General features: G+C 32.2%; 1 protein-coding gene and 2 long non-coding RNA genes across 3 annotated transcripts; 1 reads left to right on the top strand and 2 right to left on the bottom strand.

Annotated features, from left to right (window-relative positions):
• Positions 1 to 4,120: 4,120 nt before the first annotated feature.
• On the bottom strand, positions 4,121 to 8,822 carry LOC127707837 (uncharacterized). Its single transcript, XR_007985039.1, has 2 exons — positions 8,667 to 8,822; positions 4,121 to 4,516 (listed from the first exon to the last, which is right to left on the bottom strand). It is a non-coding gene; the product is annotated as an uncharacterized LOC127707837 (long non-coding RNA).
• Positions 8,823 to 14,999: 6,177 nt separating this feature from the next.
• LOC127707836 (uncharacterized) lies at positions 15,000 to 21,830 on the top strand. Its single transcript, XR_007985038.1, has 3 exons — positions 15,000 to 15,068; positions 19,560 to 19,646; positions 21,104 to 21,830. It is a non-coding gene; the product is annotated as an uncharacterized LOC127707836 (long non-coding RNA).
• An 8,102-nt stretch (positions 21,831 to 29,932) lies between these two features.
• On the bottom strand, positions 29,933 to 56,283 carry LOC127707828 (inactive rhomboid protein 1-like). The gene is made up of 15 exons (XM_052212579.1): positions 56,184 to 56,283; positions 52,713 to 52,832; positions 46,108 to 46,456; positions 45,109 to 45,219; positions 44,291 to 44,394; positions 42,988 to 43,227; positions 40,557 to 40,668; positions 39,743 to 39,817; positions 37,142 to 37,303; positions 36,522 to 36,610; positions 35,922 to 35,988; positions 35,163 to 35,351; positions 33,863 to 33,963; positions 33,252 to 33,405; positions 29,933 to 32,096 (listed from the first exon to the last, which is right to left on the bottom strand). The coding sequence occupies exons 2-15, from the start codon at positions 52,805 to 52,807 to the stop codon at positions 31,653 to 31,655; spliced, it is 2,292 nt and encodes a 763-aa protein (XP_052068539.1). The 5' UTR covers positions 52,808 to 52,832; positions 56,184 to 56,283; the 3' UTR covers positions 29,933 to 31,652.
• Between the last annotated feature and the right edge of the window lie 9,742 nt (positions 56,284 to 66,025).

Raw genomic sequence — 66,025 nt, 5'->3', positions numbered from 1 at the left:
ACGATGATAACAACTGTAATGTTAACTAAAAATGGATTCAAAAGTCCTTGATATGTTATATGTTATATGAATTGGTTATCTCAATATGCCATCAAAACACGCGCAGAAAAATACAATACTTGTCGAAAAGGTCAACAACGGCATAAGGATTTAATAAATTGTGTGTTTATAATAGATTGAAATGTACTTTTGCATTGAAAAAAATTATTTCAATTTCTATAAGAATTATTGTTTCTTAACAAAGTTATGTAGTGGAACATTAATGTTGAAGTTAGTCATTACCCCGATATTGCGACGAAAAATCGTTATATAAATGTGTGCATTTATATATGTTGTAACATGCTTTACGATAAGTGTCATTTTGAAGTGTGTCCGCCATATAGATCTGTGCAAACACAATTGTTATCGAAGTATTATTCTTCTGTGCTTGGTTATCATAATTTTGTGCATTTATTGCAAGTGGTTAGTGAGTCTTCTTATTGTCAAGTTGACGTTGAACAGAAAATCTGATGTCCAGCATATGTCATATTTATGATATACCTTACCGTCATAAAATATTTAAGTGAAAAAATATTAGCGAAAAAAAATTATATAACGTCAAAAATGAATCAACTCATTTATTAAAATTATTCGTTACTATACCTGTACATACTACATAAAAACTCTCAAAGCCTAGCAAGTCAACCTCATTTAAGGATGATAGTGCTCGTAACAACAAACAAATCAATCGTATACACCACAGTCGTGACGAATTTTGTCAAACCTTCACAGAAACCTACTCGTTTAGTGTACTATTGCAGCTCCTCTTTTATTTCTTCATCAGAATGATTATTTGGTGGTTAACTTTCAGATATATCTGCACGCTATTAAACATTTGCTTCGGAAAACCCACCTGAACTCCTTATTACAATTTATTGAAACGTTCTCATAACCTTAATCCTCAAATTCTGAAAGGGTCTTGTTATTAATCCATATAATACAAATAATTAAATAAAAAAGCATATACCACTGATACAAGATGGTAGATTAGTGTAACAGGATAAAATGATCCACTGTAAACCATTTTAATCGAATCCACACTTTCACCGAAATCCAAACATTCCTTTTTTCAAACTGTTTAGTTTTGTTTTACAATGCATTATGAATCACAATTGACACTAATGTTGCGAAACAGTGACGCTTTCATTTACTTAACTTATGTTATTTTCTAAAATTCGATTTGTGGTTTTGATGAATATTCATCGTTTAAAAATGCATAACCTAGAGATGTTTAGTTTGAGTAAACTTGTGTCTGTATTAACTTTTATATCATTAATTATGACAGTGATAATAATTATGCTATGTAATTTATCATTATTGTCTATTGTGCTTTCCAATTATGGTTGATTGTTTTGTAATCATTAAGAGTTGTGTATAATAAATAAAGAATGGAAAATATATTTCATCTCCTTCTAGATGAAAAGAAATTGCCTATTTGATGGAGAATATAAAAAAGAAGATGTGGTATGATTGCCAATGAGACAACTCTCCACAAGAGAATAAATGACACAGAAATTAACAACTATAGGTCACCGTACGGCCTTCAACAATGAGCAAAGCCCATACCGCACAGTCAGCTATAAAAGGCAAAGAAAGGAAATGTTGCAACTAAGGCTGTTTCCTTTCGGTTCAAAGCTATGTCCCTCCCCAATGTCCATTCCATACACCAAAGATGATTATCCTACTGTTTATAGAATATGAGAAACGATCATAATCATGAAGACTTAACATTGATCACTTATTCATTAAATGAGGTCAAGGTCAAGTGAACCCAGCCTGACGGAAAAGTATTCCATGCACTGAGTGTGCATACCAAATATAGTGGTCCTATTACTCATTGTTCAAAGTATCTGAGGTATTGACCTAGCGAGATCTAGTTAACCTACTGCATATAGTATCTGAGAAACCGACCTATTCACGAAAACTAAACCGTTGATCAATGAACAATGAAATGTAGTCTAGGTCAGTTGACCCTTTTGAAGGACATATTTGTCGAAATGATTCTATATACGAAATATTGTTGATGATATAACTTATTACAATTGTAATAAGAGTGCATATGCCGAAATTCTCATTATCTGATTATGCTTCAGTTTTATGTTGAAAGTCTGTAACTTGTACTTCAGGTATCGCATAAACCAAATAAGATAAAGGTCAGTAAAAAGTGTCAGAAATGAACACCTTACAATTATTTTATATACTGAATGCAGGTGACTTATGACTTACTAATTTGAGAAATATATTTCATTTCGTTTGAAATTGGGTTTTTCCTATTTGTTATTTGTAGGAATTATCTATAGATGGGAACTATTATATACTAGTTCTGCAACAGTATTAACTATTTATGATGTTACATGCATAATTTTTGCGATTTCTACGGTTGGGTTTTTATGGTATTACATACAGTTGGCCATTTAGATGTATTGGTATCAAAGCTGCTGGCAGTTACGTCCTATCGAAGTTAGTCACATTAGTATATATACAGTTGCTGCTACCTTTATTACATGTATTTATATGCTTGTTGAATGGTAGAAATCTGTACAATTAAAATAAAAATTGTATCTCAAGAGAAAATAATATGTTAATGCGAGCAACTAATCTTATTTCGGTGTTTGTCTTGTTTATAGCCAATTGAATTTAGATTAGAAATACTTGAAATTTCGACGAGCAGGGCGAGGGAGAATTTAATGGGAACTAATATGATTAAGTGTGAGCTACTGCTCACTAATTTAAACCACCTTTTCAGTGAACAGAAATATATACATATACCAAACAAAGTGGAAACAGACAACAGCAAGAAGGTTAAGCTTACCAATATTCAAGTGGGTATCAAATACACAGGCCAAAAAGCTAGATTTGTATTTGTTTAGAAAAATGTAGCAAACATTATATATATATATGCATAAACTCAAAAAAACGTACCTGTATCTGGAAAGCAGGAAAAAGATATATGACTTATCTGAAAATTTGTCACTGAAATTTTATCAAAATGAGGTTTGATACCAAAAATCAAGAGTTTTGACTTCAGAATTGCTCAGACTTTGAAAATGTGACAGAAACTTAAATATTCTTGAATGTGCTTCAATGTAAAGAATGCATATATGTGGCAAACATGAAAAAGACAAATAAGTGACAGATTGAAAATGTATCACATGGTATAGCTTACCAATGAAAAGTTATTACTAATTGACTGCCCTGTTCGCCATTGGCGTTATTATCAAGCTCTTATTTGTAGTTCCTGGGAGAAAAAGGGAAATATCTTATATGTGCATTAGGTTAAGGCATACATGTTTGATGCAAACAAGATATATTTCAAAATATGGATTATCTACAGACAAATAATTCACATCCAATTGACCGCTTAGGTGCTGTTTTTTCTATAAAAAAATATGTAACATGAGGTTTCTAAGAACCTGAATCGCTCATCTAGAACTTTTTATGTAGATCTTGCATAAATGATCATTTTTTATGTTTACAGTTTACTCTATTTATTATGTTTTGAGTTAATAACACTGGACACTTTTAATTTGCAAAACACTCATTTGCAAATCCGCCGCCGCCTCTCCTTAGACCTACAGTGTCGTGTAAATAACCAAAATGTGCGGAATTACATGGGATTCAATAATTTCATTGCTTTTCTGCTGTTATTATTATATATATTTTGTAATTTGATTTAGAAAAACATGGGATTTTCAATATCCCATGGGATAAGGCAAATCCCATGGGATTGACCATTATCCCATGGGATTTTGGTTAAATCCCATGGGATTTTTTTGGGTCCCATGGGATAATTGTAGTCCCATGGGATATTTGTTGTCCCATGGGACAAAAAAAATCCCATGGGACTATAATTATCCCATGGGATTTTTAATATCCCATGGGACAAAATAAAATCCTATGATTCAAATTATAAATATACAGTAAATAAATGTGTATGTTACAATGAATTCTGTTCGGTAGTAAATTGTTTTAAGATGAATCTTTTTAGTTGAATATTTTTTTTTTCCTTGGAAATGTTAATGCAATTATATTGTTCTATAACTGTTCAAATCTAAACTTTTAAACAACAAAGCAGATAATGTAAGTATCAATATATGTTTATTTATGAATTCTAGAACACTTTTTTGAAACACAATTTTTTCCCATTTGAAATCAATGAAAACTCTATTAATAGGCTTAACATACTAGTAGCTTTTTACATAAATCTAATTTTTTTTTCAGGATATCCCTCCAACCAAAAAATTAATAGTTTCTTATCATCCAGCATTGTGTGATCATAATGTATAGTCCACTTTTTTGCCATTCAGCACAGAGCATTGTCATTATTGTGGTTTTAATATCTTTAGATATTTAATAGAACTGCAATTCATTGGCTGAGTGATGAAAATAATAACTGATCTGACTTTTGTCTTTGAATTTATTTTGGTCATGTTTCTGTGTTTTCTCCTTCTATTCTCAGTGATGAATTCCAATCCTTCTGAAAAAGAACCAATAAAATCCGAAGTTATGGATAATAAAAAATTGTACACATACATGTAGCAAGAACATATGATTTTCAATAAAAATAGCTATGCGGTATGGATTTTACTGATTGTTGAAGGTTGTCCAGTGTCATCAGTTGCTAACCTCCTACATCCTTTGGTCTCTGATGGAGAGTTGTCAAAGTAGCAATATACCACATCTTCCTATTCTAATATTTTATAACAATCAATTTATGTATTCTTCTTTATAACATTTGGGTATTTTCCCCAGTTATATATATATAGATCAATGTTAAAACTTTAGGCAATTACAATAAAATTCCATTTTTCACAAGAATTTGCAATGTATTATACAGAAAGCCAACAATAGAAACAGCACTTCTTTAAGCTTCTGAAGTTCTGAAAGAGTTCCACTTGTGTTTTATTTCAATTAGAAAATACATTGAACTCTTTGGACATGTTGGAAATTATAACATTGATACAAAAAATTATATTGGTTTTTTTTTCTTATTTTTGTGTTGTTCGGTTGCTGTCTCATTTTTATATATGGTTATACATATATCCTAAATCTTCTTTTTTATATACTTAATCATTAATACACAATGTAGTAAAAATGGGATATTTTTTATTTTGATAATCTCAAAACATTATTATTCTATCAAATAACTTATTTCCAAGTTCACAAAACACCAATGTGTCAGATATTAATTTTAAGACATGTATAAACATGATCAACAAGCAGTTGACAGGATGTCATGCAAAAATCTCACTAATATTAAACTTTCACAAAAACTCCATACTCAGCGAGTACTATTAAAGTTCTTAGTACAGGACAAATTCCTAGTACAGGACACAATGCCTGGCAAACACTAGCATGTGTCAATGTCTAGTCAATCATGTAATCAGGCTCAAAATCTTAGTTTGGCACTGAATTTAAAAATTCACCACATAATGAACATGTGTATGAAATTCAACTTCATGGTAAGCTATGTACCTTAACCTAAAACTTTAACCTAAGAATGTACTATAATTTCACATTATGACATTTCTATGTTCAGTGATCCATAAAATCAGGGTGAAAACAGTAAATGTGGTGTTTAATGTATACACAAGAGTGCACCCGCTGAAATGTTGCGCCTTCTTTACTAATCATTGATATCATGTTGATAGTCCTAAATACAAAGCTTTACTACAACTATCACATAAACTCAACATGATCCAAGAAAATGAATTCAAGGTCATATAAACCTGACAAGAAATATATGTACACCTTACAATCATTCAAATTACTAAATACAGTTGACCTACCGGTATTGCTTATAGTTTCTAAGAAGCAGACTTAACCAAGAAAACTAAACATTGACCAATGAACCATGGAAATGAGGTGAAGATCAGATGAACCATGCCAGGCAGACATGTACAGCTTACAATCCTTCCATACAACACATATAGTTGACCTATTGCTTATAGATTAAGAAAAACAGACCAAAACACAAAAACCTAACACTGAGCAATGAACCATGAAAATAAGGTCAAGGTCAAATTAAACCTGCGGGACTGACATGTACATCATAAAATGTTTCCATACACCAAATATAGTTGACCTATTGCATTTAGTGTTAGAAAAAAAGACCAAAACTCGAAAATTTAACTTTGACTACTGAACCATGAAAATGAGGTCATGGTCAGATGACACCTGCCAGCTAGACATGTACACCTTACAATCATTCCATACACCAAATATAGAAGACCTATTGCATACAGTATAAGAAAAACAGACAAAAACACAAAAACTTAACTATAACTACTGAACCATGAAAATGAGGTCAAGGTCAGATGACACCTGCCAGTTGGTCATGTACACCTTACAGTCCTTCCATACACCGAATATACTAGACCTATTGCTTATAGTATCTGAGATATGGACTTGACCACCAAAACTTAACCTTAAAGATAAAAAAGAAGATGTGGTATGATTGCCAATGAGACTACAACTCTACACAAGAGACCAAATGACACAGAAATTAACAACTACAGGTCACCGTACGGCCTTCAACAATGAGCAAAGCCCATACCGCACAGTCAGCTATAAAAGGCCCCGAAATGACAATGTAAAACAATTCAAACGAAAAACTAACGGCCTAATTTATGTACAAAAAATGAACGAAAAACAAATATGTAACACATAAACAAACGACAACCACTGAATTACAGGCTCCTGACTTGGGACAGGCACGTACATACAGAATGTGGCGGGGTTAAACATGTTAGCGGGATCCAAACCCTCCTCCTAACCTGGGACAGTGGTGTAACATTACAACATAAGAATGAACAATAATAAAATGCTCCGCTGGGGCGCAGCTTGATACGACCGCAGAGGTCAAACCCTGAACAGTTGGGGCAAGTATGGACACAACATTCAAGCTTGATACAGCACTGAATTTGGATTGTGATTAAATATTTGACACAGCATAGGTTTCTGACACAGAATGAATGTGGTCTAAGAACTTAAAAAATTTTAATTTACCTATTCAAACCATATCATAATTATTTGCTTTTATATATAAATCAGAAATAACCAATTTAAAATGGAAAATTTTAAAGAAAAAAAAAGGGAAAAAAAATCCCCCCCCCCAAATTTTTTGAACCCCCTTATGATTCATCACCCCAAAACTCAATAACAGCCTTCCCTTTGTGGTATGGTACCTTGCAGTACAATTTCAGAGAGATTCATACACTTGAACACAAGTTATTGTCTGGAAACTAGAAAAATGCTTGTTTTTTGGTCCCTTTTTGGCCCCAAATTCCTAAACGTTTAGGGCAATTACCCCCAAACTCAAACCCAGCTTTCCCTTTGTGATATGGAACCTTGTAGTACAATTCCATAAAGCTCCATACACTTACACACAAGTTATTGTCCTGAAACTAGAAAAATGCTTGTTTTTTGCCCCTTTTTGGCCCCTAATTCCTAAAATTTTGAGGCAATTACCCCCAAAATCAATCCCAGCCTTCCCTTAGTGGTATGGTACCTTGCAGTACAATTTCAGAGAGATTTATACACTTGAACACAAGTTATTGTCTGGAAACTAGAAAAATGCTTATTTTTGGCCCCTTTTTCTAAACGTTTTGGGCAATTACCCCCAAACTCAATTCCAGCTTTCTCTTTGTGATATGGAACCTTGTAGTACAAATTCAGAAAGATCCATACACTTACACACAAGTTATTGTCATGAAACTAGAAAAATGCTTGTTTTTTGGCCCTTTTTGGGCCCCTAATTCCTAATATTTTGAGGCAATTACCCCCCTAAAATCAATCCCAGCATTCCCTTTGTGATATGGAACCTTGTGGTACAATGTCAGAGATCCATACACTAACACACAAGTTATGTCTGGAAGTTACAAAAATGCTTATTTTTGGCCCCTTTTTGGCCCCTAATTCCTTAACTGTTGGTACCATAACCCCCAAAATCAATCCCAACCTTTCTTTTGTGGTATTGAACCTTATGGTAAAATTTCATAGAGATCCATTCACTTAAACTAAAGTTTAACGACGACGCCAACATCATACCAATATACGACCGCAAAAAAAATCAGTTGAAAGAGGCTTAACTCATCAGATGGATAAAAATACAAATACTACAAATACAAGTGGACGTGGCCGGGTACTTGTACATCCAAACAACAAAAAGACACTAAGTACAGATCTGAGAGTACTCGCAGTTACTGACAGCTAGTACAAAGCCACTAACAACTAATAAAAAAAATCATGCATCTAAGACTAAGTTCTTGTTCACTGATCCATGAAATGAGGTCTAGGTCAAGTGAAAACTCTCTGACGAGCATGAGGACCTTGCAAGGTAAGCACATACCAAATATAGTTATCCTATTACTCATAATATTAGAGAAATTAACATTACAAAAAATCTGAACTCTTTTTTCAAGTAGTCAAGTGTCTGCGACAAAAGTTGCAGGCTCGACAAATATACATGAACATTTTAAAGTACTAAATTTTGAGTGTATACATGTAAAACCACAAGTTACTAACTGAAGTTCATGGTGAACTGTAACCAAAAACTTAAAGTGAATACAATTTAGAGAAAGACAGATGGATGCACAAACACTATCATAACAGAGCATAAAACTTACCAAACAAGATGTTTTACATTTATCCTTCAGAAGCAGGAAAACTGAAGTGTTTATTTTCTTTCTCTGCCCTCCATGATATAAACTTCAAATTCATTCATGCAAAATATGAAAATCTGCAAAAGTAGGACCTTGTACTGCAGCTTATCCACATTTTGACTTTTGAACTGCATTGTCTTTTCATCTTGCTGGCAACCTAAACATAAAAAAAAATGATAAACACATAATTCTGGATTAACTTTCTGTATTTATTTTTGTTGGTACAAACAATTTTTTCCAACTTTAAACTAAATCTGCCTCTGCTTTAAAAAAACAACTGAAAACCATGTATTTATCTTAATTGAAAACAATTTCTTGAGTTTTTCTCATTTGTATCACCCTGTTATTATATATAAATTTTATTTTTGTCTCTTTTTAAAAATAGGAATGGTTCAAATTCCTCAATAATCATGATAATTCTAGTCAGTCAATTAAAAATGTATGAATAAATTATTTAACCTGTATACTATTAATATCAATATATTTCATTTTTGATAAAAACTAGGCTCTGTGTTGAAGACCATACCTTGACCTATAATGGTTTACTTTTATAAATTGTGTGACTTGGATGGAGAGTTGTCTCATTGGCACTCATACCACATCTTCCTATATCTACAAACAGATTCTATGGGCGAGCAGACATTATACCCTGGAGGTGGTTTTAAAAAAAGCATACGACTTAGATGTACCATAAGCATGGAAAAACAATTCAGCAGTCAGTTTCACAAAAAAACTTACAAATAATATTGATAGTAATTAAGTCATGTACAATACAGTATACTTACGATAAATTGTAAGTTTTTTTTTTGTAAAACCGACTCAAGTATACTTATAATCAATCTTAGTCGTAAGTATTAAGTATTATTCATCTTTTGGATAATTTGTTGGTTAATTTTATGAATATACAGTGGCAGATCCAGAACTTTTCATAAGGGAGGGCCGGCTCCAGTCATGCTTCAGTGATCCCTATATAATCAACCAAATTTTTCCCAAGAAAGCCCCCACCCCCCTCCCCCGGATCAGCCTATGATATATGTTTATATATCTCTCTGATATGCCATTTCAAATCAAATGTGTATTAAATAAAACTTTACACTAGAAAAGTAATGGATAGTTACTCATTTGGGAAACTTACAAGTTCACAGCATGCCGGTGCCTGTGACTGTGTTCAAAGTGGTGGGTCTTCACCCTCGTTGTATTGCGGAATAACGATTTAGGCAAATTGAGAAAAACATCATGTCTGTGGTTGATAATAGTGTGTGTGCATTAATTTAATTTTCTATACCTTCTTATTTAATATTTTTCCAATTTTGAGTACTGACGGCAAGTGTTGTAACCAATGTCTTGAGACCAATGTGCTATTTTCAAGTGCGATCGAGAAATGCAGGGGAAAGAAACTTATCAATTATGTTTATTCTTAAGACAAAACTGAGCCGCCGTAAAAATGAACCGTGTCGAGGAGGTTACTGCCACGTAATAGGGCAGAGACATATTTACACATATGTGTATATATGTCTCTGTAATAGGGTCATCCCTCGAGAACATTAACTAGTACATTGATAGTCTTTTCCTTTGGTTTGGCTTACGAGCAAGTTTCTCATGTCTGGGGTTTTGGCACTTGAAACTCTGTGCACGAAGACTTAGTCGTGGTTTGAACGGATTTCGTTTACTTACAAATTATTTAGAAATAATACCCAAATATGATAATTTTCAGAAAACGGAGACAAATTAATTTTTCAGAATTTATTTTCACATTGGAATTCGTTCAAGGCTTGTATTACAGTTAGACAAGAACGACTTTAATGAGAAAGATAAATCTTACTAAATGCGGATTTGTTAAAACATTCGTATTACTCAAGAATGAAATTACTGGACAAGAACGATAAAAATGAGAAAGAACACTAACTATATGAGATTTGATTTAATTTTATTGAAAAATTCAACAATACACGTTCTAAACAGGTTAAATTCAATTTAAAAATTTACAAATTCAGATCTACTGGCATTCAACACCCAATTACTTACTTGCTGTATATTGCTAACTTTGATTGTATATTGTCAATCCCTCCACATCGTGAATACGCCATGCGAGGTGTTGGATAAGTTTGATACAGGGTGGCGGCTTCGAAGCGTAGAAAAAAATCCAGGTAAATGAAAGTGTAAAATTGTGTTGTTGAAAATTTTAAGTACTAAATTCTTAAATTTGTACTTAACTCCGTTCTACGGGTAACATGGTTGTTTGATATGAAAATAGGATAAAAAGCATCCGGAAAAATTAATTATCACGTTATAAGTATTCGTAAATAGATATGAAAAAACTTAACAAGGAATAAGTATTGGTAAACGGACAGAAAGTCGCAGGACAAAGGTTTAGATTAATTATTTTACAATTGTTTAAATATATGAGAGAAAGTTCTTGACGAATTGACTTTATTTATAGATAAATGTATTTAGTTGAGGAAATGATTAATTCGCCTTCAAATAGTTTTTTTTTTATCAATAACTTATAAAAAGGAGACATTTTTGACAGCATGACTTCAGTTAATTACAAAACCACTTTGGCAGATTGTTTTCTTAACAATCATTGTTCATATTAATATTCAAAAATAAATTTTGTTTACAAGTCCGTTTCCTTTTAAGAATGTTTCAGAAAAATACTGAAACGTTTTTAAAATTAAGTTTATTCAAAGAAAAAAATATCCCAAAACTGAATCGTGACTTTTTACTTGTTACTTTTTGTTGTACGTTTTAAGTGTCAATCCTAGCAAACAAAAATTTGGAAATAAAATCGATTACAATGTAATTTTATAGAAGGAAAAGGGGGGTTAATGAACAAATTATTACTATACACTCACATACTTCTAAAAAGATTTGCATATGTAAGCTGTATATAGATAATGTTAAATTATTTCAGGAGTTTCAATTAATTTAGGAGAAAAAAAAGATTATAAACAGTTTAGTTTTCAACGCCTACTACTACAAAAAATAGTGATTCTTTTTGTAGATTTGGTACTTTAGTTTCGACTCAAAATTTCCTATTGTAATTGTTAGATGCCAAATATTTAGGAGAAGATTGTATTTGTACTTTATGTAATTGTGGTGATATTGGCGACGCGATTCATTATATTATAGCAAGGATTTGTAAAAATCCTTGATTATAGAATTTTCGGCAATAGACGAAAGTAGACAAACCCTATTTAAACGGGGTTTTTATCTCCAAGGACGCCACATTTTACATCGAATAAGATCTATATTTGTTAACGCTTTCAAATGAAATAACTTGAATTGAAAATTTCCTGACTATGTGAAGATTTCTTATATTTCTAAATGGCTTCAATTATTACATACAAAACGAAAAAATTATTTAACTTTTTTTGTAAAAACAATATTCATGTATTTTTATATTTTTTCCAAGGAAACGTTGTTTTTTTTTGTTTGTTTGCAAAGTTTACTTGTATGTGTTTATAACCATCACCAATCAGTCCTAATTATTAAAGATCAAACGTTGTAATCAAAATGATGATTGGTATTGAATATGATCATCGGTCATGCATGACGTATCCCAAATAACTTCTTTAATGTTGGTTTGATTTTATCAAAACCAAAATTATAAAATCAAATATTAAATTATCTATCGAATGTATACCCTCAACGCTCACTAAAACATATATACATGTCCTGAGTGACTTTTTATGTCCTGTCTGCACTCAGGAGGTCCTGAGCGGTTTTTAGACGTACCGTTAATTTACAGGCATATATTTGAACCTGTTTTTAATTATGTACATTATCTATAGGTATACATGTATCAGACAAAAAGACTTTCCAATGAACTTAGTTCTAGTTATCTTAGTTCCTAGTCACAGGCACTTGTCTCAGAAAAAAAATGTCCTATATACTTTTAATGTTATATTAAGCAGGGACTTTCTATACTAAGTTAGTATAGAAAGTCCCTGTATTAAGGTATATAGGAAACACAATTCTGAGACAAGTGCCTGTGGTCCTAGTGTGAAATAAATCCACTGGGAATTGGCCTTTTTAAACACATCTATATATACGTTTTCTCAAGGGTTTGTACATGTAAAGTGAAATTATGTTTACTCAATGCGTAGTTACATAAGTTTATTTGCTACTCTTTTCTTCTTTATTTTATATAAATGATTTTTTTTTTTTTAATTTTAACATTTTTTTCTTCGAAAGAATTGTAGTGTTGCAATAGGGAATGGACACAGATACTTAACTACATTTAACGAAAAAAATTTGTGTAATGTCATCAATCTGTTATTACACATAGACAGGATGTTCTCTAGAAAACTATGATATTTCTAATACGTTATACACAACCCAGGGTACACACACTGTCGTAATGGAAAATTACTGCATGCTTTAATTACCTGTAATCAGCCATTCAACAAATCAGTTGACTGACCATGTCATTACAGTTTAAAAAGTTTTTCCTCAGATATAAACGGAATATTCATTTTAACTTTAAAATTTAAAACTTTAAAAAGTAAACTTTGATATAATTATGACGTTAAAGAATTTAACAATTTAATAATCGGATTTTCCCAAAGATTAAGATACAATTATATTTATTATTCTGGGACTGACAGATATATCACAGGCACTTGTATCAGAATTTTTTCCTATATACTTTTATTAAAGAATATAGGAATTTTTTTTCTAAGACAAGTGCCTGTGAGATATATACATGCATAAGTCCCAGACATATATAATTGTAAATCAAAATGATTTACATAATTACTGGGAAATAATATAATGTTTCAGTTATGTTGATGTCACAAATACACATGAATTATTTGATGATGCATGCTGGAATTTCTTATCTAACTGCATGCCGGTGACCACAGACATATATATATATATATATATATATATATATATATATATATATTCATTTACTAATTCTATAATTTCTTGAGAAAAAAAATCAGGAGGGAAGTCAAAGGGAAGTGAAACAAACATTTTAAGCTTTTATTAAAAATTGTTGGGAAAACAATAAAATACGACACTGAGTTTTGAAAAAAAAGTTTATGATTGGTCTTAATTTTTTTTTTTAATAAAGATAGAAAAAAATTTTTGTCCCAAGAAAAAAAAAAACAATGCCCCCTTTTTAGCCAAACCGACACACGCCGATGAATGAAGAATTCCAAGTAGGGTCACAAGGTCACATTTTAAAACTTTTTCAGTCGCCCAGTCTCAAAAAGCAATTTTGACTGGCAATTTTTTTAGTCGAATTATGTTTTTGCAGGTCAGGTTGCAAAGTGGCAGGTCGCGATCGGATTTGACAATGTCAAGTTGACAACGGTCCTAAAAAATATCCGAAAAAACGTTGAATCAAACGATATGAACCTACGCAGTTTTATATTATAAGACTGACACACACCAGTGTGCTAACTGTGCTGGGTGAGGTGCTGTAACTTGATATACATGTATCATTAAGTTACAGTACTGTTAGGATTTGCCTGCCTTTTTACAGGGTCTTTCTATACAAACTGTTAGTAAAGACTGCCCCTGGCTTGAAAGTATGGTTCTCTGCTCATCAACGGGTGCGTGATTAGCAATTTAAATATCTTGTAGCAGTAAAATACCTCCCGTGGGGGGGGGGGGGGGGGGGGGGGGGGGGGGAGGGCACTTCAATACTTAATTGATAGGGGGTGTCGCTGGGGTTCTGTTACCCCACCCTATTCATATAATTTAGATCTTAAAAATGTATTATACCTTTTCATATATTGCGAGGGTAAAATTGTAACCTTTTCCCATATTGGTTGGTTTTCGTGGGGTGTGTTGGAAAAGTGGAATATTTAAGGCTAAGATTCTGTATGTAATGTTTACTTACGGCGAGACTTTCGGCTGTGAAAAAATGACAGGGCTTTTCATATACAAGTAATTCAGTGGAACTTTATCGACCTTATCATATATTTCTGATAGTTTCCCCCACCTATTCCCATATTTTCAAGCTGGAAAAAGTGACCTATTCCAGCGGCACGTCATATCACCTTGTATATAGGAATTGCCCCCCCCCCCCCCCCCCCCCCGAGTAAAATACACAAATGTATAATACCTTATTCAGGAGCACAGTCTGTCTTTACCGTAAATAACTTCGAGATTAATATGTAAGTTTACTTTGCTAATCTATGTTCCTGTAATTCATATTTAAATTTATTCGTGAGACCCCCGTCACTATTTATATTCACTCAAAGAAAGGGGTTCTCCGTTACTGGGAAAATCCAAGGACGTATTGTGTTAGTTATACGTCCTTGGAAAATCTTATCTGATTCATGATCAATTTATCGGTTACACTCCCCTATCACCAGTGATTCTTTGTGAACTGACATTCTGAAAAAGGTATACTGTTGACTATCAATTTGCATGATTAGTTACAGATGTCGACTCGGACTACTGCAGAAGACAATAATTCAGTTCACTGATTTATATTGAATAGTGGTTCGGTTAATCCCCTCTTCCCCAAACAAGTAAGAATTAGGTTACATCTTTTGGTAGTCCAAATAATTATGACGTCTAGCAAGGCTATTTTATTTTTTTTATGCCCCCGCCGTAGGGGTGGGGGCATTAAGTTTTACCCTTGTCCGTCTGTACGTACATACGTCCGTACGTCCCAAAATTGGTTTCCGTTCTCTAACTTGGAGTTTGCCTCAACCAAACGTTAAAGTAAAAACTTATACACAATGCTTATTACCACAAAACACAGGTCGAGTTTGAATTTTGGTGGCGTCACTTTAACCGTTCTAGAGTTATGCCCCTTTATAAATGGAAAAATAGCAAAATTTTTAGTTTCGTTCTCTAACTTAAGTTTGCCTCAACCAAATGTTATAAAACTTATACACAATGCTTATTACCACAAAACACAGATCAAGTTTGAATTTAAGTGGCGTCACTTTAACCCATTCTAGAGTCATGCCCCTTTATAAATGGAAAAATTGCAAAATTTTTATTTTCTTCTAAATATCAAGTTATTTTTAAAATTGGAATTATCTCCCTTTGTCCATTATTATAGTTGAATCAACTACAATCAATGCTTTATACAATGCAATGTTTAATTTTGACTTCCACTGATAAAACACAGATCAAGTTGAATTTGGGTAGTGTCACTTTAACCATTATTGAGTTATGCCCCTTTATAAATTGAACGATTGCAAATTTTTAGTTTCCATTCTGTAAATTAAGTTTGCCTCAACCAATCATTATGAAACCTATACCCAATATTCATTACCACAAAACTAAGATCAAGTACAAATTTTTTGTTTCCGTTTTCTAACTTTAGTTTGCCTCAACCAAATGTTATGAAACTTATACACAATGCTTATTACTACATAATACAGATTAAGTACGAAATTAGGTGGCGACAAATTACCATTCTTGAGTAATGTTCCTTTATAAACATAAAAATTGCTGAATTTTTCGTTTCCGTTCTCTAACTTTAGTTTGTCTCAACCAAATGTTATAAAACTTATGCACAACCGTTCTAGAGTTATGCGTGTTTACAAATAGAAAAATTGCTGAATTTTTAGTTTCTGTTCTCTACTTAAGTTAGCCTCAACCAAATGTTATGAGACTTACACACAATGCTTATTACCACAAAACTCAGATCAAGTTCAAATTTGGGTAGCGTCACTTTTACCGTTCTTCAGTTATGTCCCTTTATAATTTTTCTATCTATCTATCTTAATATTTCCGCACTCAGTCACAACTTTTGACTATTACGTGCCCAGAAAAAAGTTAAAATAGCCTTGCAAGACGTCATAATTATTTGGACTAATCTTTTGGCAAATATGGTCGTACCACAGGGGTTTGTTACAATTTGCTGGGTTTTCTATCCTTACGAACCCTGAAAAACTCACCAGGCCAGGTGATAAAAAGTCTGTCTCCCCTTTTTATCCCACCAGAAAATCAAAAGGTTGTCTCCTTACACCTACATGACAAAAACATATACAAATATGGTATCATTGCCAATGTGATGGCTCTTCTACAGAAACTAAAAGCGTAGAAGTTAACAACTATATAGGTCACCGTACAGATTTCAACAATGGGCTAAAAATCCAAACTGCGTAATAAGCTACAAAAGGCTAAAATAGATAGACAATATCTGACAAGGGTAGAAATGTTCAGAATGTTGAAAAAAAATCTACTGTCCATTTGCATCAAAACTAGCAGCTGACTCATAGGAGTTGTTGCCTTAAATACAGATTTTAACCATTTTTTTTTTCTTCATATTTCTTGAATTTGCCTTTTTATCTCGAAAACTGTAATAATTAAAGAGAAACTTAAATCTTATTAAAAAGTTGTTGCTTTTCAATGATGATTTTGATCCAGTTTTTGCAAAAACTTGGAAACTTTAAATCTTGGGTAAACTCCTTATATTATACTGCCTGGTCTCGTGGTAGCGTGTTCACCTCACGTGCAGAAGGTTGTTTATTTTGAACCCAACCGGGTAAAACCAAAGACTTTAAAGTTGGTATTTGCTGCTTCTCCCCTAAGCACGCAGTATTATTAAGGAGTAAGAGCAAATACTGGTTTGTTCAGAGTCTGAATAATGTGTCAAGGTAAGGTGACATGTCTCTCTGAGAACTAGTGTAAGAGATAAATTGTCTTGTCAGACAAATATAACTAGTATAAAAAGTCCATGGATACAGAATTTACTAGTATATTTAGTCCGATGTCAGTAATTTATGTCCCCAGACTAATTTTCCTAGTCCATGACATCACTGTTCCTAGGTAATAACATGAATAAGGCCCCTATATTTGGTGAATGGAATGATTGTGAGATGCACAGTCTGTCTGGCATGTTTTATATGACCTTGACCTCCTTTTCATGGTTCATTGGTCAATGAAAAGTTTGCATTGTTTTGTCAGTTTATCATATGCTTTAAGCAACAGGTAAATTATATTTGGCGGATGTAACGATTGTAAGGTGTGCATGTCTGTCTGGCAGATTCATATAACCATGATCGCATTTTATGGTTCTTTGGTCGTTGCTAAGTTTTCTTAGTTTTTTATACAGTCATATATTGGTATGACGTTGGCGTTGTCGTCGTCCGAAGACACATTGGTTTTCGCACTCTAACTTTAGTTTAAGTGAATGGATCTCTATGAAATTTTACCATAAGGATTGATTTTGGGGGTTATGGTACCAACTTAAGGAATTAGGGGCCAAAAAGGGGCCAAAAATAAGCATTTTTGTAACTTCCAGACATAACTTGTGTGTTAGTGTATGGATCTCTCTGAGATTGTACCAGAAGGTTCCATATCACACAGGGAATGCTGGGATTGATTTTGGGGGTAATTGCCTCAAAATATTAGGAATAAGGGGCCAAAAAAGGGGCAAAAAACAAGCATTTTTCTAGTTTCATGACAATAACTTGTGTGTAAGTGTATGGATCTTTCTGAAATTGTACTACAAGGTTCCATATCATAAAGGGAAAGCTGGAATTGAGTTTGGGGGTAATTGCCCAAAACGTTAAGGAATAAGGGGCCAAAAATAAGCATTTTTCTAGTTTCCAGACAATAACTTGTGTTCAAGTTTAAGGATCTCTCTGAAATTGTCCTGCAAGGTACCATACCACAAAGGGAAGGCTGGGATTGATGTTGGGGGCAATTGCTTTAAAATTTTAGGAATTAGGGGCCAAAAAAGGGGCAAAAAACAAGAATTTTTCTAGTTTTATGACAATAACTTGTGTGTAAGTGTATGGATCTTTCTGAAATTTTACTACAAGGTTCCATATCACAAAGGGAAAGCTGGAATTGAGTTTGGGGGTAATTGCCCAAAATGTTTAGCAAAAAGGGGCCAAAAATAAGCATTTTTCTAGTTTCCAGACAATAACTTGTGTTCAAGTGTATGGATCTCTCTGAAATTGTACTGCAAGGTACCATACCACAAAGGGAAGGCTGGGATTGATTTTGGGGGTAATTGCCTAAAAAATTTAGGAATAAGGGGCCAAAAAGGGGCAAAAAACACGCATTTTTCTAGTTTCAGGACAATAACTTGTGTGTAAGTGTATGGATTTTATGAAATTGTACTACAAGGTTCCATATCACAAAGGGAAAGCTGGGTTTGAGTTTGGGGGTAATTGCCCTAAACTTTTAGGAATTTGGGGCCAAAAAGGGGCCAAAAAAACAAGCATTTTTCTAGTTTCCAGACAATAACTTGTGTATAAGTGTATGGATCTCTCTGAAATTGTACTGCAAGGTACCATACCACAAAGGGAAGGCTGGGATTGAGTTTGGGGTGATGAATCATTAGGGGGTTCAAAAAATTGAGGGGGGGGATTTTTTTTTCCCTTTTTTTCCTTTTTTTTTCTTTAAAATTTTCCATTTTAAATTGGTTATTTCTGATTTATATATAAAAGCAAATAATAATGATATGGTTTGAATAGGTAAATTAAAAAATTTTAAGTTCTTAGACCACATTCATTCTGTGTCAGAAACCTATGCTGTGTCAAATATTTAATCACAATCCAAATTCAGTGCTGTATCAAGCTTGAATGTTGTGTCCATACTTGCCCCAACTGTTCAGGGTTCGACCTCTGCGGTCGTATCAAGCAGTGCCCAGCGGAGCATTTTATTCATTTTATCAGATATTATAAGCATATGTTTACTTGTTGGTGTATGGAATGACTACAAGGTGTCATATAAAAATAAGAAGATGTCTGTCTGCCAAGTTTAATATTACTGTGACCTCATTTTCATAGAATATTGATAATATCAAGCAAAAATGATGAGCAAGACAAGATACAAATGATCCAAAATTGTCAGTTGCCTACTCATTATGTAATAGTAGTTATTGTCATTAAATGATAATGTTTACCCTTTTATGTGTAGGGCAAGAACATTAAAGATAAAGGGAAACTATAAACAAAAGAAATTATCAACAAAAATAGATTTACAGATGTCAACAAAGCCTAAATGGTAAGTCCACTTCTATAAAAGTTATTGCCCTTGAATAATGATTATTATGAAAATAAGATGTGGTATGATAAATGAGAAAACTATCCACCAGAGTTCAATTAAGTGGATGTAAGCAATGCAATTACTTATTAGAGGCCAATGATGACCTGTAAATAATGACAGGCAAAAGATGGCAGGGTTGATATAAAAATAAGAAGCGGTACGGTTGCCAATGAGACTTTTCTCCAATAGAGATCAAATGACATTAAATTTAGCCTTCAACAATGAGCAAACCCTATACTGCATAGTAATCCATAAAAGGCCATGAAATAACAAATGTAAAACAATTCAATAAGGGCATGGCGTCATTTAAAAAGGGCATGGTGTCTATCCATGCTAAACATGCTTGGGGGAAACACCATAAAGGTGAAAGCTAAGTGCCTGATTTTTGCACAAAACAATAAACAAAAAACAAATATGATATATAGCAACAATTGACAACCACTGAATAATAGACCCCTGACTTGGGACAGACACTTACAAAATGTGGCATGGTTTAACATGTTTGCTGGCACCAAATCCTCCTCTAATTAAGGACAGTGGTGTAAGTGTCAGTTCAATATAAAAACTATAAAATCAGTTGAAAAGGGTTTTTTTCTGCTCTTTGGTCAGGTTATTTAAGGAATGACTATAATATTTTTTCTGTCTATGAAGAAATAACATAAAAAATGTGGTGCACACTGAATAACCCGCGTAGCGGGTTATTTTAAAGTGTGCACCACATTTTTTATGTTATTTCGAATAGACAGAAAAAATATTACAGTCATTTCTTATAATTTAATTCTAAATTCCATTTTAAACCGGATTAAACCATGAAAAAACGTTGATGACGTCACGGTCACATGACAAAATTATGTCTATGAGCTGATAAACAAAACAACGTCAGCCAATCAGAAGACGTGTTACATCCAAAATTAAATTATTTTGATACATTCCCGTTTTCATTCTCTATTTTATTAACTCATTAGAATGCAACAAAGCAGAAAAACAGCTACCAAAAACACAGACCGGATGTGGCTGGAAATTTATTCTTTCCCTTTAACAAAAAAGACTCAACATACAGATCTATTAGTACTCACAGTTACTGACAGCTAATTCAAAGCAAATATGAACTAATAAAATAAACATTTAGTGAGCACCCAACCCACCCCTAACCTGGGACAGTGGTTTTAATAACAGCACAACATTTGAACAAACTGTAAACATTTGTTGCAATTGGCTTAACTCAAAAGACTGCAACAAGGCACAAAAAACAACTAATATGAAAACCATAGACACAAAGCACTGAAATAAGAGTTCTTACAATTTTAAATATTCAAATGAAATTTTTTATCAAAATGTACATAAACATGATAAAATAGCCATTTTATTGCTGTATTTCTCTTCATTTATAATTTTTGAGTTTTGTGTATTTGTAGGTCAGACATCTTGGTTTTCATGATCATCATTCAACAGGTCAATACTGAACAGCAAACTTAAAGTTGATATTTTTCTACATAGTGTGACTTTTTTATTAATTTGAAATGGAATGTGTTTTTTTTTCCTACATAAGAAAGAGGAAATTTCAACATAATGACTATAAACAAAAAGGAGTCATATCATCATGATCATAGATGCTCAAGAACTTAATCATGTAAATGCAACAACGTAATTATCAATTGAAAGAAGGGAGGAATGAAAAAATATATTAGTATTTTGTTGTCCAAATGAACTTGCTTTGTCCACTCATTTAAATCGCTCCATCCAATAAAGATGTACGGAGGAAGATTTTTGAAGAACAGATTGCATAAATGTTTTGTCTTAAAATTGTAGGAATATTCTAGTGGATGAAATAATTTATTTACTTGACTCTTATATAGTGGACTGAATAATTGTTCATAGCAAGCTGAAACAAGAAAACTAAAACTTAACAGGAAAAGTGTTTATTTTATAAATTTACAAATATAAATGTAATATTATGAACACCACAAAGGAATAAGATTCAAATCATTTGCATATTCATGTATTGCAATGGAACTATAACAAAGAAAACTTTACCTCATGAAAAGAGTAAACTATTAACTGTGCTTTGTCAATTTATTCAGTCAGAATATGAAATATTTTTTTCAGTTCTATTTTTCATAATAAAACAAAGAAGACAAAGATTTCAAATCAATATTTTTTTCTTTTATTAAGACCTCATCATTTTATTTCAGTTAAAGGATTTTATTTTTTGACTTTAAATATTATTATATTTCCAAAATAATAATAATCTTTATTGTCATATAAACAAATTAAAAACATGTTTGTGACAAAATGAAAAAAAACAAAATACACTCATATATATATTATAAACTTTTTACTACCAAACAGAATTCATTGTAACATACACATTACTGTATATTTATAATTTGAATTCCATAGGATTTTATTTTGTCCCATGGGATATTAAAAATCCCATGGGATAATTATAGTCCCATGGGATTTTTTTTGTCCCATGGGACAACAAATCTCCCATGGGACTACAATTATCCCATGGGACCCAAAAAAATCCCATGGGATATTGGTCAATCCCATGGGATTTGCCTTATCCCATGGGATATTGAAAATCCCATGTTTTTCTAAATCAAGTTACAAAATACATATAATAATAACAGCAGAAAAGCAATGAAATTATTGAATCCCATGTAATTCCGCACATTTTGGTTATTTACACGACACTGTAGGTCTAAGGAGAGGCGGCGGCGGATTTGCAAATGAGTGTTTTGCAAATTAAAAGTGTCCAGTGTTTAATGGGCAAAACATGAAATTAGTATAAAAATGTCAATTATAGGGCAATAACTACTTTAGCAGTCATCCAATGGTTTTTGTCATGTTGGTATTTCTGTTGTTTATTTTTTGCTGAACATTTTTTCTCCTACCTAAACAAGAGTGCACACCCTGAAATGTCTCGGTTGTTTTACTTATCATTGAGTTTGTGTTGAAAGTCTGTAGTATGAAGGATTTACTACAAGTATCACATAAACTTATCATTATCAATGATCTATAAAAATGAGATCACAGTCTACTGAACTATGCCAGACAGACTTGTACAACTTACAATCATTCCATACATCAAATATAGTGTACCATCACTAATAGAACCGGAGAAACAGATCAAACCACAAAATCTTAACATTAACCAATGAAGCATGAAAACGAGATCAAGGTCATATGAACCCTACCAGACAGAAATGTACTAACAATCATTCCATACACCAAATATAGTTGACATATTGATTATAGTATCTGATAGACTGACAAAATTATGAAAAATTCATCTTTGACCAATGAACCACGAAAATGAGGTCAAGGTCCGGTGCCAGTTGGACATATACACCTTACAATCATTACATACACCAAATATAGTAAACCAATCTCTTATAGTATCTGAGATATGTACTGGACTATGAAAACTTAACTTTTTTTCAAGGATCCATGAAATATCATTATCCTATTACTCATAATAAGAGGGAAATTATCATTACAATAAATGGGGAATGTGTCCAAGGGACACAGATCAATACCCCGCTTGCATATAACGTAAAAAAATCAAACTTGATCTGAGTTTTGTGGTAATAAGTATTGTGTATAAGTTTCATAACATTTGGTTAAGGCAAACTTAAGTAAGAGAACGGAAACGATAAATTCAGCATTTTTTTTTCATTTGTAAAGGGGCATAACTCTAGAACGGTAAAAGTGACGCCACCAAAATTCAAACTTGATCTGTGTTTTGTTGTAGTTAGCATTGTGTATAAGTTTCATAACATTTGGTTTAGGCAAACTAAAGTTAGAGAACGGAAACTAATTTCGGGACATACGTACGGAAGGACGGACGGACGTACAGATGGACAAGGGTAAAAATTAATGCCCCCTCTGCTACGGCGGGGGCATAAAAAATCAACTTTTAAACTGTTTTAAACTCTTGAATCCAATAAATCGTTTTTGAACGTTTTTTTTTTTTAGAAAAACGGAAAAAAACTTCTTGAAGTAATTACGATGAAACCAGTCAATACAAGTTCGTTGATGCCATGAATCTAGTGTGAATAATTTCGACTGTTTCAGAAAAAGACCTGAACTTACAAGTCATCTCAAAATGACCTGCTTGTGTGAAAAAGTTACCGGATCTTTGGTCAAGGCAACTGGACATATGATAGACAGCAACTTCATAACATAAGACATCTATGTACAAAGTATGAAGAATCCAGTTCTTCTACCTTCTGAAATATTAAGTCATCATTTTAAGTCATCATTTTTAAGTCTGCCTCATATCTTGACTTACATCTAGAAATTGACAATGAGGGTCGGTTGAAAACAAAACTTTACGACAAAAGAGATGATTTCAGCTTCCAAATTGTGAAATTTCCATTTCTATGTAGCAACATTCCAGCAGCGCCTGCATATGGAGCATATATCTCCCAATTGATACGATATTCCCGGGCTTGTGTTTCCTATCATGATTTCCTTGATAGAGGATTGCTGCTCACAAGGAAGCTATTAAGCCAAGAGTTCCAAATGGTAAAGTTGAAATCATCCCTTAGTAAATTTTACGGACGCCATCACGAGTTGGTTGACCGTTATGGAATAACCGTTTCACAGTTGATATCGGATATGTTTCTTATGTTGTAACTACAATACCCTTCCCTTTTCACGAATGTGACTTACCGAATTAGACTATTTACCGGATTTGTAACAACATAAGCAACACGACTGGTGCCAGATGTGGAGCAGGATCTGCTTACCCCTCCAGAGCACCTGAGATCACCCCCAGTTTTTGGTGGGGTTCGTGTTGCTTAGTCTTTAGTTTTCTATGTTGTGTCATCTGTACTATTATTGGTCTGTTTGTCTTTTTATTTTTGGCCATGGCGTTGTCAGTTTATTTTTGATCTACGAGTTTGACTGTCCCTCTGGTATCTTTCGTCCCTCTTTTACACAGCCGCTGGATCACTTTCCCTATGTCTAGCTTTCTGCTACAGAAGTTACAGGTGAGACAAATCTAAAAAAAAATGGTTAAAAGCTGTCATTCAAGGGACCTTCTATAAGGGGTAAATTGATTTGTTCCAAGCTGACTTTGGTGATATTACTATGACAAACATTTTTTGATGTTAACAGTTTCTCTCTATTTATTATAGTTTCTTCATAAAACTCAAATTTGGGTAAGATTGTCTTTCTTCCTCAGTTGACTGAGGAAATTCAATGAATACCTAGACTGATGAGTGTTGTCCCCCTGGCTTGATACCTATGCTCAATATCTCAGATTTGAAACATATTTATCAGTCTAATGAATACCAAAACAGGGGATTACATGGTCTATTATAGCTTTGTAAGCCACTTCAATAAATAAACATGTAAATGGTTACTCTGCCAATTGTTCTAACACTAACACAGAAAAACAAAGTTTTACAAATCATTTAATGGATGAAACTAATTCCAACAATATTTTATCATAGCTCCTTCACATGCAACATGATATGTTAACACTAAAAATTTACAATATAAAATTTCTGGACAAAGTTTTATCACATGATGCTTGTAATAGTATACATAGAAACTTCAGTATTATCAAAAAAGTGATTTTGCACCTTATGTGAAAGAGACGCTTTTAACAGAACTGTTATTCAACAAATAATTACATTATTACAAACACAATAACAAGATAACACACAGATGAAATTTTGGTTAAAAAGTACACGTAAATAACAAATATTAAGCAAAAACATGTACCAATAAACTGGAACCTGCTAAATATTAATCGATTATTTTGCAAACAATTGTAAAGACAATTTTTTTTTAAATGGAATTGGATCAGATGTGAACTGATTTAAGCACCCAGTTACCTCATATTAGAAATTTACAGAAGGAAGCTCAATGTAAGTTCAATTACTGGCTAAAGGAAGGTTATTTCCTATCTCTTTCCTTCTTGTTAGCCATTAAAACTGACATTGAATTACCAATATAAATTAATGCTCCATCACTTTAATTCATATATCTAAATATATTTTTTTTTGTAGTAAAAAGTTCAAAACAAAAATTTAAATACATACTAGGGATGAGTTTTAAAATTGTTAGTTCTTCATACTGGCAAACAAAATCTTTTAATAAGATACATAAACAACTTTTTTTATACTTTTTGCATTATTAATGTGTGTTTTAAATCTGAATTTTACTATTGAAATTTCAGTACATTGATTGATTAGTCTTTATACTTATAATCAATAGTCTTTTTCATGTACTTTTAACACTATTTTTAAAAAAATTGAAATATAAGGCACGGTATAAACAGTACAAAATAACAATAGTGTCAGAAAAACAAAATATACAAAAACAGCCTGAGTATTAAAGACACATAAGAAATTACCACATCTCTATATTATGCTTTTTTACCCTTTAATCTCTATTGGCATAAAATTTAGAAAAACATAAAAGTATGTTAAATATTTCATATCTTGTACAGTCACTGTTACATAGAATATTGTTCAGAGAAAGCATGTTTTAACAAGGTTTATAAAGGCAAGAATGGAAATATATTAAAAGGAATTTTCAGCTGGGAATTTTAATTTTAATTATTTTAAATGTCTACCTTGTCTCCAAGTTTACGAAGCAGGTCATTTTGCCAGGCATCAGTTTTAAGCAGCCGTGTTTTGGGTAATAATTCTGACACACAAATTATGTGCAGAGATTTCCTAGAAGTTTAGTTTGGAACAGATATCTTATAAAAAAGCCATCTATGATTATACATAACTATTAAGCCAAAAAAATCCTTAAAATGGATAATAATTGCAAGTTATGATAGGGGAAGATTCTTTGTGAATTAATCAAATAATCTATATATAACTAAAACATTATATAAACAAAAATTACATCACAATAGTTTCAGAATTTACAGTAGTTTGTGATTTATTTTGATTATCTGCTCTTGATTTTAATACAAGCAATTCAAAATTATTTTTGAACTTCTTTTTTGAGGTAGCACTATTCATATTTTGTTCAAACATTCTACTGCAACTCTTATTTTATTTTAAAAAAATAATTGAATTTAAGAATTGGAAATTAACAGCAATTTCAGACAGATTAAATTTTCAAGGTCATTTTATTATGAAAAGAGAAATAAACATGTTTATTAAAAACTCAAATTTTTATTCTATTCATCACAACCATATTTATTACTTATTCATAATCTATTAAAAAAAATATATATTACAATGCCAATTTCAGAGGAAGAAATTCGATTTAAAGTATAAATACCTTTCCCTACTTTTTAATAATTAATAAAAATACATAATTCATTGCTCATAAAAAAAATACTAATTAATAAAAATGTTTTATGATACTAAAGATATTACAAAAAAATGTTCTAATTCCATGTAAATATAAAACTGAATTACTTCCTATACAGTACAATATTGAATTGTTCACAGACTAAAATTTTGTCAGTCATGTTTGATCAAAAAGACCTTTTCACACTATATGCAAACTTTCAAGGAATTACTATGGATACAAAATGAATGTTTTTCTTAAATGGATAATTGTTTGCTAATTTGGAAATTAGTTATTGTTGGGAAATGCACCTATTTGACATCCATTGCAGTTTCTTTTTATTATATCTGCATGTAATGAGAGGCTCTAATGCATACATAAAAAATATCTGGTTTTCTGAATTTGTTTATCCTGTCCGAGGCCTGTTCCAAAATTAATCTGGTGAGAGTGGTGGCACTCAAATTAATTAAATATGGGTGGTCACATTTTCCTAAGAATTTTGTTATAATTATTAGTAAAACGAAAATGTTTATTTTATTGTTGGTCAGGATTTTAAAAAGTGCATCCCAAGCCCCCATGTGTTTAATTCTGGAAGAGTCCTAATTGAAAATTATGTGCCCAATATATCTATAGTAGGAAAAAGTAAAATAACAAAAATACCGAATTGACATATCTAAATGATGACTAGTTAGAAAATCTATAAATGATATGTATCTCTATAGAAAGCCTATGTTTAATGCAAAATACATGCAGCAATAATAGGTTTGTACAATTTGTAGTCATTATCATCAAGTTGGATACAATCAGTTATAGAAATTAAACATTGGTTTCTGAGGGATTATAATGCAGATACAGAATAATTTAACTTAATGGTGCCAATTTTTGATTAATACACAAACTGATTTATTTTTTGTATGGATGCTACTGAAGATTCCTCTAGATATTTCTTATTCTTGCTTTATATGATGCATAATCAGAAATAATCATTTTTGAGAATTCTGACATTCTGAAAATATATATAACAAAAGTTGTTATATGTTTCTACTAGAACTACTATATTGACAATTAGTTATTGTGAAATTATTCAAATATCGAATAAGATTATAAACAATATATTATTTAGTGAACAACATGAAGTTGCATGCATGAAACATTGTAAAAAAATATATTTTCTTATTGCTTAAATATCCAATTATAGAAACAGCTGCCAAAAGAAAACAAAAGATTAATAAAGAAAATATATGATAAAAACATCACTTGATATCATACACAAGAGTGCACACGCTGAAATGTCTCGCCTTCTTTACTAATCATTGATATTATGTTGATAGTCCTAAATATAAAGCTTTATTACAACTGTCACATAAACTTAACATTAACCAAGTAAACTAAACATTGACCAATGAACCATGAAAATGAGGTCAAGGTCAGATGAACCATGCTAGGCAGGCATGTACAGCTAACAATTCTTCCATACAACAAATATAGTTGACCTATTGCTTATAGTTTAAGAAAAACAGACGAAAACACAAAACTTAACACTGAGCAATGAACCTTGAAAATGAGGTCAAGGTCAAATAAAACCTGCGTGACTGACATATAGATCATAAAATATTTCCATACACCAAATATAGTTGAACTATTGCATATAGTATTAGAAAAAAAGACCAAAACTCAAAAACTTAACTTTGACCACTGAACCATGAAAATGAGGTCAAGGTAAGATGACACCTGCCAGCTAGACATGTACACCTTACAATCATTCCATACACCAAATATAGCTGACCTATTGCATGCAGTATTAGAAAAAAAGACCAAAACTCAAAAACTTAACTTTGACCACTGAACCATGAAAATGAGGTCAAGGTCAGATGACACCTGCCAGCTAGACATGTACACCTTACAATCATTCCATACACCAAATATAGTAGACCTATTGCATACAGTATAAGAAAAACAGACCAAAACACAAAAACTTAACTATAACCACTGAACCATGAAAATGAGGTCAAGGTCAGATGACACCTGCCAGTTGGACATGTACACCTTACAGTCCTTCCATACACCGAATATACTAGACCTATTGCTTATAGTATCTGAGATATGGACTTGACCACGAAAACTTAACCTTGTTCACTGATCCATGAAATGAGGTCGAGGTCAAGTGAAAACTGTCTGACGGGCATGAGGACCTTGCAAGGTACGCACATACCAAATATAGTTATCCTATTACTTATAATAAGAGAGAATTTAACATTACAAAAAATCTGAACTTTTTTTTCAAGTAGTCACTGAACCATGAAAATGAGGTCAAGGACATTGGACATGTGACTGACTGAAACTTCGTAACATGAGGCATCCATATACAAAGTATGAAGCATCCAGGTCTTCCATCTTCTAAAATATAAAGCTTTTAAGAAGTTAGCTAACGCCGCCGCCGCCGGATCGCTATCCCTATGTCGAGCTTTCTGCGACAAAAGTCGCAGGCTCGACAATAAGAAATTATGGAATAAGTAATCCAAGAATTAAAATATCAAAAAAGTATATCGTTTTATCCTCAGTAATATTTTTTTTATTCAGAAAGGGAGAAATAATTCAGCACAGTTTCGATGCATCACAACATTTTCTCTTGTTCAATTTTCAGTATTTTAACCAACATTTCAATTTTGTTCCGATCTGGATTTGTTGGGTATTTTAATTTTATACTATTAATACATGTTTAATATGGTCAGTTTTACAATATTTTGACACTTTGTATTGATTTCATGTCTATTTCAAAGGGTTAATAACATGATTTAATGCTGCCTTCAAGTACCGGTAGTCATGTTGTCAATCTTTTGGCAGTTGGGTGCCATGCATGTCTTTGTATAATACGAGCTGTGTTGAAAAATCAAGAAATGTAAAGATTGATAAAAATCCAACCATGGTCGTTGTATTAAAAAATAATCCTTTTTTTCCAGACCTATTTATCAGGCATGACAAAAACACCATCAGATCAATATCATACATAAATATTCAATATGATTCTGCTTGTATTTTGCATCTTTAAATATATATATATACAATTACAATAAATAGAGAAATCACATTCAATGAGACAAATATCACAGATTAAGGAAGACAAAGTACTTTTTTAGTCACTCCTATAATAACATTTATAAGTTCACTATTGAAAAAACTTCATAAAAATGTGTGTCCTAGCAACCTGAATAATTCAGTCATTATATTCTGCTGCTCTACGGTGATTGCATTAACACCTACCAAGCCTAGTCAATGAAAAAAATATATCATTCAGAATTAGCTCAGGATTTAGCTATCTCAATAACATTAAGCTATCAGCTTATTGGCTTGATCATTCAGAGAGCTCAAATAAAAATCCTGGATTAGTGACATGATTTTATTGCAAAGAGTTCAGGCCCTAGCAAGTGGGAGTCGATCACAGGGAGGTACTGACTTTTTGGGTTAGCGTAATAGGTAAAACGTGCTGAGAAAATTTGACTTGGGACAACTACTGTATATGTACTTTTTTTGCTGTGTATTTATTTTCACGAATTTCGCTGTAGGCATATTTTCACGAAAATAAGCACAAGCAAATACAAATGCAGCTTACATACCATTTAATAAATATCACTGGAATTTTCAATTGCACATGCATGTTTACCTTACAATGACCTCAATCAAACTGTGATCCATAAAATTGATTAAAGATAATCGGTAATAGATAATGCCCAAAGCCAAATTGATAGCTTTATTGTGTAAAATTTAACAACTTAATCGAATAATAACCTCTAATGAATAGACGACTAATTTGATGATTGAATAATCTTTGTTAATTTTGCTTCATATATTTGTTCAACAAATAAAGACTAACTTAATTATCATTTTAATATAATAAGTCAGTTACTACTGTTCTGATATTTTCTAAAATACCGCAAAATTAAATACATGTGAATTAATCAGTAGTAAAAGCTCACAAAAAAAAAGAACATATACAGTATTTGTCCCATATTGGATCAAAGGATACAACATTCACTGGTAAAAATTTCATTACTTTGTTCTTTAAAAATTGCTAGATCCTTACCATAGGCACAATTTTCTACATTACACTTGAGCAAAATATCTACTTAACCAAAAATAATAGAAATTTCAAAACTTGCACATTTTTATAGCAAAGATCAAAATATATGTATTCTATGTTTTATGTGATCAATTGTAATATCAAGAAGAAACTAAAATGAGTTATTTAATATCAAATGTAACAATATCAAAACTCTACAAAAGAAAACAGTTATTTGTAAAAATCCTCTCTACGTCTTTTTATTTAGGCTATAATATTAACAGCACTAATTTTTACTCATAATAAGCTAAAAACCTAAATAATTAATAAATGCATCTATCAAAAAGAAAAAAATTCTAAAAATAGTAATATACACTCCAGTTCAGTGGATCCTGTGTTTTCCACCTGACCACCATGGGCAGCTAACTCAAAATTCAACAAAAACTATTGTAAAAAACAATGAATTAAATAGCTTTTCTTGTTTTTCAAGATATTGTAAAAACAAATGTTTAGATTAGAAATAAGAAATGGCATGCCTACCCTTAAAGGTCAGCACGGGTAACTTCTAAAGATTTGGCACACTCCCACCATAAACAGGTGGTCATTCCAAAATCCATGTGAGCTGAAGTGTATGTCTACAAATAAGCTGTGTATGTAGATTCTCTGTTTATCTGTACTTCCATATTTTTACAGAAATTTTCTGTAATTGGAATACAATTGAAGTATTGACACCCAGGACAGTTATAAATTGGAGAGATATAAAACAATATAATTAACATAACAAACAAAATGGTTGCTCCTCCTAATCCAAACAGAATCATAACACATTTCCTTGTCTTGTCAAAATTGCCAAAATGGATATATGGCAGGATTGCAAATGCCAACAAAAATCCAAAGACGAAACCTGTCAAATGTGCCCAGTTGTCAATCCATGGTAAAAGTCCTAGTAAGAACAGGAAACTAATGAAAAGGAGAACCTTTGTTACTTCTAAACATGGTCGTTTTAACATCTGTATACTCTGTATGGCTTCTACCAATAAACAGGCTAGTATACCAAACTGTGCTCCTGCTGGTCCAACCTAAAACATAAAAGGGATTCGGTATCAATCTATGGTAAAGTATAAATCTAAGGTCAAGGCTAACAATTTGTTTTCCTGCTACCTTCATTATTTATTGGCTATTCTTTTTAGATTCCTTTCGGTCATATAACGTTTCTAAGTATTCATGCACCCCTGAGTTTCAAATGTTAGGTTTTAGCATTCCTGTTGAAGGTAAATCCAGAAAAGCACTTTGAATGCACAATATCAAGACTTAGTGATATTTTCATTTATTTACTTTTATTGCTATTTCCAGTTATATCTGCTATCAATTTCAACAACAAATAAATATGAATTTAGTGGAATTCTAATATAATTAACTGTATCTAACACATTTTTTTAAAAGGAAATGGCATCAACTGTAGCACAGTATATATATGATATGATTTAGAAATAGTGCATTGCTACAATACCAGTGTCTCCTCTGCTTCTTATCGACTGAAATTTTAACAATATTCATACCAAGTTTCATAAACGTAGGTCAATAAGTACTAAAATGAACATAATGGGCAATAGCTTTCAACAGAGATTACCAATAGCCTTTGTAACTGTTATATGGAAAGTAGAAAGAGCCATTTTGCCAGTGATATAGTGATACCAGCACCTTCATAGATTATGGTCATATAAAATTACAGCCTCCTTCGTCTCATGCTCGCCTAAAGTGTGGAAGGTTGTGGGTCTGATCCCTAGCCAGGACTTGAATATTGGTATTTGCTAAACATGTGTCATTATGGAGACTGTAACCTTCTGAACTTGTACCTTAAAACATCCCTCTCAGCATGTGGGACTAGTATAAAGCAGGGTCTATATTCATATCACATTTCCATGTTTTCATCCCGAGTATGCATTTAATTTGCCACTGGACGTTAAACAGCCATCCATCCATCCATCATACAAAATTCCTTCTATCAATTTGCTATCAATTCAGATATTTTGGCTTACATGGGTTATTACGATTGTTGAATAAACAGAGTATAATTATTTTGATATCAGGAAATGCTGTAAAATTTTAAAATGCAATCTTTTATTTTTTGGGAGACCTCTCCTGTAGCATTTTTATCAATAATTAGAACATCCCAAAAATTTCTGATTATACAGTATCTACATTTCTCATCATCAACATAACCATCAACCTACCTCAACATGATATGGAAGGAAAGTAGAACTAGCAAGATTGCCTGCAATTCCAGATCCTACATAGATAATTGTCATACGTATACATCCCGTTAACTTTTCTACATCTCTCATTATCAACATCTGGAAGCCAATTGTTATCAGCAAGTGGAATAATCTGTAACAAAACACATTTATAGACAAACCAGTAATATAGTATGTCAAGAAAAAAACTTGCACCATAAAAGATATTATAAATATATGAATTTGAACTTTGACACAAGATTTGATAATTAGCTAAAATAACATCTGTTCATAGCAGATCTTTAAAAATATGTGCAAGGCTACGACTTTTCAACAAACAAATGTTAAAGTGTAATTTTCTATGGATATAAATTTGTCATTTATTAAAGAAAATTTTATTAAAATCTTTAACTGAAATCATTTTACAATTGATGTGTTTCTCTCTCTTATAGTTAAGATTTTCCTTTTATGTCATTACTTGGGATTCATTATCATTCATGGGATACCAATTTTTGTGGATTTCGAGGAGAAAGATGAACGACAAATTAAAATGTTCAACAAAGTACAATTTTTCTATAGTCATGTATGCATACAATAGAAAAATGTCTTACCCTCCATGTAAAAATATTGATGTCCATAGTCTGTAAAACTGATCAGGGACATTGTCATCAGTGAATGGTATCATACCACAAATCTGCTTCAAACACTTCACCTGTACAAAGAAGAAATGGTTATAAAGTCAATGTGTTATAACTCTACATGTCATGTGACTAGCATATTCCCCTTTTGAATTCATTGAACCATGACTTAGTTACATCTTTCAGTTTACAAACTTTGATAAACTCAAATCCTTGTATGCTACCTCTATTTCTACCTGTAATCGTCTAAATAAAAATTGATTCAATTGTGTAAAATAAGGATATTTATGATTTTGTTGAATTTTAACCATAAAGCCTGACTTGAAATTATTAATTCATTATGAAATTTTACGTTGTAATATATATAACAAGGAAATAGAATTCAGATAATCACCAGAGAAGTGGTATCTATGTAACCATTGTAATTTACAACCTCATAATTGTATACTCTCCTGGCCGTGCGGACATCAAAATTTTGAGCACGATTATCGTACTCAGACTCAGAAATTAACCAATCAAAATACTGGATTTCGTGTTACGAGCACAAATTTTGTACTCCGAGTAAACCCGGTTATTCAGGAATCTGTCTCTGTTCTTAATGTCGTATTTCAATTATGACAATTTTGCATGTAGAATGTCTGTAATGTGTTAATTTTATAACATTTTATTGTACGAACTCTTAGGGTTGTTCTAGTTAAACAAATATGGTCCACAAGGAAGGCACTTTCAAAATGGGCAAATTTAGAATTTAACTTTCATTTCATTGTATTTGATACCAACCAATAGTTGAGATTTCAAAGTGCCTTCCCCTGATTCCATGCATGTTTTTATGAAACAGCCCTACTTAGTACTTCCCAGTTCATAAAATTAAATAATTCAATCAGCTTTGATCAAAACTTCTACTTGAACTCAAATTCCTGTAATTACAGATGATATTGACGTATTTACACTTTAGGTATTTAGCTGAATTTTGTCTCCGAATGACCCAAGATCTGTCTCCGAAAAACCTTCTCATGTCGAGCAACAATCACTTTTTGATTATGACACCAAATTTTTTAATTTGTGATGCAACGTTTATCAGGAACTTGTGTGATTCTAAGTAATGGCGGACAAATTTGCATACATGTGTAAATACGTCTATTAATTACTGGCATTCTTAGAAGTAACAAGAGATAGCAAGCTATTAACATGCACAACTTTTTCGTGAACAATTTAATCATATTATACATCTTATTGTGTACTTTGCTGGTTGTAAGTGTAAGCTGTAACCTACTTGTGAACATAGGAATTTATCTTCATGATAATATCCTTGCATGAAATTACAATGTTCTCTCGTGGTAATCATGCATTCTCCTTGTATCCCATGGCAACAAGGTCTGCCAGAAATTTCACAGGTCATGTGACGATCATCTCCAGCCACAAAACTTGTGTTAGTTATGGGTGCAGTGGTATCCTCACAATACTGTAAAAAAAAAGAAATTTGATCTAGACATATGTGTTAGTAAAGATTCAATAAAGTGTTACCCATGGAAACTATTTTTCAAATGAATTAAAGACTTTTGTTTGAAACATTTCTCATTTCAAAGCTGACTTATATAAAAATATGGAGCCAATATAACAACTATCCACCAAAGTTCAAATTAAGTGGATGTAAGCAATTACAGGCAACTGTACCGCCTTTAACAATTAGAAAAACCCATACCGTATAGTCGGCTTTAAATTACCCAGACATGAAAAATATGAAACGATTCAATTGAAAAAACTAATGGACTAATTCATAACAAAACAATTTAAGAAAAACAAATATGACAGACATGAACAGACATTTTGTTTTCTCATTTTACTAAAAAGTGGTCCATTTCATCTGTTTTTTAAAACAACTAACTACTGCATAAAACATTTAAAAATATATCAGCATTTGTCTGTCTTGTTATACTACCAACATGAAATGCTGTACCAGTGATGTTGGTTTCACTTCTAATTTTAATCAAATTTATACATATGTACACTTTTATATAGATCAAAAACTTACAGGCCAGTTTGTTATATCGTTTTTGTCCCATTCAAATGGTGCAACAGATGCTGGATTTCTGCAATATCTGTAAAAAAAAAATTGTAGTAAACATTGATGACATTTAATACCTAATTTCTATGTAAGTCAAAAATTACCAACAATGTATAAGAATTCTTATAGGTTTGCCATTTTTCCTTTCAACAGTTAGTGGTTCTCTCAGAGTACTCCTGCTTCATCCACCAATAAAAACTGGCCATTGTGATGTAGCCCAGTGTGCTGAAAGAGGTATTTAACACCAAATATCAATCAACCAAAGAATTCTTGAAGTACCATTTTTTTTTTAGTACTACTGATAACATTCTTTTGCTATGAGCGGTTTTAATGAAGCTCTGAGAGGTTGAGCAGTTTAGTCTGTTGTTGAAGACTTTCCAGCAACTGTCCAGATGGACAGCAATACACAAGCATGACAAGATCTCATATCAAGTATTTCATGGGATTTTTTTGTCACTTGTACATCTACCTCTTTCATCATATGTGATAAATTAATAGTATCTTAATAGAATAATTAATAGTATCTTAATAGAATAATTAATAGTAGTTTATTCTTTGTTTACTTACTTTGGATCTTGGCCACAAACAGCACCTGTCAGGAAGCCTAAATTACTTGGATTTGTACTATTATACTTTTTAAATTCTGATATTGTTGTCTGCAATGAAAAAAAGTATTAATTGAAATAAGTTTAGTCTAGTTGACAATGCAGACATTATTTTCCCTTAAAAATGTACCTTTTAAAACTATCTAATGGAATTGTGCACATCCTGATTTAAAAAAAAAAAATTATAACCTGAATGAATTTTTAACTTTGCTAGCAGTCTTCACGATGAACTGCTAAATCTACAGGCCCGGAGCTCAATTTTTGAAAACTTTTAGTTAGATTCTGTTGGCTTGTAGATATGATTTTTACAGGCCCGAGAGCAATATTACAAGCCTGGGCTTCCTGGGCTGCCACTCAGCGTGAAGACTGGCTAGGCATAAGATGGACTTCACTACCTATGGTGATAGGCATTTTGTATCAATAACTACCGTATGTGGTCATGTATAATACACACTTTTTACCTAAAACATATAGTTGGGATGCATGTTATACACAACTGCAGAAAAATTGCTATCCCACAAACAATAATGAATCCACAATATTTCTTATTATCTTGTTGTGATGTTTATATACTTTACTTACACTACATTTAGACCTGACACTTTGTACACATCCAGATCCATCATTTCTTATACAACATCCAGATGTCTTCTCCTCTATTAAGTCCTTAGCTATACCATTGTATATATTCTCATCTTTTCTCATACAGGGTGAATATTTAGCACCGAGATGGATCAAATCAGACTGGAATAAAAAAAATATGGCATATGAATTGTATGTCCTTAAATCTATGTATAGCAAATTAAAAACCTGTGTAAAACTTTATGGAAAATTTCCGAATTTTTTTAATGTACTGTTGGCCTAATGCAAGGGGAATCCTTATCCCCTCTCCTGTATTCACTATATGTCAATGATATGGAGATAGAACTTCTTACACAAAATTGTAAATCATATGAAACTTAAAATGTTAATTCTGTATTTGTTAAGGTACGCTGACTATATGGTCTTATTTAGTGAAAGTATAACTGATCTACAAAAGATGATCGATACTGTAAATGTTTTTCAAATGAGTATGATTCGTACATAAAAAAAACAAAAATTGTAGGTTTTAGGAACAGAGGTAAAATTAGACCAGAAGAGCAATGGTATATAAATGGAAAAGCTATTGATATATGTAACAAGTTTACGTATTTAGGAATTTTGTTTTATTATACTGGTAATTTTGCAAATACCCAAAAGAAACCATCAGAACAGGGTAAAAAGGCTGTTTTTAGCATATTTAATAAAAATACATATTGATTACTATAATCATAAAACGTTGTTGTCATTATTTGATACTTATGTAGCAAGCATATTGAATTATTGCTTGGAAGTATGGGGATTTCATATGGCACCAAATATCAAAAAAGTTCATTTGTATTATTTAAAACGTATTCTTAAAGTCAAAATGAGTGCTGTAACTTATATGATTTATTGTGAATTAGGTAGATTGCCTATGTCCATTGAAAGGCAATATAAAATGATCAAATATTGGTTAAAAAATGTGAGTACAGAAAACTGTATATTTAAGAACTGTTATGATGAGATGATGTTTGAAAGAAGTTGTATTAAAAAGAAGGATAAACAAAACTGGTTCTGTAAGATTAGAGATATTTTGTTTAGATATGGATTTAATTATGTTTGGTTAAGCCAAAGTGTAGTTTGTATAGATATTTTTCTATTATAATTGAAAGAAAGAATGCAAAAGTGAAGTATCTGCATTTTTTGAGAATTCAAGAAAAATTTCATTTGTAAAGATATATGTATAGTACACATGCTTTGCAATTTTATTTAAATATACCTGTAAACTAATATACATTTGTAAATATTGTATATTAGCTCATAATTTAAGCATAGAAACAGGCAGATATTATAATGTTGATAAAAATAATCGATTATGCACAAATTGTAACACTAGATCTATTGAAGATGAATACCATTTTATACTTGAATGTCAAAAATATAGTCAAATCTGAGAAAAGTATATTAAAAAGTATTATTGGAGAAATCCATCTGCATACAAACTTATCCAGTTGTTATCTGTCAGATATATTAAAGAATTAAATAACCTACATATGTTTTTTTAAAATCCGCAGAAAAACTTAGAATTTAATTGCATTATATAGTATATTTGTTCTCACATATTGTGTTTATTAAAGTATATCATTCTGCGCTTGTATTTCCTATTTTGTATTTTTTTTGTATTATATTTTATTTCATGTACACCTTTAAAATTATATATTGTGTAACTCAAGAATATTTTTACAAGAATATTTTGTAAAAATTCTTATTATTGGTGCATTATCATTATGTGTATGTATCCTATAAGCTGTATTGCTTTTGAAATAAAGTATTATTATTATTATATAATCAAATTTATGGCCAGGGCTATTCCATTAAAATGTACGTGGAAGGGTAGGAACGGAAGATTTCATACTTGGACCTTGGTTGCTGGTAACTTATAGTATTTTGTCCATTTTATTAAGAACAATTACTTAAAGAAGTATATTGGTCATAGGAAAATTGGTTCCTTTTTACCTTCTCACATCCATATTAATGGAATAGCTCACATATTGCTAATTAAGACGAGAAAAGTATTTTGTATCTCATTTCTGTGCATATTTCTGATTATTATTATCATTATCATATGACAATTAACTATGCGTTTATCAAAAATTCCATATACTTGCTACTGATTAGCAAGCTTTGAACTATTATAAATAGTAGCTACACAATTTACTTTATTTCAAATTTAATATCCACATTGGAGATAACTCAATTAATATTGTAAAAAGATCTACAACAGTGACCTGTGCAGTGATATATTCAGATATCCTGACAACACCAAATCAGTATGTAAAAGTGTGTATCTTATGCATAATTATTCAAACAGTTGTGAGCCTTTAAAGTTCATATATAGAAAATAATTTGAAATGTTGCCCCTAAAGTCTTTCAGTATACTCATGTGCAATGCATGCAGAGACCATACTCAGATAACATTTTACTAAAAACCAAACTTGCTATAAAGGTCACATCTATTAAATGAAATCCTTTCATGTCAGGTCACCCTTTTTTTGTCCTGCTGTAGTTATACTTATTCATTTGAAACCTTAGAATTCAAAGGTTACTGTTCTTAAATCTTACCTGTTTGGGTCCAATCCATAAGTTTTCAGCCTCTGAAAATCGAACTTTCTCAAATGCAAGGTTTGGCATCATCACCTACAAAGACAACATATACATACATTGGATATTGAACAATTACTTCCCTTTTCTCCTACTGTTGTATTCTTATCAACTGCTAAGAAATATGTTAAAATATATAAAAGTCTGTAAGAATTGCATTTGATTACTAAGTATGTAGCCTACGCTTTCTATTTTTTCTACAGTGTGCAGAGACTGTGTTTCAAAGATCTGACTGTATTTACAGTTTTTGAACAGTAAACTGTTGTAGGTTTAGCACGTTTTGCTGTTAGATGGGAAATACATTGACCATATCTCTATTTTCACACTTAGATCTCTCACAGTGTTATAAAAATAAATGATGACAAATTCCAAATGAACAGGTGAAATGTCTAAATAACAGAAGATTCTAACTCTAGCAAGGGAAATGGACGCAAAGAAGAACATTCCAGAAATTTAAAGAAAATGTCAATATGATGCCAGAATCAGTAAAGTTGACATCTATGTATATACTTTTGACATCAGAAGGTTTTGTGATAATGAAATTCGATTGTATTCATATTCTTTTGTTCATAAAATGTTGAATCAAAGCACTTGGCTTTTTCAACCCACAGACATAGATTGTCTAAGTCGTAGTTGGCACAACTTTCTGAACTGTTGGATTTTATTGATTTTCAACTTCGTATTTGATTTGGCGTGCCAAATGATTTGATTCCAGCACCACTGATGATTCTTATAAGCCTGGTATCTTTGAATAGATTCTACTCGTTCTACTTACAGATTCTTCATACACTCTCTCTGACACACCAATAGGAGCTATACCATACACAGCTATGGAGACAATGAACACCAAAAGCTGAACAAATGTCACCCAGAATGTAAAGTATGGTCTGAAAAATAGAGAAAAAAGCTCTTTACAAATGTCATCTTTATAAATTAATCTGTCTAAAATACTTCTCTGATGTATCATTATTAATCTTTGTGAAATTCTGTTGAATAACAAAAAAGTTATTTTAGATGCGTTATTAGGAAAATCCAGCTGGGTATTTAAAAAGCATCTCACTTGTTAGTAAAATGATGAAAGCCATTTTCTGGATGTTAGAATTATAGATATTGACATAAACGTTAATTTGTAGTAGACAAAGATACATGTATTTGCTGTAAAAAAAAAATAACAGTTCAATAATCAATTCATAATCAAAAGTTCAAAATTTATTTATAGATCTTTGGTTTGACATGCCAAGGACATGAACAAATAATCTTGATAATGAAAAGACAAAAACATGCTATTTATCAACTAGCGGTTCTAAAGAGCCTGTGTCGCTCATCTGAATCTTCAACAATGGCTACATTTTGGAAAAAATCATCATGAAAGGGCAATAACTATAAAGAGTTAACTGACAATTTCAGTCATGTTGACCTATTTGTAGATCTTGTCCTGTTGATCATTTTTGTGTTTAAAAGTTTTTATCTACATTAGTATCTATTATACTTTTTAAGATAATAGGCAAAAACTCAAAAAATGGTAAAAATCATCTTTAAAGGGTACCGTTAAAAGGCTTGAATAGTCCGCAGTTTTATTCTCAAAATTTGACCCTGACAGCAGGGGTGCGGACTATAGAGTACAATAAGCAAGAAATAAGAGAGAAAATTTCAATTTCGCGATGTGGTTTGTTTACGTTCCGCCATGTTTGTTATTGACATTGTAGAGGGCGCTCTTATCATTTTTCAAACCAATAATTTTACCCAATCCATATTAATAAGTTATTTTTATTTAATATCAAATTAATCCTGATAAATTTAAAAATTAAATGCTTCATTACAAAATTCTCGTTTCTTTTCAATGCATTGCTAAATATAAACTGGTATCTGCTTGAATGAAATCGTACAAAAAAGGTAAAAAAAGACAACCATAAACCAGCTTACGATGTGTAAACTACAAAACTTATCAATTATCATTCGTTCCGTTTTGGTGTTTCCTATTGACAAATATGTTTTGTATTAGCTTAAGACCCTTCAAACATTAATGTGATAGATATATTAAACACTGTTTTACATAAGGAGGGAACTGTTTTACTTTCAAAGTCGTATTATAGTGATATCTATTATGTACGGATTTCAACTCTCACCGGGTTTTTTCATCTTTTACATCTTCAAACTTCCGGTTTAAACATACACAAGTTTCTAAATTGTTTTTTGTGTGATTTAGACTTATTTTAACCATCGTGAAGTGTTTTAGAATCATTTTCAAGCAGTTTCAGCTTCTGTTTGGTGATGGAAAATAGGTATTTCCAAGAAAATACCGCAAACGACCACACACGATTTAAAATTACCGGAGTTTCATTAGACCTTTTCTAACAGTTACAAAAAGTTTTTTTACCTGAAATTTCGTGGGGAGAAGGGGGTGCGGACTATGTACCAGTGCGAACTATACAAGCCCGATTACGGGGTAATGACTCCATTAACAAGCTGACTTTCAATTTTAACCATGATGGCTTATTTGTAGATCTTGTCTTGCTTACCATTTTTGCTATTTATATTTTCTATACATCTATTATAATTCTCAAAATAACAGGCAAAAATGCCCCAAAAAATGGTAAAAAAATCATCATTAAAGAGCAATAACTCCAATAACAAGTATTCCGACGATTTTGTCCAGTTGGGTTTTTTTTTAATATCTTGTCTTGCTGATCATTTTTCCTGATTAAAGTTTCTCTCTATTATGTTTTCAAAATAATAGGCAAAAATGAAAAAATGGTAAAATTTGACATTAAGGGCAATAACTCCTACAAGAAGTTGTCTGACAGGTTTGGCTTAAATGGACACTAGGTAGAGCTCAACATTCTAACCATTTCTGCCTCTTTTAAATTTTCTCTATTTATAGCAGTTTTCAAAATAGTAGACTAAACTTGCGCTTTACACGTATGTTCTATTTTTAGCCATATTGGCCATCTTGGTTGGCAGGGGTCACAAACTTTTTAAACTAGATACCCCATTGATGATTCAGGCCAAGTTTGGTTAAATTTGGCCCAATAGTTTCAGAGGAGATGATCTTTGTACAAGATAATGGATGACAGACGACTGATGCTCTTTTGGCAAGGTGAGCTATAAAAATAACAGGGGAGATAATTAAGATTTTATACATGGTCTAAGCAGTTAGCCAAGATATCACTTAAACTGACTCAACCAGAAACTCATCAATTGTTCACCTATGATCATCAACATTAGCTATCTGACTTTTAACACTGGAATTCATTCTGTCACTTCTAAAACTTCTGTTAAATAGTCTACCCACAAATCCCATTCCAACCTGTCTTGTTTCTGGACCAACTTCATTATTCATGATTTGTTTGCCAATTCTTCTCATGCAAAACTCAGGCATGTCTAGTTCATCGTACGGAGTGGATGGTAGACCCTGAGGTGGTTGCCTCCTCCATCCACCTGCTGGTCTGTAAGATAAACTACTAATTTTAGAAAGGGATATTTATAAGTACTGTGGATTCATTATTATTCATGAGTACTAGTTTTCGTGGATTTCGTGCCTTTAGATGAACCACAAATTAAAGAGTTTCAACGAATTACAAATTTCCTAGATATTGTATGCAGATTATGCCAAAACCACAAAATCTGGTATCCACGAAAAAAAATAAAATGATTCCTCAATCCACAAAAACAAATAAATTTACAATAAAACATTCTTAACACAATAATATTATGGTTAATGACATCTTTTTTAAAAACATGGAAGAAACTTTTTGGTCTATGTAAATTTTAATTCTTAATGCTAATTAGTGATGTAAAAATCAAATCAACTATGCCAGCCATCATTATCATGACCATCTTCATCAGAGCTTATATCACAAAACAAATCACATTAAAGACAAAACATCACTTAAAATTGACCCTGATTCAACAATTCAGTAGAGTATGTACCAAATCTATAGTATTGTTTCCATTATTTTTTAGTTTTCAAAATGACTTATATTTTTTATGTTTATATTTAAAGTAATTCTTGTGGTAAATTTGTTGGCATCCTATTTTTACAGCTGAATTGCAATTGATACTTAATGACATTCAGATTTCAGAATCTAATTTTACTGTCAAGTATGAATAGGACTATTAGATCCATGCAAAAACTTAAAATCTATTGCTTTTATGTGCCTGGCTAAAAATTGCAGTTGTCATTTTAACTTTAGCAGAATAAAAAGATTTTAGATTCAAATTTGAATCATTAAGTGACCTATCAATTACAATTGCTCTGAATCTTGATACTTTATCCAATGGTGTAATTGTAATGACATGAATACCCTAACCTGATGCCAAATTCCAAGGGCCATTATTCTGTGAAAAGTAGATAATCCAGTTCAGTCTATAATCCAACATTATGCGCTTATAAACAAAAATATCAGTTCAATATCTACAGCCATAACAAAAATAATTCCAAACATTGGCCATTGATTTACATGGGCATAATAAGACAGCAGTAACCTAAATGTATAAGTGATATCTTACAAGTTCTCATATTCCCCCATTCTGGACATCTTGTGTGATGGTGGAACAATAGGTTCATCATAAAATACATCATCTACAAGACTTATAGCATCTTCATGTTGTGGCTGAAATTTATAAATTCATTGTTGCTTAAGAATTTGTATAGGTAAATGGAATTTCTTTAATCTCTGTTATTTGAACATTCACTTATTCATTATAGTTGCCAGAAAATGGAAATGTAATCAAATCTTTTTTAACAAACTTATGGTCTGAGAATTTTCAAACAAGGTATAAATACTGATATTTGAAAATGATTTTTTTTATCACAAGGTACGAATACTGATATTTAAGACTTTTATTTTACCAAAAGGTATAAATAATTTTAAAATTATTTTTTTAGCTTTGTTTTAACCAATTGTGGAGCAGCATCTGCTAACCCTTCAGGAGCAACTGAGGTTGCCCCGGTTTTTAGTCCTGTTCATGTTGCTCTGTCTTTAGTTTTCTAGTGTTTTGTTGACTGTTGTGTTTCTTTAGATCGATTTTCATTTTGTTGCCATGGTGTTAACCATTTGTGTTTGACTTATTTATTGAATGTCCATTTGGTATCTGTCTTATAATCAGTAATACTAGTGTATACTGTGGATTCATTATTATTTGTTGGATACCAATTTTCCTGGATTTCAAGGTTGAAGTTTAACCACAAATTTAAATGTTCAACGATGTATCAATTTTCTATAGACTGGTTTGTAGTCTTTGACAAATATACACTGAAATACAATTTTCCTCAATCCACGAAAATAAATGAATCCACAATATGGAACTATCAAATATTTTTTTACCTGGTATCCATAACTAGCTGATAGATCATCCCCAAATTCCTCACCCATTCTAGCTGGATCAAAACTTGCACTATGTTTGTAGGATTTTCCTCTAAGTTTCTTTCTTGAGGCCTGTAAGAGAAATGAACAAATTAGTAGTAAAAAATTGTTGCCTGTATTCAATGTTATAGCATACTTTAATAGTAGTAAATACAAGTAAATTGTATGTGTAATGCAATCAATGGCAATTGTGCTGTAAAACCCATCCATAATGATATTGATATCAGTAAAGGTTGCAAAGGATTTATAAAACCCCTAATCTGAATGAAGTCATGACATCAATAACAGTCACTGTTGCAAATGTTTGTCAAACCCCTAATCTGTATAATGTCTTCTCACATGAAAACATCTATTTTATGTTTATAATCAAAAGTAAATGATAAGCAGACCTGCCAACCATCACCATTTATGGGGATTTCCCCCATGAGAGGTGTTGACCTGAATTTTGAAATTCTTTATAATATAAACTGAACAGGCATTCAAATGAGTTAAAAGGGTATTTGAGCACATACATACTCATTCAAACAATATAGTAGATTAAAAAACACTTATGACAATATAAAAGGAACATAAGGTCCTCTTGCGCTTAAAATCCTCCATGGAGATTTTGAAAAGTTTGCAGGTATGGATATGGCTTTTTCAGACAATATCACACACTGTTTCAACCCTCAACCAATATAATCCATAGAGCAGAGCTCTTGAGATTTAATTAGTGTTCCAGATAAATAGGGGTGCGATATTGAAAAGGCTATATAATATTCTCTATTTATTATTCTTTCCTTATATATACAGGTGGAAACGTAATTCAATTTCCGTGATTAGGTCTGAATACTTATTCACTCCAAATGTATCTTATTCATGTTTAATCTAAGCTACGGACATCTTAAAATTGTATAAACTGAAAAAAAGTAAAATAGCAAAAATACCGAACTCCAAGGAAAATTCGAAACAGAAACTTACAGCAATTGTACGAAGACCTTTCCATGTCATCTGCATGACAGAATCTTTACGTAACCTTTTAGGGCCGCCAGGTCTACTCCTGGCATAAGTACTTGAACTGGATAAAGGTGTGGTACGTCTGGATGATATTTCACTTTGACGATGTATTTTACGGAGTGGATCATGGATATATTTGAATTGGTGCGAATTCTCCAAAAATAAATCGTCAGATTCTGCTTTCAGAAGATAATCATCTTTAACTTTTCCTTTATGCAATCTCATTCGTCTGTTGTTCCATCTTTGTTTTTTATCTTCATGCTCATCATCTAAGTCCAAGCCGAAAAATCCTGTTAGACTTTTCTTCAATTTCCTGTAAGCATTATAAAGAAAATTGAGGATCACTTCTAAAATCCATTTTTTTTTCATAACACTAAATCATTTTTTGTAAATAAGGTAAGCAAACTTTGCAAAAATATGCTTTCAATTTAATGTTATGAAACCTATATATTCCTTATATCCTATCTTAATTCAAAACCTTCATCTTCATCCTCTCATTTGTTTCAGCTATTATCAAAATTTAATTAAATGGACAGTGAAAGTGAAAAATAAGGTACAAGCATTATATATGCTACATAATGGCCGCTGTGAATGATTTATTCTTTTCTACGTGTTGTTTGTGTATTACCAACATCCCCTTTAATTATAATTATACAGTGTTCTCCCCCACAAATTTCATATAACATCTTGGTAAAAGGGGAATTAGACATATTTTTTTCTTTTTTCAAAATATTTTAGCATCACATTTTTAAAAGCAATAAAGCATCACATCGCCATGATGCTAAAGGGCCCTGGGGAGAACACTGATTATAACAACAAAAACAACAACAGAATAAATTACTTTTCTCCTACACTACAAGGAGATATTCTGATATAAGCTTATTCTCAGACAATTTATGTCTTTTGTCTTTATGTTAGTTTTTATGTGCTTTGTACCAGTCTGACGTGTTAAACCATTTCCGACTGATTTTTACAATTTGTTCTGATGTTGTACTGTTTCACCATTGTCATAGGTTAAAGGGAGAATTAAGTGCTCACAAACAAGTTTAAACCAGCCACGTTCATTAAATGCCTGTCCCAAGTCAGGAGAATGTAATTCAGTGGTTGTCCTTGATTGATGTCTGTTATACATGTATCTGTTTTTCATTTATTGATTTGACATTAATCAGACTGTTGGTTTGTTCTTTTGAATTCTTTCACATTTGTTGTCTTGGGGGGCCTTTTATAGCTGATTATACAGTATGAGTTCTGCTTTTTGTTTAGTGACCTGTAACTGCTTAAGTCAATGTTATTTTGGGCTCTGTTGGATAGTTGTCTCATTGGCAATCATACGGTACCACATCTCCTTACTTTATATTACAGAACAGTTTGTTATTAATTTTATGTTGCCTTGAAGATGCAAAACACAGTTATAAAGAATTTGAAATAATTATCATATACATGTAAAAATGAACATTTTTTGTTCCACACTCTATTTTGGAGTGTTGTAAATCATTCCAGGTAAAGGTTTAGGTATAGATATATATACATGTATATGCAAAATTATAAGTAATTATACAATTTACTTTTAAATCAGATAAAATTCCAATGGGTTTAAATTCTATTATCAATATTACATCATGTTATACTGTACAATTAAAGTTCTATGAAGAAAAGTAAACAATTTCCACTTGACCTGCTCCCACATAGAAACCTTGAATTTTCTTTATTTAAACAGAACTTTCACAGCTAGTAACTGTATTGATTCCTTTATAGTTGGTACTTCATGTGAAAACTTATGATCATATTCAGAGTCTGCCTCAATCTTGTCAATTGCTTACTTGACTTACCTTATAACACATTGTTAATTTGGTACCTGAAGGTTTTTCTTCACTTTGTTGAAATTTAGTACATTTGTTATTACAAATAAAACCAATTTCATAAATAACTCTTATTTGCACCAAAAGTACTATTTTATTTACATATGAAGTAAAATACAATAATATAATAGCCTTTAATCTCTTCATTAAAATCACAAAACAAAATTTGGAACTGTCTCTCTTTATTTGGCAGAAAGGAAACTGGAAATTTGGAAGTTGAATTTTTAGCGTATAAATAAATTCCTAGATTCTAATCCCCCAATCGTGATTACCTTTAGAGCACAAAAATTCTTTTTTTATAATGGCCTAATGTAAAGTTAAATAATACTGCTTGCATCGTTTAACTGTTTTGGGCTTTGATGAACACTTTCAACAGATGTTTTCATGACTAGAATCTTTTTACATTTTTTTTATAATTAATATACCTTACTGTTTTAATTTGTTCTAATGTTTTTTTAATCATTATATGTACACAAAATGTAGCACAAAACACAGCTGAAACTAGATCATCCTAAAAATAGGTACATTTGTACTTTAATACAGATTAAGATAAAGCATTATAAAGAAGTAATTAACTAATATACATTGTAGATATCAGAAAAAAAAAAAACATTTGTTCATTGTTTTAAAAAATATTTAGACATCAAGCTGATTAAAACCATTTTTGTAATTTAAAAAACTTTTCTGGCATGGAAGTTTAAATGGACTGTCCAACATTTCTAAAGACATAACTTAGTCAGTGGGAACATCTTTGGGAAGCAAGAGAAAAGCCCTTTATTAGTGCGATTCATTTTTAATAATTCATTCAGATGTCTCTCCTGATACAAAATTTATACAATTGATGCAGCTAGTTTTCCTACAAAGTCTGAATTTTCCCCTTCCATGCTTTTATTTTAAGAATTAGCCTTTTAAAATTATTATTTCAAACAAGTTATGGGAAGGATATCCATATATGTCTAGAAATGTGTCCTAAAATCAACATGTCAGAATTTGTAACTGCTACAGGAGAATGGTTACACTGGTGACAACAGTAACATTCACCATTTTAAGTTTTTTATATATGTAAGGTACAGCGTTTGGTTACATTCTCTTTTTACAAACTTTTTTTTTTCTCACTTTTAATTAAAATCTAGAAATTTCTGAGTTACAATGGTTACATTCACTTTCAATATTTTTTTGAAGTATTATTATTCATAAAGTTAAAACAGGCTTCAATCTTCAGTTACACAGTAACAATGGTTACACTTGTATACATGTAGTAACACTGGTTTATACTTTAAATTAGATTCTGGAAATTTCTGAGCTACAATGGTTACATAGGTTACATTGGTTACAATGGTTACATTCACTTTTGCACCTTTTGTCATTCTCAAGACCAGTTACACGGTTACAATGGTTACACTTTATTAACACCAGGTGAATGGTTTTTGAGAATGAAACCTGTTTATAAAAAAAGTACTTCTGATAAAATATTTAAAGTGAATGTAACCATTGTAATCCATATAACCCTTGTAACCCATGTAACCATCGTAACACATGTAACCATTGTAACTCATGTAACCATTGTAACCCATGTAACTACAAAAATGTATTGTAACCCATGTTACCATTATAACCCATGTTACCATTGTTACCCATGTTACCATTGTAATCATTGTAACCCATGTTACCATTTTAACCCATGTAACCATTGTAACCCATGTAACCAATGTTACCATTGTAACCCATGTAACCATTGTAACCTATGTTACCATTGTAACCTTGTTACCAGTGTAACCAATGTAACCATTGTAACCCATGTAACCATTGTTACCATTGTAACCAGTGTAACCAGTGTTACCATGTTAACCCATGTAACCCTTGTAATCATTGTAACCCATGTTACCTTTGTAACCCATATAACCATTGTAACCCATGTTACCATTGTAACCAATGTTACCGGTGTAACCAATGTAACCATTGTAACCCATGTAACCATTGTTACCATTGTAACCAGTGTAACCCGTGTTACCTTTGTAACCCATGTTATCATTGTAACCCATGTTACCATTGTAACCCATGTGACCATTGTTACCCATGTAACCAGTATAACCAATGTTACCATTGTAACCCATGTAACCATTGTAACCCATGTTACCATTGTAACCCATATAACCATTGTAACCCATATTATATTGTAACCCATGTTACCATTGAAACCCATGTTACCATTGTAACCCATGTTACTATTGTAACCCATGTAACCAGTGTAACCCACGTTACCAGTGTAACCCATGTAACCATTAATATTGTAACCCATGTTACCATTATAACCCATGTTACCAGTGCAACCATTGTAACCCATGTTACCATTGTATTCATTGTAACCCATGTTACCATTGTAACCCATGTTACCATTGTAACCATGTTACCATTGTAACCCATGTAGCATTTGCTTTAAAAGTTTTTATAATAAATGATAAAAGTAAATTTAACATTTTCAACCAATGCAACCATTGTAACTCAGCATTTGCTTGGTTCTCATTTGTTACCTATTGTAACCATTCTCATGTAGGGGTTACAAATGCTGATGTGTTGTTTTTAGGACACATTTTAGGACATATCTAAGGATATCTGGTTACTGCAATAAAGAGTATTAAATTATAAGAGCAGATATTCTCTGTAAATATTTATTCAATATTTTGTAATGTTAATTTCTCAACAGTTTTAAGTGTCTTCACTTTCAACATAGTTTTTAACCAAACTAAGCTGAATTATTAAAGGGGCATTAGAATGATTAGCTGTCAAATTCTGACTTTAATTCTCATATTTGATTTATAACATACAAAAATGTATATCCTGAGAAGACCTCTGCTGAATGTCAAATCAAAGGTTGCATGAATAAGAATTCAAACAAGGTTGAATCATTTCAATATTCTGCTTTTATAAATGTTTGAAACAAAAAAGTCTTATTTTAAGTTTTTGTCTAATTTGTATCTTATGCATGTTTAAGCTTGAAGTACATTGTAATAAACAGTTTAATATCTTGTTTTCACCACTGCAACTTTTTTTTTAAAGTCAAATTAGGTTTTAACCTAGAGTTTGTTGTTCACAGAACATAGAAAATAATACTGCAAGTTGGGCATGGTGTCCTATGGAGACATACTCTTTTTATACATGTATATATATGTTTCAATGATATTCATAAAAATTGAGAGAAATTTCAAATATGTGTACATGCGCTCTTGTGAGTCTTGTCATTATTCCTTTCGAAACAGGATGTAAAAGTGAAAATGTACTATGTTATAGTCAGACATAAATATATTCTATTGACAATTCTTAACAGGAGAAATTAGTTTCATTGTTCCCTTTAATAATAAACTATAAAAATGATTCAAGATTTTCTTTCCAGAGCTACATTTTTCTAAAGCCTTATCTAATGTAAATCTGATTAAATAAATAATTCTGCTATGCACCTTTAAAACATGGATCATATTTCAGATATTCAAAAGAAAAAAAATATATTTCATATGCTCACTCAATCAAAGAGTGTAAGTTTAGGGTCATATTCTTTACTTAAAAAAAAAATCATCATAGTTACCAGGCTTATAATTTTGTAGGTCATACAGGCTATTCTTCTATAAAAAAACTCATCAGCAACACTCATCAATATAGTTAAAAGGTCAAATCAAGTACAAAGTTGAAGAGTATTGAACACCAAAAATTTCAAAAGATTTTGCCAAATACAGCTTAGGTTTACAATCTATTCCTTGGGAAGATAATCCTTAAGCATTTCGAACAATTCAAAGTTTTGTAAACAGTTAATTTATAATAATAACCATATCAATGATATTTCATATCAACACAAAAAGGTCACTTAAGATCATTTACCATACTAAACATCATTTCATTCACCTTCCCTACTAGTCCCCTTGAAAATTATGACTGGTCACACTTTTTCATCCACCTTATCAAACCTTACAACTTGAAAACAAAACACTTACTTTTTGACTAATAATTGTTCGATCTCTTCTCTGTAATGTATTGTCTCTAATTTTTGATAGGGGTATGAGATTTGTCAGATTAAAAAAAAAATCTTAAAGACTTAGGGGAACAAAGTTGATTATTTAACAGGTTTTAATACAGATGTTATATTTATTTGTACAAAAGATCAGAGACTATTAGTTACATAGTGTGCTAGTGACCTAATACTATATATATGGGGATCAGTAAATTCCATATCGGGTGAGAGCGAAACTCGAATCCCCATATGGAATTTACTGACCCCATATATATCGTATTAGGTCACTAGCACACTGTGTAACGAATTTATCTTAACGACTATCCTAAAGTACTAGTGGCCTATTAAAGTGATCAAATCTTCAATATTAAGAACCTACTTGCATTGGTCTATACAATAACAAATGCCAACAATAACAACTTTAAATATGTTTTATGGATGTACTTCAATCGTTCATCATCAATTTCCTTGTCTGTTGAAACCTTTCAGATTTTTCCTAAACACCGTGTTGTTTTTAAAAAGGGATGTAACACCACTACTAACTGTGTATTGAAATAAACCACGCCTACTAACCCCATATGAAATATACACGGTCTTCACCTGGTTGCTAAAAATTTAACCAATCATATTCCTAGAAATGTATAGGAGGTAAGATAAATGGATTTACAATGTACACTACCTCTGTGTATTTACAATCAATTACACTGTACCTTGAAGCTTTATTGAATTTTCCCTCTCCAGTTGTACTTGAGGTACGAGTTCCAGTGGCACTAGCCGTGGTCATCCTGGAGAACTGTCGATCCATCTTAATTCTGGTGGTATATTGTGCCCTACAATAAACCAACAAAAGTTGTAATCCATATCAATTTTAAACATATTAACTCTTACTTTTATCGTAAATTTTTAAATTGCTTTGTTTATGAAACTGAAAATGAATGTTTCTAAAGTATAAAAGTATTTTATCCTTCATAAAATACTTTGTAACAGCTGATACATGTATGCATTTTCAGTATAAATAAATTTAGAATGTGTCCATGGGAAACAGATGATGCCCCTTCTTGCAGATAACATTATAAAGGGAAATAACTCAAGAACGGTAAAAGTAACTTAAAAATTTGAAAGAATTTTCTGAAATGCTTGTTACCAGCTGTACACGATTGCCTCACCAAATAGAAACATTAAATAATATCATGATTGATATATACATTTTTTCTTTCAGTATTGAAATATTTTTTTACATAATTCTATATCCAAGTTTTTTTATATTCAATTACATACTAATTTCTTCAATTAAATTACCATTACATTAATTTTGAAATGTAACTAATTACATTACAAGTACAAATGAAGTACATTGCCAATGTAATTTTAAAAATGTGCAGACATTAGTTATTGAATTAAATGATAAGGATGATTAATTATCACAAATCTTATAAAAAATTACAATATATTATAACACTAGGTTTTAATTTTTTTCAGCATAATTATTATTTATCATTTAAATATGTGTTAAGGTAGAGGGGGGTCTAAATCAAAATTGATTGAATTTTTTAATAATTTGCCAAAATGTAGTTTATATCATGACTTTTTCAAATACATGTATATAATAAAAAGAATGAGTCACAGGGCTACAGCTGTACAGGTTGTGCAAAATTGTCAGATTTTGTATAGATTGTTCACAGAAAACACAATTTGTGTGATAAAAAGAAAACTAACCGATCAAATTCTAAGACAAAATCTGAGATCTCAAGAAGATAGCTCTTATAATGGGCTTTTGGGGGGAAAAAAATTAAGGGTCATGGGACTTGTTTTCTTGCTACAAAACAAAACAGGTAAATTCATAACACATTCCAGTATATAAGTTACATTTTCTGAGTTATCTCCCCTTGTATGGCAAAGATGAAAAAAATGAATTGAAAACAGTCACGAAAATATGATAAAACACATCATTTTCTTTATTCTGATGAAAAGTCTAACATGAAATACATTCTTCTCTCAAAATTTGCACATTTCATTAAAGATCTAGTTGTTTTTTGGTAATTTACAATCCCAAATGGCGGAAGACACTTGAGCTATCTTAATTCTTCTTTTTTGCCATTACTTTAGGACACTTTTCTCTTTTAGTCCTAATACTGTTCCCCCTTATTTTAGAAGGATTTATGCTGACTCATTTTGAGTTGTATAGATTATTTAAAAATGAATTTGGTGTAAAGTAAAATGTTAATTAAAACATATATATATACCGTAAATTGGGTTTATATTTTGGTTGTAGTTTTATTTTGATTTATTTGGCGCCTCCAATGAGAGTGCTAAAATTAATTAAAGACACGAAAATAAAGCAATCACTAAAAATTGAAACGCCAAAATTGCGTACCTGTATGACAATATCTTAATGTTAATTGTTGGGAATTTTATGCTATTATATTTTCCGTATATTTCCTACAAATCTATACATAGCCAAATCTGCAAATAAATACCGGGTATAATTTGACAATAACACTATATAATTTTAACTTAATTGTCAATTTTCTAAAATTGTTAAGAAAACACAATACAGTATGAAGTTCTATTCACACATGTCATAAATATGCCAGGCTATCGACATTGCTGATTTGATGCCGTTATTGATCATTAGAATATCAACAGTCCTTATAATCCTTGATTTTCAATAAAGTAACATGTACTGCCAGAAGCATATTAAAGGTTTAAAATTTAAATCCTTGATCGTCAATAGATAAACACAGTGTTCTCGAAAACCGTCGGTTCTGTCAGTCCTGACTGCCAAAAATCGGCTAGGACCAACAATTGCATATGTAGTGGCAGTCCTGATGACCGACAAAATTTTGGTGGTTGTTCACTTTTATTTTACATCTTTTCGGTATTCAGATAGCTTTTGAACTGGTTACTAACTATAAACAAACTTTAATTGCATAGCTCAAAATTAAGGTAATACTTTTGAAAAAGATCCAGTCGTCAGTTTTTTTGATATTCAGATAGTTTTTGAACTGGTTGATACTGTAATTTAACTTTTGTAGCATAGCACTGCTCCTTTAAAAACTGAGATTGAAAGGTACCAAATATAAAAAAACGAAAGGATAAGTTATTAAACTACTGTATTCTGTATTTCATAGAAGATTTAATACTTAAACATCAAAACCGTGCAGCAAAAGATATTTGCTTGGTTACAGTAAGTCCATAATCAGTTGGTTCTCCTACCAATAAATAAGCAACTTTTTATAACATGTATAAGGTGTCGACTTGATAGGGAATGTCTTTCCCTGTGCTGAAGTGTCTTTCACAGATGCCAATTTGTCCTGGTACGCATTTGTCCTGATGCTGAATTCGATTGGGTGAGTTGTCTGGCCTTCTCTCTATGCATGGCTTCATGACATACATGTACATGTAGGCCCCATAGAAGTTTTTATCAAAGTATGTGTACATATGACTTTGAATAAATTTACTACAGGGTGAGTTGACAGTTGAGTGACTGGTCTGACATTCAACATGTTCAGTCTATTCATGGCTGCATGTAATCCCTTTTGGGATTTTATGTCTGGAGCACTTTTCTGATATGTAAGTGGTCACATCAGAAAAGCTTTCTGGACACAAATCCCAAAAGGGATTTATAGGCTTCATGTACATACATGTATTTTACAATGTAGACACTCTTCCAATGTTACCAGAATGACCCTATATCAAAGGTGGTGCATAAATTAAGTGTGACTTCAAGGGTGATGCAGCACAGCTCTTGCTCTTATCATCTGGTGTAAAACAATATGTTAGACATAAGACAAAAGACATAAAGCTTTATTTAGTGTCGGTATAAGCAATACAATTACAAACATAAGCTCTGAAGAGCTTTTAAAACCGAAAAATTAACATGATTAAGCCGTTATCTACTATCTTACTAAGCGCACAGCTCATAGTTTAATAATATTAATTAAGTATAAAGTTTAATTACGAGGCGTCAAAAGAAGTTTTCAACTTAAAGATCGCCGCAGTAATCTAAGTAGAATCCAGGTAGGTAAAAGAAACATGTAAATGGTCGAGCGAGTGAACAAGGTTTTGCCGACAGCTGTGGAAGCATCAGTGATACGCCTTGTCATAGCTTTTGCCAAGAATTTAAAAAAAAAATCTACATGTTATGATAATAAATATATAAAAGAGCGGTTTTCACTTACTTCTATTTAGGTTTTATGATCTAGCATAAAGATTAAAATATAAACAACAAACTTATGTTTACGGTTGATAAGCAGGAAATAACAATATAGCCATGCGCAAAAATTGAAGTCCACCGGAAGTAACAATAAATACAGTCGGTTTAACTTAACCTTGCAAAATCAATGGGTGCTTTCTCGGACGTTCGCACTTTAGAAGAAAGGGACTTTTTCTTAATTTCGGCGGGTATTTTTATCTATTTTTAAGAGTTTGTGATGCACTGATGGGTACACAATGCCCAACAATACTTTTTTGATTTTTTAATCGCCAGAACCGAATTCCTATAGTTACAAATTGCTTTTTCAAAGGTCATATGGTTTTGTTGGCATGTGTATATCAAATTAAGGCAAATCAAGGATTTGTATACTTACTATACCTATACAAATCCTTGGGCAAAGTATACGTAAATGGGCAATATTTCGCCGGGATTTTAAAGAAGTTTTGTATGCATTTTATAGAACTCGTTGAACTGCATCTTAATATCAAAATTGATACCAGTGGCGGATCCAGAGGGGGGCGTAGAGGGCGTACGCCCCCCCCCCCCATTTGCTTACACTTTTTTTTTTGTAAAATGATTAATCAGACTAGACTTCGTGAACTTTGCCATTTTCCGCGTATTTAATTTTTATGCGGCAATTCTTTACTTATAAAGATATGTTTCGCTCGTATTTACTGTAATATATTATCGATTATGTCAAAATCATGTGATTCGCTACGGCGGAGTTGACCAGTGCATCGAAAAAACGTCACTCAGTCATTTTGAAATTCAAATTACAGTAACACATTGCTTAGGCTGAGGATGACTAGCATGACACCTTCAAAGCGACAAAGGATTGAGCAAGAACGTATTTATTGACTTCTATTTCACAATTCCACCGAACAGAAAGTAATACTCTATTACACTTTCATGAAAAAAAAGTTCCACAGCAATATTATTTACCTACGAAAACATGTTTAACCCAACACGCAACAGCCTATTAATAACATAGCTGAATAATGATCCCCAGTCAATAAGCTCTAGATAGATTTAAAGTCTAAGGTACGGACCATTTGATTTGAGGGGGCCGGCAGTCTGGGATGTTTGAGAGAAAAAATTCGGACCCTGATTTTTGCCTTAAACAAAAATTCTGGCCTATCTGGATTGAAAACAATAATCTTGTCCCCTTTTTTTGCTATTAGAAACAAAAATTTCCAACAGAATTATTTAGCATTAAATGAACATGACGAATAAAAAAACGGGCGTAATTTTTTTGGGGCCGGGGGTTTGCATGTAAATCCCATATCTGACCGGAATGTCTGTTTCGTCGAACTGATAAAATGAATACTTTTTCAAGGCCCGACTGCAACCTGCCTGCTGGGTGTGGCCTTTATGTTTCCATTTGTCGACCGTCATTCAAATATTCGTTGTCATTTCAGACTCATTCGTAGCCTTTGGTTGATTTGAAACCCCTCACTTCCCTTGTTGGGTGAAACATTTCAACCAAACATTTGGATAAAAATTGCTTGTTTGTCTTTCTTCACTCGTGTCGGTCGTATTGTAAATTTTATTGAATAGCCCGGCGTATATCTTGTTTACAACAAGAAATCCGTGACGTTATGCTAACTAAACATACAACAAACGAGAATTTTCCATGTCAATTTTTTACTGACAAATCCCACATCAAATATATTAGTACATAGCTTGTGATCCATCCAATCATTTTATAATAGATAATTAAGAGAATACGGCACCAAAAATGTCCAACCCTTACACTTTAACTATAAAATATACATGCCTTACGTCAGGAACCGTTAAAAAAGTGCATTTTACACTTATTTTATGTTTTTTAGCCAAAAAAAGGTCCCAAAAAAAATTCGCCTAGCGCCGCTCGGCAATATTTACATACTTCACCCCCCTTTCCAAAATCCTGGATACACTTAGCATTTCAAAATAACTCCAGTGATCTTTAAGTTGAAAGTACCGTGAATCACTGATTAAAACATTTTCAATTTACTCAGTACAGACATTATCTTTAAATCGTAAAAAAAGCTTCTGTCAAAGTTTCATAAAATTTATTTAGCTTTGACAAAGTCAGTTATGCATGTATGTATAAAAATGGAAAAAAACCAAGAATGTACATATGTGTCTTAAATTAATGTTAACTGCAAAAATAAAAACAAATACAGTCCATTCATCAGTAAGATACGGGAAAACGAAAACAAACTATTTATCTGGGTACTACTGTCTTTTGATCACAAAAAGCTTCTGTCCAAGTTCTTTACAGATTGACAGAACAAAATGTGAACACCGCCGACACCGGAATGAAAGATCACTATCGATTTAGCTTCCGTAACAAAATGTCACAGGCTCGACAAAAATATTCATATGATTTGCCGTTATTTGCGAACATTCTATATGTAAATAGACCTATATTCCACTATTTTTTCATCATTTTGACTTTATCTCTGGAAGTAAAAATGCAACATGTGCCTTTTTTGATATTCCGATAAAGTTCAACAGCGAGCTCTAAATGCATTCAAAATTTTATTTATCAAAATCCGACATATCGGCCAATTACGTATATTTTGTCTTAAGGAAACAAGAGTGCACACGCTGAAATATCTCGCCTGCTTTACTGACCATTGATTTTATGTTGATAGTCCTAAATATAAAGTTTCACTACAAGTATCACATAAACTTAGCATGATCAAAGAAAATAAGTTCAAGGTCAGATAAACCAAGCCAGAAATACGTGAACACCTTAAAATCATTCCATACACCAAATATAGTTGACCTATTACTTATAGTATACAAGAAACAGACCAAACCATGAAAACTTTATATTGAGCAAAGAACCATGAAAATGTGGTCAAGGTCAGTTGAACCCTGCAAGACAGACATGTACACCCTACAATCATTATATGCTTTAAATTTAGTTGACCTATAGCACATAGTATCTAAGAAACAAACTTAACCAGGAAAACTTAACATTGATCAATGAATCGAAATGAGGTCAAGGTCAGATGAACCTTGCCAGACAGACATGTACACCTTAGAATCATTGCATGCTTTAAATATAGTTGACCTATTGCATATAGTATCTAAGAAAAACTTAACATTGACCAATGAACCATGAAAATGAGGTCAAGGTCAGATGATAACTACCAGACAGACATAGACACCTTACAATCATTCCATACACCAAATATAGTTGACCTATTGCTCATAGTTTAAGAAAAACAGACCAAAACACAAAAACTTAACATTGAGCAATGAACCGTAAAATTAAAGGAGGTACCTTGTTCACTGATCCATGAAATGAGGTCGAGGTCAAGTGAAAACTGTCTGACAGGCACGAAGACCTTGCAGGGTACGCATATACCAAATATAGTTATCCTATTACTCATAATAAGAGAGAAATTAAGATAACTAAAAATCTTAACTTTTTTCAAGTAGTCACTTAACCCTGAAAATGAGGTCAAGGACAATGGACATACGACAGACGGAAACTTCATAACATAAGGCATCTATACACAAAGTATGAAGGATCCAGGTCTGCTACCTTCTGAAATAAGCTTTTAAGAAGTTTGTTAATGCTGCCGTGGCCGCAGCCACCGCCGGATCACTATCCCTATGTCTCGCTTTCTGCGACAGAAGTTGCAGGCTTGACAATAAAATGCGTTAATCTCCAAGAATAAATGAAGATTAATGTTACTCCTGTGCTGTAAATAAGAGTTAAGGTTCATGTGGACCTTTTGTCTGAAATGGCTGTGTTTACACCTCATAATTTACTCTGAGTGTAGACAAACCTGTGCTTCTGGAATAGTTTTAAGGCATAGCACGTCCTAGATAAATAAAATTCAAATGTATTATTTGTTTAAGAAAATTAAAAACATAACTGGATTTTGCTCTGCATTGTAAAATTTGATACGCATTACAATTTCAAAGTTCCACTCCTGTTATTTACGGTAGAAAGGTTTGTATGATTGATTGTTGGTTGATCAACGTCCTGTGGCAAATATTTCATGCATGTTCAAGACGAAATTAACAATAAATACAATAGGTAGGTCTTGCAATAGATGCCGTCCGGGATGAAGGTCGGGGAAATTTAGATTGCCACTGGATAATGAGGGTATATTGGATAGGGTCAGAAATTTAGCCTTGCAACAGGCCACCTACGGACCCCTCGATGGGGTTGTTACAAGGGTTCTTGACGTGCAGAGAGCGTGGCACTCTCTCTACACGAGGCATCGGATTTAACGTCCCCATTCTGACCGGACGTGGCTGCGTACTTGTACATCTCGCACAGCCAAATGGACGCCCCACTTTGCCAAGGGTTTTACTGCCGGTCGGAAGAAGACCTGTAGTGACCATATTTCTTTTCCCCAGTCACCCTTTGGGGTAAGCAAGGTTTGTGGGCCAGATATTTAACCGTAAACCCTTATTCACAGTAATGTGGGTCATGGTTACATGAAAAAAAAACCTGAAATAGCTGTAAAAGTCAAACAACGTCAAAGAAACCTAAATGTCGATCTAATCAAAATATAGACCTCTGATTTCGATGAGGATAACGAATTCAGAAGTCTATATTTTAATTAGATTGCCGAAATGTATGTCAGGATGACATATTTTTGTGTTCCAGGTACAAGTTACTGCACACTATCTTGAAAGATATATACTACCCGTACATACCTATGAACATAATTCTTATTTCCTACTTGATAGCCAACTTGTGTCCTTGGAATATATCTAATTCGATTTGTAAAATTGTTACCAGTTCTAAGTTCGTTTGCATAAAATCTTTTTCCATTTTGAGAATTAACACCATTGTTTCTGTAAACATGTTGATATACCACCGGAATTAATCTCAACTTTCCTCCATATTCCTCCATGTTATTATACGTGCGGTTTTAATTAACTCGCTCTTGAGTACAGCTCAGCTTGATGACATCATAATATACTGATCACAAAAAAGATAACTTAATAAAACAAATGATTTATTGATTGATTGGCGTTTAACGCCACTTTCAACACTATTGTGCTATTTCGTGGCGATCAGTTTTTATCGGTGGAGTAAGCCGGAGGGCACGGAGAGAACCACCGACCTTCGGTAGGAAAAATAAAACAAAACGAAAGAAGTTCATGTTAAAACTTTCGTTCAAGAATATAAAAAAAGAACGAAATATTTGTGGAAAACTTCCATTTGAACTTTTACTATTACGCTCCCGGTTTTTAGCGGAGTCGTGTTGCTCAGTCTTTAGTTGTCTGTGTGTGTTTCTCTTTTGATCGTTTTTATTTTCAAACCATGGTATTGTCAGTTTGTTTTCGACTTATGAGTTCAGGCGCGTAGCTGCCTTTACGCAAAAAATCATTTGCTTGCACATTTTTTTCACAAAAAAAAATAATTCTGAAATTAAATTACGAATGAGTAGGAAGACAGGTCAACCGGGCTAACTATCCAGCTGACACTCCAAGTCAATATTGGAAGCGAGCCTTGTATTTTTCCTTTCTTGACTATTTCATTGAAGAACTCACAGGACGTTTACTGGATAATTCTGATCGTTTTCAAGGCCAGAACCTTAATTTCAATTAAATACCTGCACGTTTGGAATCTTTGACAGCAGAGTGTATAGACAAAATATACGAAACATTTAGACACGACTTGACGGACAATCAAGAAACCTTCAACTCTGAGGTAAAGAGATGGCAGAGACGCTGGTCGGGTCCAGATGTTATAGAGTAGCCCAAATCTCTGATGTCTCTAGCAGTGACTAAAAAGAAACTATATCCTTCAATAGTTTGCAATCGTGTCAATCTTAGTTACAATGCCAGTAACTACATCAACTACTGAACGGTCATTTAGTGCATTACGGCGACTGAAAACTTATCCCCGTTCAACCATGGTATAGGACAGACTATCTTCGTTGGCGCTCATACATGTTCACAGAGAAATGAATATCGACACCGAGAGAGTTCTGCGATCTTTTGCCTTGGCAAAAAATAGATATATGGACTTTGGATATTAACTTTACTTTAAGTCTTACATGAGTATTAACATTTAATAATACAGGCTCAATACAATAACCTTGAAAACATCTAAGATTTATATCCCTCACTTATAAGTCAAGACTTAAAAGTCGCCGTTTGATTTCGTATTCCCATTGTCCGTTCGTCCAAAAGACTATTAATTCACCTTGGGTATCTGTGTCCCAAGCTAAGTGACCTTCTACCGTTGTCGTAGAAACCTCAGGCTCCTTTGATTCGAAAATGACCAAAGTGAGAAACGCTACGGTCGGGTGTCTTGCAAGAAGCAGGACCTGCTTACCCTTCCGGAGCACTGGAGGTCGCCATATTTTTTTTCGGGGTTCGTGTTTTTTTTATCTGTATTTAAAATTGAGAATGGAAATGGGGAATGTGTCAAAGAGACAACAACCCGACCACAGAACAGACAACAGCAATATTTAGTTTTCAATATTGAATGTTTTTGTTTGTCCTTTTGTGTCTTATCTGTTCCCGGGTTGGTCATGTGTCCATTGATTGCCCTTCTATTGATAAACGCTTCGGTTGACTTGTCGACTGATCTTCCCGTTTTATAAAATTTATTTTATATTTGAAGACAACCATGTTAATAAGGAGTAATGTGAATTTCATAAGCATGGCATACCTGGAAAATGACCGAAAAATGATCATTTCCTGCATAAAAAGGTCCCAAAATATTTTTCGCCTCGCTCCGCTCGGCGATACAAGACTTATGCTTGCACTTTATTTTAGGCCAGCTACGCCCCTGGAGTTTGAGTATTCCTTTGGACAGTCAAGAAAAACATTTAGTCGTTGGTATGGGTTAGGGTTGGATGCTGGGTCGAGGTTTCAAAAAAAAATATATATACATCTTTATTTTCATAAAAGAAGAATGAAAACAATTGCCTTGGAGATCTTGATAATCATAAATGAGGAAAGTCATGTTTTTAAGAAAGATTTACTTGTATTGAAAAGTAATTCGTATAATTTAGATAATTATTCAAACAGTGTGCTATTTAACAAGACCTTAGAACTACAAACTTTAAGTATGACAAGAATTCCTTGAGTTATGAGGCAAAATTACATATCTAGCTGGTGTGGTAGACAACGCTTTTTGTAGTGCTTGTAATTACCAAACTCTGCTTATACCTGAATTATATATATATATATATATATATATATATATAGTTTTCTTTCTGCCTTACGATACATCCTTAGTAACTACATGTCTTGCTACATATGCCTATAATATTGATTCTGGGTATGCTGTGAACAGTTTAAGAATTATTATATAAATTCCCTGATTTGATTTCAAGGACTATCAATAATACAACGATCCGTTGTCTGATAAAAATAAATTGGGTATAGACTAATTTCTACCCCTTTCAGGTTTCATTTCCGGTCCATCTGTTTAATATTGTCTATGTTCCAATGAACAAAGAATTCAACCTGAGCAAACTAATGCAACTAAATGTACAAAATAACAGACAAAACGCATCCTTGATAGACCGACCACACTTTTGGAGGACAACATTGGCTGTAATAAATTGATCCCGATTCCGAATGTTGATCACGGAAGTAGGGACTCCAAAAATATAAAGGCTATCGTTCATGAAAAGACTGAAAAAGGAATATCGCCGGGTCACAAAACACGGAATTTTGATCGGACCCTACACAAGGAATCAAAACCAGGTGGCTGATTAACTTTTTGGGCATCTTTAATTGTTTCTAATGATTAACACCTTATTTCTCTTTAACGTGCGGTAAAATCAGATTCAATATAAAGAGGACAAGATTTTTTATAAAAATGAATGGTTTATAAGGATTTTAATATATTTTTCTATATTGCTTCACAACAGACTGTAATTTGATCTATTGGTGAAAGATTTTTTTTAATATTTTTTAACGTTTCCTTGTTAATAGAGCAGAGAGATGAGTGACCAGTCGGTCATTGTATTCTAGAAAAACACACTTTTCTTGATATAGCTATCAGTGCTTTTGTAAGACAAAAATTAATAAACAGCTGCGCCATGAGCGCATGATACGCCAGTCGTCTTGTGTGTGAATTTTTATGCAATAAGCATAAATAGTTTCTGACATACGGCGTGACATGCGAAAACCCCCCTTTTTTTTTACAAAAAACCCAATATCTCTAAAATAAAATTTTGAATCAAAACCAAAAAGTATACAGATCTTTAGATTAATATAACTAAGAAGTGTGTAAAATTTTAAGCAATAATCATAAATCGATTTTGAGATACGGCGCGACATGTGAAACCCCCCCCCCCCTCCCCCCTTTAAAAAAAATATCAATATCTCAAAAATAAAATTTTGAATCAAAACCAAAAAGTATACAGATCTTTAGATTAATATAACTAAGAAGTGTGTAAAATTTTAAGCAATAATCATAAATCGTTTTTGAGATACGGCGCGACATGTGAAAAACCCTCCCCCTTTTTTTACAAAATACTCAATAACTCAAAAATAAAATTTTGAATCATCACCAAAAAGTATACAGATCTTAAGGTTAATATAACTAAGAAGTGTGTAAAGTTTTAAGCAATAACCATAAACTGTTTTTGAGATACGGCGCGACATGTGAAAAACCCCTCCCCCTTTTTTAACAAAATACTCAATATCTCTAAAATAAAATTTTGAATCATCACCAAAAAGTATACAGATCTTAAGATTAATATAACTAAGAAGTGTGTAAAGTTTTAAGCAATAATCATAAATTGTTTTTGAGATACGGCGCGACATGCGAAAAAAAACACACACCTGTTTTAGTTACTAAGTCCCGCAACTCAAAAAGTTTTAATCTTATTTTCACCAAAATGTATACAGATCGTTTGACCATCATAAGAAACAACTATGTTAAGTTTCATGAAATTTGGATAAGTCATTCTCAAGTTACGGTGCGACATGTTTACGCCGGACAGACAGACGGAAAGACGGACGAACGCCGGACATTTGTATACCATAATACGTCCCGTCAAAAAATTTGACGAGCGTATAAAAAGTGCATGCAATTTTGTTTAATGTAAATAAAATTTCAAATTAAAAAAAATCAATTTCAAATTAACACAAACTTGTTAGACTGATAATGTCATTAAATATAGTCTAATGTATCCTGGTGTCAAAATCTATAAAAATAGAAATCCTATTAAATGTATTGATATATTAAAAATGTGTTAGTATCAGAATCAATATACATGTGTATGTGTATGCCTCACACAAAAAGGTGCAAGCAGTACCCTACTGGACATCGTCAGTTATCTAGTTTTTTTTTATAACAAACCCACAGGGCCGGTTTCTAGGAAATAAGAATGAATCAACAATACTGTCATTTATTTTGTACAATAATATTTTCCTTTTCATGCCTTATCCATGATGCAGATCATTGTCTTCGTTTAATTGTAAGATGATGTACTACAGAGGAAAAATACTAATTACAATTTTAGAGAGAGGCGAAAGATACCAAAGGGACATCCAAACTCATAATTCAAAAAAAAAACTGACAACGCCATGACTAAAAAAGAAAGAGACAAACAGACAAATCTTCTTATTTCTATAAACAACAGTACACAAAACACAACATAGAAAACTAAAGACTGAATTTCATTTAGATTTTCACACACTTTGTGTCATTTAGGTATTTTGTATCATGATGCATTATGATTAAATTTCCCACGTTTAAAGAAATAGCAGGAAAATATTTTATAAACCAACACTTTCTAGCCAGCAGTCGTAGTATCAAGATTCCGTTTGCTCATTTAAGATATGTAATATTTGTATATATGATTAGCT

This window comes from Mytilus californianus, unplaced genomic scaffold (assembly GCF_021869535.1).
Source record: "Mytilus californianus isolate M0D057914Y unplaced genomic scaffold, xbMytCali1.0.p SCAF_7, whole genome shotgun sequence".
In the NCBI taxonomy this organism is placed as follows: Eukaryota; Metazoa; Mollusca; class Bivalvia; order Mytilida; family Mytilidae; genus Mytilus; species Mytilus californianus.
This window is presented reverse-complemented; position numbering and strand designations above follow the sequence as displayed.

What these genes read in the sequence shown, in the direction of transcription:
- LOC127707828 (XM_052212579.1), bottom strand. Translation starts at nt 52,807, where the DNA reads ATGGATCGACAGTTCTCCAGGATGACCACGGCTAGTGCCACTGGAACT. An exon ending in AGAGAGTGTATGAAGAATCT is followed by an intron (nt 39,818 to 40,556) that starts GTAAGTAGAACG and finishes TTGTCTTTGTAG; the next exon opens with GTGATGATGCCAAACCTTGC. An exon ending in GTTTGTGGCCAAGATCCAAA is followed by an intron (nt 35,989 to 36,521) that starts GTAAGTAAACAA and finishes TTTTTTTTACAG; the next exon opens with ATATTGCAGAAATCCAGCAT.